At 37.6% G+C, this 63,034-nt stretch overlaps 1 protein-coding gene across 1 annotated transcript; it reads right to left on the minus strand.

Moving 5' to 3' along the window:
- Positions 1 to 14,170: 14,170 nt before the first annotated feature.
- LOC127415224 (choline dehydrogenase, mitochondrial-like) lies at positions 14,171 to 58,868 on the minus strand. The gene is made up of 8 exons (XM_051653876.1): positions 58,807 to 58,868; positions 48,949 to 49,743; positions 37,461 to 37,612; positions 26,338 to 26,467; positions 23,761 to 23,895; positions 22,962 to 23,104; positions 22,055 to 22,157; positions 14,171 to 17,001 (listed from the first exon to the last, which is right to left on the minus strand). The coding sequence occupies exons 2-8, from the start codon at positions 49,682 to 49,684 to the stop codon at positions 16,583 to 16,585; spliced, it is 1,818 nt and encodes a 605-aa protein (XP_051509836.1). The 5' UTR covers positions 49,685 to 49,743; positions 58,807 to 58,868; the 3' UTR covers positions 14,171 to 16,582.
- Positions 58,869 to 63,034: the final 4,166 nt, after the last annotated feature.

The following is a 63,034-nucleotide window of genomic DNA, read 5'->3' on the forward strand; positions in this document are numbered from 1 at the left end:
GTTCTCTGGAGTGACGAATCACGCTTCTCCATCTGGCAATCTGATGGACGAGTCTGGGTTTGGCGGTTGCCAGGAGAACGGTACTTGTCTGACTGCATTGTGCCAACTGTGAAGTTTGGTGGAGGAGGGATTATGGTGTGGGGTTGTTTTTCAGGAGCTGGGCTTGGCCCCTTAGTTCCAGTGAAAGGAACTCTGAATGCTTCAGCATACCGAGAGATTTTGGACAATTCCATGCTCCCAGCTTTGTAGGAACAGTTTGGGGATGGCCCCTTCCTGTTCCAACATGACTGCACACCAGTGCACAAAGCAAGGTCCATAAAGACATGGATGAGCGAGTTTGGTGTGGAAGAACTTGACTGGCCTGCACATAGTCCTGACCTCAACCCGATAGAGCACCTTTGGGATGAATTTGAGCGAAGACTGTGAGCCAGGCCTTCTCGTCCAACATCAGTGTCTGACCTCACAAATGCGCTTCTGGAAGAATGGTCAAAAATTCCCATAAACACACTCCTAAACCTTGTGGAAAGCCTTCCCAGAATAGTTGAAGCTGTTATAGCTGCAAAGGGTGGGCCGACGTCATATTAAACCCTATGGATTAAGAATGGGATGTCACTTAAGTGCATATGCGTCTAAAGGCAGGTGAGCGAATACTTTTGGCAATATAGTGTATGTGGTGTTGTTTCATGAATACAGCGTGCACCTTTTTCACAATCTACCTCAAAAAAAGAAAGTGAAATGGTGGGGCACGTTGTAACAGGAGAGGGGCACATTGTAACAAGACCATACAACAGCTTAAAACCCCCTCTAACAACTGTATCTGATCTAATTAAAAAGCCTAGAAGATAGACTAAATTTTCATGTCAATAAAAGCCATTTATTAACTTTACAATAATTTTGACACTTGACAATAAATACACAACAAAGCCACAGCATTGACCGAAATAATGCATGGATTGATGACAAAACACACACATACACACACGCATTAAGGGGAATTATGTAAATTACATATCTGACTGCATCGAATTGCATAAAGCTTTTTGGAATTGGGGCACATTGTAACGCAGTGTCACAACGTGCCCCGTTGGCGCAACTGGGATTTAAACCTGGCTGGTTACTTCTGCTGGCTATCTGAGAATTAAAAGACTATGTAAGATGCTAGCTAAAAGAATGGAGATTAAAAAGATACCAAGTTTGCCTCATTTTAAATAAATAGTAAAAACAGAGATGAAAATTGGCTCATGTGAATTTTTACTTTTGCTACTTGAAAATGAACTTTTGGTGATATCTTCCAAAGTTTTTATAATTTTTCCGCAATTTTTTTATGTACGCAATGCTGATATGGCAACAAGTATTCAAATGAAGTTTCGTCTCATCATCATGTGTGGAAACGTTTAAACCACGTGTGTAACAGCTATGCTGAACACTTGTATGCTGAAAGTGCTCATACATGATTTACTGATATAAAAATGTCAATTATATACAGTAGATATATGCAATATACAGAATATGACAATATGACAAAAATGACAATTTTCATGTATCATTTTTTTAAAACACTTGTGGAATTTAAATGTGTACATAAATGCTCAAATATATGAACTCTAATTGCATTTGTTCGTATATGGCCAGTGGCAATTTCTCAGGGCTAGCTGCCATAAAATGCCTAATAAATAAATATTTTTTCATCCTTTCATTCTCATTGACCTTTTTGCCTATGTATTTTCAATCACTTTCCACTCATAATTCATCTACAAACGAATAGCAAAAAATTTAAAAAATGTATCCAATCAGAATTTATTCCTTGATGATTACAAGCAAAATGTGACACATGCCTGAAGCCATGCTAGTTAGCCGAAGCAGCGCGTGAGTTTGAGCTCCAACCCGTCATGCCTTCAGAATCCCTCAACAGTGCAAGTGAATAGGCATCTAAAGTCAGATTGTCAGATTCATCAGCCAATCAGATTGCTTTATTTGTTCTTGTGGGTGTGGTCAGTGTAAACATGCAGTATTCTAAAATAATTTATGTCCACATTTGCCCTACATTAATTTAGAGGCTATTTAAAGAGTTGTGCGTATGAATAATGAATGCAGACTCAAATTTAATGTACTTCATTTATTTTGACAGTGCACAGAGAGAGAAAAAAAAATGCAACAACAGGATTGCAACGAAATTACAAGCCTAAATCACTTAAGTGCTCATATTAAAATCTACTTAGACTACCTTAACACCTAATGCCATGAATTACATTTGTTAATTTAATTTAAAGCCAGTTTATGGATAAATAAAATTTTTAAATAATTTCATTGCAATATAATCTTTAGATCTACATATTTGTTTTCAATAAATAATTATATTAAATTATAGCAAAACTGTAAAATTAATCAGTTAGCAAAAAATGTAAAATTACAATAAAAAATTGAGAGAGATAGATAGATAGATAGATAGATAGATAGATAGATAGATAGATAGATTATCAGAATGGTGATTCATGAGACTCTCACCACATTTAGACAACATTATACCAAGACATCGAAGATGCTAAATTGCGAACAGATTTTTAAATATTGAATGGTGTTGCCATGGCGATTCACTAAATTAATGGCAAAAATAGGCAAACAGGAAGTGTCTCATATCTTCTGCATGCATTGTGTGATTTAGGTTAAAATTGAGTATGTTTTTTCTTGGGGGCTAATCACATGGATGTGGCTATTGTGGGTCACAGTCATAGCACCACCAACTGGCAGCAGGAAGTGTGGCACTTACAACAGACTTTGAAAAAGTTCTCTTACATTTACCCAAATTGCTTAAATTGTTTAGACACTGCTGATGGAAAATTTTGAAAGGATGCTTGATAGCTTTAATAGTGTTGTCATGGCAATGGATTAAATTACATGAAGTTGTAGTCACACTGGAATGGTGGCATATATCTATTACACATTGTATGTTTAGGGTCCAAGTTTACATTAATGTTGAGTTGTTGCTGTGTCCATCATGCTTTGTTTTCCGAAAGCCACCAAGTGGAAATGGACCCATGGTACTTGGGCCCATCATTGCTGCTTGCAGCTATATTTCTATTTGTTTCCCTGTCTCAACCTCGGGATTTATATCCTGAGGTTACCAGAGCCGGCCAGATCCACCTCTGTGCCTGCTTATTGTTGGACTCCACTGCTATGTGTCTTTGAGTGATGACGACTAAACGCAGCCGGTGCCAGCCAGACATCACTTCAGTCTGTTACGATGGACTTCAGGGGATGAACTGATGCCAACTCCAACCATAAGACATGGGATACTTCATGTGCCACTGCTTGAAACTTGGACTTAGGATAGACCTCACCAAAATGACCTGCTGGTTGAACTGCGATGCACCTCACTGATGCATCACCTTGGTCTAATGATGGACTACACTCTTAAAACGGAATACATAGACTATCAGTTATTTGTCAACAAAAGCCTTTATCAGCCAACTAACAAAGGAGAATGCATTTATATGAACTTCTGCAGTTAATCCAGGCTGAACTTCAAAGACATTAGTCATTAATCTTACAGTTCTTACAAATTCGTTGTTTAAACACTGGCCCTCAACACTTACTTAGTTTACTCTTTTTAAGCCATGACCTGCACTGCACATAAAAACTAATATTGGCATTATATTCATGCTGGTTAGCCAGAGGGGAACTGGCCCCACAGTGAGCCTGGCTCTCCCAAGTTTATTTTTCTCCATTACACAAATTCTTATGGAGTTTTATGTTCCTGGCCACAGTCGCCTTCGGCTTGCTCACTGGGGTTCTAAATACAATTATGATTTAATTATTTATTTTTATACAGAATTTACAATCATATTTAATCAAACTACACAATGTTGACTCTAAGACTTTATACATAATTACAGTTTTCATGTTCTGTTAATGCATGATTTTCTGTAAAGCTGCTTTGAAATGATGTGTGTTGTGAAAAGCGCTATACAAATAAAGATGACGACTTGAAATGTTAACTGTATAAGTTATAATGTATTATATCTATTTTCATTATACAGTATATTAGGTATTCTTTAAGTAAATTGACAAAAGCAATGTCTTTTAATTAACATCCATAGGATTACATACTGTATGTTTTAACCTTGTAGCTTTACCTGTGTTTTTCTTACTGTCTCAAAATTTACATCAAGAATGTGTTCCTTTTGTGTTCTGTGCATTTTTCTATAAATTCCATTATACAAGCTTGACTTGTAATGTATTGTATGTTACAAGTTTATGTTATGACTGTATATAAGAAGACATTGCTTTTGTAACTTAAAACGGGTCAAGACCACTTATAATTGTACATGATCACGTTAGTCCTTATGACTTTTTAAACTATGCTACTTTGGTAGAAAGCACATTTACTTCTACCTAATATACACCGATGAGCCAAAACTTTATGACCACTCACAGGTGATGCGAATAATGTTGATCATCTCCTAACAAGGCCACATGTCAAGGTCTAGGTAGATTAGATGGCAAGCGAACAATCCATTCTCGTAATCACTGTGTTGAATGCAGGAGAAATGGGCAGGATTAAAGACCTGAGCAACTTTGACAAGGGCCAAATTGTTATGGCCAGACGACTGGGTCAGAGCATCTCTGAAATGGCAAAGATTGTGGGGTGCCCCCAGCAGTGGTGAGTACCTACCGACAGTGGTCCGAGGAGGGACAAACCACAAACCGGCAAAAGGATGTTGGGCATCCAAGGCTCACTGAGGACAACAAAGGCTATCCCGTCTGGTCTTGTACTGTATTACAAGTCACAGAAAATTTTAATGATGGTTACGGGAGGAATGTGTCACAACACACACTGCATCGCACCCTGCTGTGTATGGGGCTACGTAGCCGCAGACCAGTCAGAGTGCCCATGATGAACCCTGTCTACTGTCGAAAGTACCTACAATGGGCACGTGAGTGTCGGAACTGGACCTTGGAGCAGTGGAAGAAGGTTGCATGGTCCGATGAGTCCCGTTTTCTTTTACATCACATGGACGACCGTGTACGTGTGCGCCGTTTACCTGGGGAAGTGATGGCACCAGGATGCACTGTGGGAAGATGACAAGCCGGTGGAGGGAGAGTTGAGCTCTGGGCAATATTCTGCTGGGAAACTCTGGGCCCAGCCATTCATGTGGACGTCAGTTTGAAACGTGCCACCTACCTAAACATTGTTGCAGGCCAGGTACACCCCAGGCAATGGTTTTCCCTGATGGCAGTGGCCTCTTTCAGCAGGATAATGCGCCCTGCCACACTGCACACATTGTTCGGGAATGGTTTGAGGAACATGATGAAAAGTTCAAGGTGCTGCCCTGGCCTCCAAATTTCCCAGATCTCAATCCGATTGAGCATCTGTGGGATGTGCTGGACCAACAAGTCAGATCCACGGTGGCTCCACCTTGCAACTTACAGGTCTTGAAAATCTGGCATGCAGATGACCAACAGCATATTAGGCAGGTGGTCATAATGTTTTGGCTCATCAGTGTATACTGTATATTATATTACAACATTTGAGGTTATAATTGGATGTTTATTGTGTTATAATGCATTATACTCTTTTAGGTTTAACTATGAATAAGTTAAGTATTATAATGTATTATAACTGTAGTTACAATTATTTATGAGAAGTTATATCATATTATAAGATGTATTATGTGACATTATGAATGCATTATAATGTATTTATAATGCCTTTACAATGCATTATAAAAATGGGCTTCACAGAAAGTGTTACCTTTTTTTTTTCTTTTTTTTTTTTCAGGACATAAAAAAAAAAAAGCCATCATAAGAGTTGTAAGCCATGAAACAAACCAAACAACTCCAAGGTGAATCACAAGATTACAAACTTTAATTTGAAGCAAAAAAATATTTGAAAATCAGACAAAGACAAAGGTACAAAATTTGTACTACTTTCATGAGAGATTGAACTACAATTCGAATGTGGGATTGCGAATGAGGTAATCGAATTAAAAACGATAACAAATAGTTTTCTATTAAAACTATGAATTTAAAGTTGTTGATTATAAGTATAGAAATGACACATTTAAAGTTAATGCAAAATATTTAGATATATACAAATATACAAGTAGTTTGAGCATCAAAAATTAAGAGTGAAAAAACACCATGAAAGTACCAGTAGTCCATATGACTTGAGCACTATATTCAGTCTTTTAAGTAAAATAAATAAATAAATAAATAAATGTAAATCATTATTGCTAAAAACTTATACTATACATACTTTACATACTACAGGGTTCTTTCCCCCAAATCTCCACTCTTTTAACAGTTGTCCCACCAGATGTCACATTAAGAATAATTTTTGAATCATTTACCATGAGGTCCAGTTATAATGTTTTTTGCACCAAAAGTCATTTAGTAATATATGATCATTTTTCCACCCTGTTTCTGGCCCTCTGACTGAAACCCTTTGGCCTCTGCTTCTCACATTGTTAATGCCTACTGTTATGATTCGCTGACATTTTTACAAAGAAAACAAGCATCGTTGCCCCTACAATAGAGTGCAACAGTCTGGTTCCGGAAGTTAAAAAAAAAACAACAACAACAAAACAAAACAATCAGTTTCTCCATAGGTAAATTGATTTTGAACAATAACATTTTCTTTTTCTAGAGCTAATAGTTTTCCTAAAAATGTATGTCCACATATGTGGACAGCGAGATTACGTTGTGAAATTTTTAAATAACATTGTTATAGAAAGTCAGATTTTTTAAATCAAATTGTTTATTATGTTTCCAGGAGTGTTGCCTATTCATGTTTTTGAGATGTTTCAGACATTACAGTTGATTTTCTGTAAAGCTGAATTAATAATTCTGATTCAAAGTAATGTCCAGCATCATCCAATCACTGCCAACCATGTTAAAATAAAATTCTGAATCTATGTACTGATTATCATTGTCACATGTCTGCCAAACATGCTGAGTGGTCCAAACATCATCTGCAACCTGAAACTGAACTTTTGACTGGATTTTAGGAGCAGAGGCAATTTTAGGGGGTGGCCTGGGGTGGCCTGGGCCACCCCTGAAATCTCATTGGCCACCCTGTGGCCACCCCAGAACTGACTGGTAGTTCATCATGTTCATCAACACAAGAACGAAGAAATAAGAGAAACAGCTGTCAATCAAAGATGACATCTAAGGTCATTTGTTGATTTAGAGCCACACTGACCCAGGGTCAGTTTTATATTTCTGACCTTTATAGTAGTAGTGGGACTGAAGCTGTGTGAGCTGATCTTTGATCAGTGGGGGGAGGGGCGGGCAGCATGCGCAAGGAGTATAACGGTCGGTCAGAAGCACGAAGCTGACATGAGCTAGCGTTTACCTCCAACTTCCAAGGAGTTGACGACGTCGATTTGTGGTCAAAAAGAAAGCTGTTAATTGAGAGGTACGTTCATCTAATCTAACCTTTAATTTATCCCAAATTTCCATTTGAATGTGAAAACATTAATGTAGCATGTTAACAGTAGATAGGTTAAAGAGTAAGCTAGACCCTACACCACATTCAGCATGTTATCTTGATATTGACATGAAATATGAAATGCCATGTTTTCTGATTTAATGACGGAGGTGTGTAAAGCATTTTACAGATGTATATGTTCAATAGCTAAAGTTATATATATGGCTAACCTGTGTGCGTTTGTGCAAGTCTTTACCTGAGTTATTTATGAGCTCTTTATGTGTATTATTGGTCAGTCAGACCAATAAAATCTTCAACGTTTTATACCTTATTTGACATTTTAAATATGCAGAGGCAGGGCAAATTGCACTTAAATGCCGCAAATGATTTGACTAACTATTTTATTTGGTAATATTCAAAGTAATTGAAGCTATCGGAACATGTGGAAAATAAACCTGAGTTGACACTGTAAATAGAGTTTTGTTTTTTTACTGTATTCAGAGCTCAATCTGCAATTTTGGGGTTTCCAGACAGACACCTATAAGCCCTCGTAGCCAATTTCACACACTGATTTTACCCAATTTAACAATATTTCTTCTGGACAGTGCATTTATAACTAATAAATGAATGAATAATTGATTAAATGATTGATTGAATTGCATTTCCCCCAGGATAACAGCTATGAAGAGAACCAAAGATATTCAAATCTTTTTCTTCAAAAAAAGAAAAGAGTTAGAACCAGCAACAGCAACTTCCAGCAGCAGTGGAAAAGCCCACTCACTGCCTCGATACAGCAGTGATCAGTCAGCTCCCCCTGCACAACACGGTAAGTCATGTTTAGATATTCCTTCTGACTTCTGGATGAACATATATGAATTTGCCATGTACTCTTACATTCAAGTTGTCACTCAAGTACAGTCATTTGATCAAATATCACTGCAGCAGAAGATTAGTTAAAAATAGTTTTAATATAAATCAACACACACACACACACACACACACACAAATATTATCCTAGCTCCACCAGCAATGCAGAGAGAGAGAGAGAGTGTGTACAAAGCAAAAGACACAGAGAAAAGCCTCCAACCTGATGTCTCTTTGTATTCAGACACTGCAGCTTCAACTTCAGTTGACTGGCCACATTCACAACAGAAAGTTGTGGGAGTTGAGTGTGATCCAGGAGTGTCTGGAGCACCACCTGCCTCAACTCACAATAGTATGTCAAATTCAGTTGCTTCCTTTTCTGAGTTCCATGAACAGTTACTTGTTTTTTGTGCTCATATTTGATGTAATTTAAAAAGGGTGATCCACTTTTGCTCAGTGTATGATATTCATTTGCTAATACAGAGCAAACCCACACTTTAGCATACACAATATTATTAATATCTCAATACAGAACATAAAAAGATACAGGAAGATAAGTCACATCAATGTGTCCATGAGCAAACTATGAATGTGATGGTTATTATTTTTTATCACTTCATCTAGTGGGGAAAGTGATTCTAATGACATTACAAGAGGTGATGTTGACACCATTGATGAAGAGTCTCTTCAGGCTATAAAAGCACATGCTGCCCCACTCAGACCTCATGGTATGTTTTGACATTTAATCTTTCAGTCTAAACAACATTATGAGTGCCTTCTACGTCATTATCACGGAACAAGTCGTAATACTGACTGTTACTTAACTTTGTAACTAATCCTTTTGAATGTAATTTGAATGTTACATTCTTGCTCATATGACATGCCTTATAAAATTATGTATCAATGCATTGATATATTTCACCAGTTAGCCTCACAGTGATGGACTGATTTTGATTATTATCTGCAGTTGTTTCACAGTCCAGAGCAGCAGGTCCATCACAGCCTCATCTGAAAGTATTTCCTCGGACACTGCAAGGTAACAGGAAGAGGTGCTTCCAGAGTGAATGGTATAAACAGTATCCATGGCTTGAATCATCTCAAAGCCAAGACTCTGCCTACTGTTATGCATGTAGGCATTTCTCTCTGTCAAATACCCCAGCATCTGTGTTCACGTCACAGCAATTCAAATTCAATCATTGGAAAAAGGCAATGTACAGAGATGCTGTGTTCAAAGCACATGATATGTCAGAGGGTCATGTCAATGCTATGTTTGCATGGGGTGAGCTTCTCCATACGTGATGCCATTAATGAGGCATACAAGAAGGCGCTTCAATCAGTTATCACCTGTACTTTTGACATGTATCTTTTTATGATTATACAGTATACTAGATGTTATACGCAGATTAATTCTCTACAATGAGAATAGCTCTTAAAAATGTGTAACTGACTTCTCCTAAACAATTACTGATTTAAAAATAGATGTTATGTTAAAATAACCAGAGATTCGCAGAAAATGTAATAGGTTGAAATACAGGTGCATCTCAATAAATTAGAATGTCGTGGAAAAGTTCATTTATTTCAGTAATTCAACTCAAATTGTGAAACTTGTGTATTAAATAAATTCAATGCACACAGACTGAAGTAGTTTAAGTCTTTGGTTCTTTTAATTGTGATGATTTTGGCTCACATTTAACAAAAACCCACCAATTCACTATCTCAACAAATTAGAATACATCATAAGATCAATAAAAAAACATTTTTAGTGAATTGTTGGCCTTCTGGAAAGTATGTTCATTTACTGTATATGTACTCAATACTTGGTAGGGGCTCCTTTTGCTTTAATTACTGCCTCAATTCGGCGTGGCATGGAGGTGATCAGTTTGTGGCACTGCTGAGGTGGTATGGAAGCCCAGGTTTCTTTGACAGTGGCCTTCAGCTCATCTGCATTTTTTGGTCTCTTGTTTCTCATTTTCCTCTTGACAATACCCCATAGATTCTCTATGGGGTTCAGGTCTGGTGAGTTTGCTGGCCAGTCAAGCACACCAAAACCATGGTCATTTAACCAACCTTTGGTGCTTTTGGCAGTGTGGGCAGGTGCCAAATCCTGCTGGAAAATGAAATCAGCATCTTTAAAAAGCTGGTCAGCAGAAGGAAGCATGAAGTGCTCCAAAATTTCTTGGTAAACGGGTGAAGTGACTTTGATTTTCAAAAAACACAATGGACCAACACCAGCAGATGACATTGCACCCCAAATCATCACAGACTGTGGAAACTTAACACTGGACTTCAAGCAACTTGGGCTATGAGCTTCTCCACCCTTCCTCCAGACTCTAGGACCTTGGTTTCCAAATGAAATACAAAACTTGCTCTCATCTGAAAAGAGGACTTTGGACCACTGGGCAACAGTCCAGTTCTTCTTCTCCTTAGCCCAGGTAAGACGCCTCTGATGTTGTCTGTGGTTCAGGAGTGGCTTAACAAGAGGAATACGACAACTGTAGCCAAATCCCTTGACACATCTGTGTGTGGTGGCTCTTGATGCCTTGACCCCAGCCTCAGTCCATTCCTTGTGAAGTTCACCCAAATTCTTGAATCGATTTTGCTTGACAATCATAAGGCTGCGGTTCTCTCGGTTGGTTATGCATCTTTTTCTTCCACACTTTTTCCTTCCACTCAACTTTCTGTTAACATGCTTGGATACAGCACTCTGTGAACAGCCAGCTTCTTTGGCAATGAATGTTTGTGGCTTACCCTCCTTGTGAAGGGTGTCAATGATTGTCTTCTGGACAACTGTCAGATCAGCAGTCTTCCCCATGATTGTGTAGCCTTGTGAACCAAACTGACAGACCATTTTGAAGGCTCAAGAAACCTTTGCAGGTGTTTTGAGTTGATTAGCTGATTGGCACGTCACCATATTCTAATTTTTTGAGATAGTGAATTGGTGGGTTTTTGTTAAATGTGAGCCAAAATCATCACAATTAAAAGAACCAAAGACTTAAACTACTTCAGTCTGTGTGCATTGAATTTATTTAATACACAAGTTTCACAATTTGAGTTGAATTACTGAAATAAATGAACTTTTCCATGACATTCTAATTTATTGAGATGCACCTGTAGAACAGGAATAGAAAACTGTCAAATGTCAAAACAACAGTCTGATATTGAATACAAACAATTCAGTGAATGCTAACATGAGTTTAAGAATTCATTTATTCTACATGTGTAGATGTTGAAGCAAAGCAATGCGATATTTACACATTTTGATCATGTGCCATTAATAAAGGTTCTCCCGGTATCACCACCCAACACTAGGTCTGTGCACAATCTTGGCCACCCCAGTAAAAATGTCCTGGATACGCCACTGTTTAGGAGTGAATGAACTTAGCTGCATAGAAAGTTATAGGATACTCTCTTGCTCCATATTTAGTAAATGACTTAACCTCCAGTGTTCTCTCTGTCTTCACTGGTCTCAGAACAGTTCGAAATGCACCTTATTTTCATCCTAACTCCATATAAAGCCTCTGATAGCAAACATTTTCAGCTTTTGGATGAATCCATTTATTCTCAATGTGATAATGCACAGTAAATATAGGAATGCATTTACTAATGTTAATGAATAGAATCATATTGTACAATGATAAAATAAAACATAACAAAATGTATATTAAAATTAAGCTAAATTACCCACAGATGTGTTAGAGTTGAAAGTTATTCAAAATAACTAACATGTTTGTTTGTTTTTTTTACCTTTGAAGAAATGCGGTGCCAATTTCCACATATGTGGACATCATGTTTATCAGGACGCTGACGTGTGAAAAATGAACAGATTTTTTAATGCGGCACATCAAACGAAACTAGAGACTCTACTCTTTACAACCAAACAGGTTTCAATGAAAAAAACTTAAGATATTTCTTACCAGATGCATCTTTGTTATCGCTGTATCCGTATGAGCGCTTCATTGAAATCTACAGCATGCTGTTGTGTCACGTGACTCCGTACGGCAGATGTTTAACCCTTAAATGACAGTCTCTTTACAAGATGTGTTTTTTAAAAATGGTTTATGAATGATCAGTATTTACAAAGCTGCTACACAGGTCAATACAATTATGAAAGCATTCTAAAATACATTTTCAAGACTTTTCCACGGTACAGTACATTTATACTGTTATGTTCTGTGTTGGACTGTGTTCTAGGTCTCAGGTATTCAAACAAATCTGCCACATTCAACAGCTGCTTCATTAATCAAAATGAGTGAACAGTTATGCGTTATTGACATTATCATTAAACATATCACAACAATATGAACACTTGGAGTGGTAAAGTGTGTCCTGTTGTGTTGCTTATTCCTCATCTGTGTGAAAGCAAACAATACTCATGAATTGTCAACCCTGTTTGTCACCAGTGTATGTTGTATTTGGGATCCTGGTGTCCCTAACAGGCTTCTTAGCAAGCCTTACCAGCAAGATTACCTTGGTCTGCCAGCTAGACCAGCCCTGTGTTTTTCTTTTTTTTTTTCATTATTTCATTTATTTTCTTGTATGGTAATTGGGAAAGCGGTCTGATGGTCACACAGGGCTTGTGATGATGTTTGGGCTTCTAAAAACACATCAAATGTATTTAATAATGGGTACTTGTAGCACATGCTGTTTCCTCACTGCTGTATTTGTCTCTGTGATGTTTTTCCACTCATAAATGTAATTTTTAGCACTTTTAGAATAACTTTCAACTGATTTTCATGATGTTATTAATATAATTAAATGCAGTTATAATGATCAGATTTTGTGTAGACTACTATCCATTATTTCAATAAAAACAATGTTGTGAATGTTATTTCCAAACATGCAAGTGTTGACTATCAAGAACAAATGTCTACCCAGGCTGATGATTAACACGTTTTTCTGAAAGGCAAACCAATTGGACAAAATACATTTTGGTCAATTGATACAAAAACGATTGATGAGAGTTTACTGTAGTGATTTTATGTGCAATTTCAGTCTGTTAAATAAGAACACTGTTTTTGTATATTATTATAATTTGTTTTTTAATTTTCTCATTACTATTCATCAAATAAAATTGAACAAAGTGGTAAAACAAGAACAGTCTACCAGCATAAAAATCTTGAAATGTTAAACAAGAAGTGTAAAATCTCTCTCTCAATGTAAACAATAAACAGTAATTTGCATAGATAGACACTTGATATTAAAATTTCCTATTGTTAGCTAGTTAAATGTTTTGATCATAATTATCAACCATTATCATACATAATTGCAATTATCATATATACTGATTGGTAAAATATGTGCTATAAATCTTATAAAGCTGCCAATGTTCAATCACTGTTATATTAGTAACTTTCATTTAAGGCATAAAACCTCACATTTACACTGACATACAAGTAAACTGCATTTATCACACAAAGGCTGCTTGATATTAGGTTACTCAAGGTCCCTGATCACATGACTACATTAAACACTGTTAAAATCAAGACAATTACAACAATTACATATATCATCACATAATGTTGTTCTCATTCATTATCATTATCTTTTTTATAGCTGCATTAATTATTGTAGTAAACATTAAAATTTAAGACATACTGGACTGGCTGTTTACAGGACTCTAGCATTGTGGATGACACTTTAAGGTCATGTCAAAAGTTGATTAATTCATGGCATGAAAACTGGCTTTCTGACCGTACGCACAAGTACCATTTATACTGTATAAACCTATTTAATTAAACACTTTATGTTGACTGTCATAGTTCACCCAAAATTATAAATTGTGTCATTTACTCCCCCTCATGTCGTTCCAAATCTGTGCGCTGTTTGTATGCATCCAAAGCCCTTTTCAGTGGAACAAAAAGGGTGACATTTTTAAGAATCTGCATGCAACAATTCATAGTGACAACAGCTGCTTCAGAAAGGACCAAAGAACACCCTGTAACCACCTTAAATTGATCATAAAGTATAATAAAAGTTGTCCATGTGACTATTGCACTATATTTCAAGTCTTCTGAAGTTTTGAGAGTCGTGCTGAGAGAGATGTGCTGTTCACACATGAAACTACTTCCTGTCTTTTTTCTCAGTTTTGCTACCATTCACACATCAGCACCAAATGCCATTAAACTAAGTAACCTTGTTTGCCAGAAATGACCTCAACACGGCTGCACTGGAAATGTGGGCTTTTAGTTTGAAAACATGGTGGGGTATGATTTTTATCTGAACGTATGCGGTCGGTAATGTTTTTTTTCAGTTCTTTGCCGACTGTTTTCATTTATGCACTTGCTCGAGACTCAGCGACACTGTATGCGACGACTTCAAATAAGACTGTTGAACTACAGAGAGCAAAATGTTGTTGCTAGCATCCGAAGGCGGAGACGCTATATGAAGCTGAAAAGAACACTAATATGTACGTATTTCGCTACACAGAGATCTGCGCGAAGAACGTAGGTTCATCTGAGAATACATGGGAAATCGCTAACTGTTCCTTTCAGCTGTCAGGAAATGTATTCATCTGCTCGGATGAAGAGGAGCACTCTAGTTTCACTATCTGACCAGTTTGTTGACATTTTTCTTACTTCCGAGTCACCAACGGTAAGTGGCGCAGAGTAATTGCATCACCTCCGTCAGAATGTTATTACGTCAGTGCGCCCTGACCTCATACGAATTCAAACCGGTAATCTTCTGGCTCAGTTCACACATACCATCAATAAGGAATTATAGGTAATGATACAACTTTGCATTAAGGAAAACAGCCAGAGCAAAATGTACCAGTATTTTCAAAAGAGTCGTGTTCAAACATGACCACTAAACTGGAGATTGTAGGTCATTTTCTGGAAAAGGCTGTATGTGTAAACGCGACTATAGATGTCAAACATCGTTGGCTCTTCTGTGTATCATAACTAGAGGTTGACCGATAGTGGGTTTTGCTGATACCGATAATTCAGGTGGGACAACTGGCTGACTGCCGATTAATCAGCCAGTAGTTTATAAAATGCATAATATATGAATGAAAACTTTCCAGTCAGTGTAAAATAGTGCTGAACTTAAGTAAGGATCACTTTCAATGACAATATTTAAACATTTCTCCCACATTGGTACCTTCTTCAAACTTTTGCCATCTGAAATGAATGAAAATATTAATTAAAATATTACAGGTCAAATGTGTATGTTGTTCAGCAGTAACATAAAACACTGCCTTACAAAGCCAAATAGTGACTGTATGCTTCATCACTACTGACAATATTTATTACTTTATTTTATAGTTATATTAAATATATGAATGATGTGCAAGAACGGGAGAGAGAAAAAGAGCAATGTCATTTGCACTGAACGGCAAGTGAACGGCCAAGCAAAAGCAAAAATTTCTGATTTACCACTGATAATTAACTTATAAATTCACTTAGAAACAAAACCTCTTTGGAGTGCTCATGTTTGTAACCTGACTGGAACATATTGGATGCCTTTAGATCCTGGAAAACAAAAACTCTACGGATCTGCACGAATTCACAAGTGATTTATTTTTATTCAAAACAGCATATTAAAGGGTTAATTCACCCAAAAATGAAAATCCTCTCATGATTTACTTACCTTTAAGCCATCCCAGATGTGTATGACTTTCCTTCTTCAGCAGAACCGAAGTGAAGATTTTTATAATCACATTTCAGCTCTGTCCATACAATGAAAGTGAATGGGTGCAGTGAGGCTGCTGACTATTTGATGGTCCAAAAGGCATATTTAGGCAGCATAAAAGTAATCCACATGACTCGTCAATCAATTAATGTCTTCTGAAGCAAACTGATAGATTAGACAAATTGATAGACTGTAGAACACTCCAGTGCCGGTCACGGAGAAATGAAACCAAAAAACTATCAGAGTTGATTTTCTCCGACAGCCAATAGTTAAAAAACGCAATTGTCTATTGGCCCAGATTAAACGGTGAATCCAATAAATCAGTCAACCTCTAATCGTAACTGAACATGATGTGCCAGTTTTAATATGCAGAATAGATAATTAGATGTAAGAGCTTCAGCAGAAGGTTATGAGTAAATTTAAATTTTTGTCTCTTCCTCACACAAAGCTATCGAATGACTTCAGAAGACTTGGAATATAATGAACACTTTTATGATACTATGTTTTTGGACCTTGACAGATGTGGCTGTGGTATGGAAAAGAGCTGTATGAACATTCTGCTAAAGGAAGTCATGTAGGTTTGAAACAACATGAGGGTCAATTAAATGACCCTCATAATTTTTGGGTATTATCATATCTGGTCTAGGTCAAATGTCAACGTTATCTCTGGGTGTGTAGACTGTCGGGCTGGTAAACAGGCACTTGTGGGTCGTGGAGTGAGGGAAGCCCTTTAATGGCGTCCGCTGCTTTTTCTGCGATCATTATCGTGGGGGCGTTCAAGTTGCCACTCACAATGCAGGGCATGACGGATGCATCCACCACTCTCAGCCCCTCCAAACCATACACACGCAGCTCAGAATCCACCACCGCCATGACGTCAGAGGCTTCGCCCATCTTACATGTGCAGGATGGGTGGTAGGCGCTGTCCGCCTTTTGCCGGACAAATGCATCAATCTCTGCATCTGATTGGACGGCAGGGCCGGGCAGCACCTCGGGGCCGCGGAACGGGTCGAAGGCTTTCTGAGCGAAGATTTCTCGCGTGAGCTTCACGCTTTCTCTGAACTCCCAAACATCAGTGTCTGGGATGGTAAGTGATGAAAACACAGAAGAAACACAGTTAAAGAAAGAACAGTAGACCTGGAGCTCGATCCAAAGAATCAGAAGACAGCAGAAATATGATTTTAGGATAATCTTTTCAAGGATATGAGCAAATGTAACCTTTATTGACAAGTTTAAAGGAATAGTTCACCCAAAAATGAAAATACTCTCCATCATTTACTCACCCTCATGCCATCCCAGATATATGACTTTCTTCTGCAGAACACAAACAAAGATTTTTTGAAGAATATTTCAGCTCTATAGGTCCATGCAATGCAAGTAAATACGTTCCATAAATTTGAAGCTTCAAAAATCTAATAAAGGCAACATAAAAGTAATCCATAAGACTCCAGTGGTTTAATCAATGTCTTCTGAAAAAATCCAGTTAGTTTTTGGTGAGAACACACCAAAATATAACTCCTTTTTTCATCTTGCCATTGCAGTCTCTAGGTACAATCATGATTTCAAGTTCGATTTCACTTTCTAGTGCTTGACACATACGCAGAGTGCTAGATGGCACTATAGGAAGTATAATTGAGCTTGAAAACATGATCGCCAAGGAGATTGCTGTCAAGATGTACAGTGAAAAAAAAGAGTAACATTTTGGTCTGTTCTCACACAAAACTGATTAGATTGCTTCAGAAGACATTGATTTAACCACTGGAGTCTTACGGATTACTTTTATGCTGCCTGTATTTGCTTTCTGGAGCTTCAAAGTTTTGAACCCCATTCACTCTCACTGTGAGGACCTGAAGAGCTGAGATGTTCTTCTAAAAATCTTCATTTGTATTCTGCAGGAGAAAGAAAGTGGTGATGACAATTTTTAAGTTTCACTTCAATACACCTAAGCATTGCCACACTTTATGTTTTGCATCCTCACCATCTAAGACAGGGGTGTCCAAACTACATCCCGCTGATTTCTACGGCGCGGCAAGACATTTTAGAAATACAACAGAAATTCAACAGGAGTTTGGAAAACACCAGATTTACAAGGAAGAAGTGTCACACAAAAATAATGATTCATTTGTTATAGGACTGGTAATGGGTCAGATCCATTGCTCATGTACTCGTTTTTGTTAAAATACCCAGATACCATGCATCATATGACTGAGTAAAGCTGCCATTAAGGGAAGTTTAATTAATTGTAGTGAATTGGTTTGTCCTGATTTAGTGCAACTTGAGAGAGAGGATATTAAGAGAGTGTGCTCAATACACTCATTTGTCTCTGTGCTCGGTTGCTGTTGGCTCACTCAGCACACACATGCGCATCAACCAAATGAAAGAGCGAAATCATTTAGATTAAAATAAAATCATACTTGTAATTCAAGAAATAAATTAAGGGGAAAAACAGGAACAAATTATCTGATTCATATTATTGTGATGCTTCAAGGGTTAGGTTAGGTTTGGGTTAGTTTAGGATTCGGTTTGCACCCCCTTTAGTAAGCCGCTGGCACCCACCTTTACATGATGCCCCAATGCGTTGCACACATTGCATATATGGTTTTACCGAAACAAGCAATCCAGATGGAGAACAACAACCATTTAAGTGTTATTTTGAGTAAAAATTAATTTCACGCTCAACTTGTGCAGTTGTTAGCTGTCATAACAACACAAAGTAGTTAATGATATCAACGTAACTAACCTCGGACCATACAGTTGTGCTCAAAAGTTTGCATACCCTGGCAGAAATTGTGAAATTTTGGCATTGATTTTGAAAATATGACTGATCATGCAAAAAAACTCTTTTATTTAAGGATAGTGATCATATGAAGCCATTTATTATCACATAGTTGTTTGGCTCCTTTTTAAATCATAATGATAACAGAAATCACCCAAATGGCTCTGATCAAAAGTTTACATACCCTTGAATGTTTGGCCTTGTTACAGACACACAAGGTGATACACAGGTTTAAATGGCAATTAAAGGTTAATTTCCCACACCTGTGGCTTTTTAAATTGCAATTTGTGTCTGTGTATAAATAGTCAATGAGTTTGTTAGCTCCTACGTGGATGCACTGAGCAGGCTAGATACTGAGCCATGGGGAGCAGAAAAGAACTGTCAAAAGACCTGCGTAACAAGGTAATGGAACTTTATAAAGATGGAAAAGGATATAAAAAGATATCCAAAGCCTTGAAAATACCAGTCAGTACTGTTCAATCACTCATTAAGAAGTGGAAAATTCATGGATCTCTTGATACCAAGCCAAGGTCAGGTAGACCAAGAAAGATTTCAGCCACAACTGCCAGAAGAATTGTTCAGGATACAAAGAAAAACCCACAGGTAACCTCAGGAGAAATACAGGCTGCTCTGGAAAAAGATGGTGTGGTTGTTTCAAGGAGCACAATACGACGATACTTGAACAAAAATGAGCTGCATGGTCGAGTTGCCAGAAAGAAGCCTTTACTGCGCCAATTCCACAAAGAAGCCCGGTTACAATATGCCCGACAACACCTTGACACACCACACAGCTTCTGGCACACTGTAATTTGGAGTGACGAGACCAAAATTTACAACCATAAGCGCTATGTTTTGAGAAGGGTCAACAAGGCCTAGAGTGAAAAGAATACCATCCCCACTGTGAAGCATGGTGATGGGCCACTGATGTTTTGGGGGTGTGTGAGCCCTAAAGGCACGGGGAATCTTGTGAAAATTGATGGCAAGATGAATGCAGCATGTTATCAGAAAATACTGGCAGACAATTTGCATTCTTCTGCACAAAAGCTGTGCATGGGACTCTCTTGGACTTTCCAGCATGACAATGACCCTAAGCACAAGGCCGAGTTGACCCTCCAGTGGTTACAACAGAAAAAGGTAAAGGTTCTGGAGTGGCCATTACAATCTCCTGACCTTAATATCATCGAGTCACTCTGGAGAGACCTCAAATGTGTGATTCATGCAAGACGACCAAAGACTTTGCATGACCTGGAGGCATTTTGCCAAGACGAATGGGCAGCTACACCACCTGCAAGAATTTGGGGCCTCATAGACAACTATTACAAAAGACGGCACGCTGTCATTGATGCTAAAGGGGGCAATACACAGTATTAAGAACTAAGGGTATGCAGACTTTTGAACGGGGGTCATTTATTTTTTTTCTTTGTTGCCATATTTGTTTTATGATTGTGCCATTCTGTTATAACCTACAGTTGAATATGAATCCCATAAGAAATAAAAGAAATATGTTTTGCCTGTTCACTCGTTTTCTTTAAAAATGGTACATATATAACCAATTCTCCAAGGGTATGCAAACTTTTGAGCACAACTGTAGCTTCATGTCATCTACATACTCAGGTGAGGCACTGTAAAAAAAAAAAAAAAAAACGGTCATCTCGACAGTAGTCGAGTATTTGACAACTTTACCTGCAAACAATATATGCAGATGCGGGAGACCGGAAACTGAAAACATGCGAATCGTGGAAAACTTGAGCATTAAGGAAAAAGATACAAAAAGAACGAATAGAATCTAAGTGCTCTTGGTGAGTAAAACACATTTACTTCTCAAGCATACCACAGACCACAAAGTGGAATTAAAACTCACATTAAGCATTTAAAGGTGATGTAATGGTGGCAATCTAATAGCATTTAGGTCTTTGTTTATGGTATTACAGTAATGTGGCCTGTTTGGAGCCAGCGACTCCAATTATACATTTTTTTTGCATCTGGCCCCCACTAGAGAAAGTTTGGACACCCCTGATCTAAGATGTTGATGCATAACATACGAATGGTCTGGTATATGAAAAATCTAAAAAAAAATTATGACCAGCACTGTCTCAGGATTATCTGACACAAATTTAGGCATGATCTGAAAAATGCTAAAAAAAAAAAAAACAAAAAAAAAAATGTTTTAGCAACATTCAAAATAGTGGAAAATCTTGCTGGAGTGCAACAGTGCCCATCCATTTTTTCAGTCATCTTGGTTCTGGAAGTATTTTTCCCATTCATTTTTTCAAGTCCTCATAAAAGCGTTTTAAGCCATGAAACAAACCAACCAACTCCGAGGTGTATCACAACATGATTTGAAGCAAAAAAGTATTTGAAAATCAGACAAAAAGACAAAGTACAAAAACATAGCAACAAGACTTTGTACTTTACGTCTTTCATGAGGGAATGAACTACAATCCCATGAAGTAATGTGAATGATGTAATCAAATTAAAAACAATGGAAAAATATAAAACTATTGATTTAAAGCTGTTGAATATAAGCAAGTTTATTGCAAAATATTCAGATATTTGCAAATATGTAAGCAATTAGAGAGTGTAGGGAGACCGACTGTTTGGTGGGCTTTGTTTGCCGTGATTCTCTGATTGGCGGATAATTTTTTTCACCAGGAATTTTGATATATATATATATATATATATATATATATATATATATATATATATATATATATATATATATATATATATATATATATATATATATATATATATATATATAAATAAATATTTTTTTATTTTTTTTATTTTTTAAAAAAAGAAGTTGAAATAACGTGGACTGATGGCTTCAACTGAAACCTCAGAACTCACGATAGGTCTGTCTTTAAAGGTTTATTAGTAATTGTTAAAATCAATTCCACTATAAAAATTATGGGATTTTTACTTCCAAAACCAAATTTTTTCGCTCTGTTGAAACCACATGTATCATTATACAAGGTATAAGCCAAGAAAAAAAAAAGTAAAAAGAATTGTTTCTAGGCAACGCAAGTGCAACTTCAATATAATGGTAGACCACTTTGGCATGTTAGTGGTATCTAAAGAGATAGATCACTTTGGCATGTTAGTGGTGTGCCAAATTTCAGTCTTTTAAGAAACAGTTCTGAGTTGCCAAATACTCCAAGTCTGAACATAATGAATAATAATAATAAAAATGTAAAGATACAGTAGGGCTTACAGTATATACAGATGGTGCTTGGCCCCTAAATATATTGCATAAATAATAAATACATTAACAAACATGAACATTCAACACTTTTCTGCCTGAGGCCACAGCTGATATAACAAGGTCAGAAACAGAGTAAACAGGGTAAACTAACCAGTGGAGAGGTAGTTCGGTTGGATGATGGGGTGGGCATGGGGGTCTTTACTCTTCAGTTTGATCCAACCGACACTTGTGCTCCTCATGGGTCCAACGTGCACCTACAACCATCACATACAATTCACACTGAACTGAGGGTAAACTCGAGTATGGTGAAATAAGAAATGTTTAATTTGCTGTGCATGTTGTGAGGGCCAATGACTAAAGCACTTTAAAAGCATCTTTTGAAAGAATAGCCAAGTTTACATGCAAAAAATGTTCCATTTAAGGTCTATATTCATTTTTAAGCAAAGAACATGATTATATCCAATATACATGATCATTAATATTATGAATAAAACAAGACATGCACATAGTTTTCTGGATACCCTACTGGAAATACTGAAGATTCATTCATTCTTATTCATGTCCTTGACAACAGCACACAACATAAATAATAAAAACAACCATCTGTATGTTGATTTATGATCATTTCTGTTATGTTTGTAAAAAAAAAAAAAATGTGTTTATTTCAAGCTGTCTCATTGCACTTATAATTACTTTGGACATGCAGATATAAATAACTGTGGATATTCTGAATAAGGTGTTTCTATGACACAGAATTCAGATTATTATGTGCATATGCTAGCTGTCATATTCAGTTTTATAGAAACCGGAATATCAGCTTAATAGGGTTAACATGACACACATTATCAGAATAACAGTATAGCAAACTTCTGTCAAGATACAATATCCATTTTTTAGTAGCAATGAGAATTAACACAATATAAAATTTTTAGGTTGGAGTAAAGAAACTTGAGAACACAGAGAACACAAAGAGTCAGTTATTAGTGGATTAGGGACAGCTATACAAATACATGCACATAACATAGCATGAAGAATTATAGTCTTGAAACTCCACAGACCTGGAAAGCTTCGATTTTGGATTTAACACGTCCGTGATCGATGACCTGCGAGGGCAGGAAGTGGAACTGAACATCAGGATGAGAAACGCCGGCACGACTGCGAATGAAACCGCCGCTCTCCAAATGAGCTGTAGCACCATAACCTACAGACGACACACAAGTGATGAAGAAACTCTAAGATCAGAGCTGAAAATTCACATTTACATCTCTTTCATTATCGTCTGTAAACTCGAGAGTAAATAACATCTCTCGTTTATTTCTAGTGAACAGACTGAAAACTTTCAATCAGGGCAATTATTAAATGAGTGAACATCACGTAAACATGACCAGGTCATATTTAAACTAAAAAAAATAAACATAATTACATTTCAAAGAAGCCCATTTAGTTTCTCATTGTGACTAATTGTTATAATTGTCTTAAGCACATTTTCCTTAGTGTAATGCGTTCGGATGTTTTGTTATTTTTTTCTGTAATTCCCATTATTCATAAACCTTAAGACTCTTAAAATAAAATGATTCTTAAGATAAAATTATTTTTTTATAATATCAGAATAAAAATAATGGCAGAACAACCAACACTACATTATTTATAAATACAATGACATAAAATGTAAATAATTTTGTGTGGAAATGTGTTCAATTATCAATAAAAAAAAAAATCATTATGTTTCAAAAACTCCATTTTCTTTTATGTAAAATAAATATTTTATGGTTTGAAATATGAAATGATGTCAGATATGTTCTTGACAGGTTTCATGGGATTCATCCACAGTGGAGTGTCCCATTAATGTGATTACACCTGTGAATTTCAGGAGCCACTCCAGACCAATCTTCAGCATGTGAAAAGGCTTCTGTGCTTTATACAGTGTGATGGGTTGAGTACACTGATGCTGAACATACAACTCCAGATGATCCTGAAGATTACTGCCCACACCTGCACACACACACACACACACACACACACGTTAACATATCTATAAACATCTGTGTGTCATGCCACACTCTGCTCCCTCCCCTATTTGTATTGCGCTTTTCACAACACACATCGTTTCAAAGCAGCTTTACAGAAACTCATGCATTAACAGAAAATGAAACTGTAATATCTATAAAGTCTTAAGAGTCAACATTGTGTAGTTTGATTAAATATGATTGTAAATTGTGTATAAAAAAATAAATGATTAAATAATAATTGTATTTAGAACCCCAGTGAGCAAGCTGAAGGTGACTGTGGCAAGGAACACAAAACTCCATAAGATGTTAGAAAAATAACCTTGGGAGAAACCAGGCTCACTGTGGGGGCCAGTTCCCCTCTGACTAACATCATGAATATAATGCCAATATTACTTAATTATGTATAGTGCAAGTCATGGTTTAAAACTGGTAAACTAAATAAGTGTTAAGGGTCAGTGTTTAAACAAAGATTTTGTATGAACTGTAAGATTAATGACTAATGTCTCTGAACTTCATCCTGGGTTAACTGCACAAGTTCACATAGATGCATTGTCCTTTGTTAGTTGGCTGATAAAGGCTTTTGTTGGCAATTTATTGATAGTCTAGGTATTTCATTTCAAGAGTTTAGTCCATCAATAGACAAAGGTGATGCAGGCAGAGATCAATGAGGTGCATCGCAGTTCAACCGGCAGGTCATTTCGGTGAGGTTCAGTGGGGTCCATCCTAAGTCCAAGGTTCAGGCAGTGGCATATGAAGCGTCCAATGTCTTACAGTTGGAGTTGGCATCAGTTCATCCTCTGAAGTGATGTCTGGCTACATATGAATACAATAATAGTACAAGAGTACAATGTGCCAGTATAATATTTTTAGAGCTGAACATAGCTGTAACTATAAAAATTATTTGATTTTAATTTAAAATCTGCATTCTGCATGACTTTTCCAGGCCTTGAAATCACAGTTTTAAAATTCCCTGATATTTCCAGGTTTTCCATGACCATGGGGACTCTGAATCAGTAAACTAATCCAAATATTACAGCATTAAAGTAACATTATCTGACTACATTCAGCATCAAAGAAAAGAGAAAAGCAATCATATAGATGACTTCAATTTAAATGTTTTCTGCACACCAAGTCCCCAACGAAACAATGATACCAGTAAAATGGTACTATTTTATCTTATAGAAAATAATGGCTTAATACGTTTCTTCACAATTAAATCACTTTATTTCAGTAGTGACCCAGTGTCAGAAATTAACTTTTACATTTAGAGTCAATACTTGCCCCCTGTATTTGATTTTCAGGGGCATTTTTAATGAGGGCATATTTTTTTTCTACAATTTAAAACAAACTGTGTCTTATCCATTTTTGTCAAAATGTCAATTTAATCAATTCATTAATACAAATTCTTAAATCTGTGAATGTATTATGTCTTACCTCAAATAACATCAACGTCATCTACATCAGAGGTTACAAATAAAAACAGAAGAATTCATTACGAGGGCATTTTTAGTCCCCACACTGAATTTTGGATGCATTCACTGTGTGATTTTTAATGCCATTATTGCCCCAAGCTCCCTTAATTTCCGACCACGTAGTGGCCACGCAGCGAGTTGGCAGCTGTATCAAATGGTTTGAGTGCATTTGACTCACAACAAGAGCACTATTGCGAGCTGTCATTTGCTCATGAGATAGTGGCCATCAGGAGGAGATATCAGACATAAGGTGCTTGAAAGTCTCGGAGAGCAGATACGATCCATTGAAGGGCGATGGAAGAGTGCATCGTGCATCTGTGAGGGGAGAACTGTGAGTGCGCGCGCTCCGGAATGTGGTAGATAATGAAGCCAAGCATGTCTCATTTATATCGCACGTTCCTAATTTTATATATATTCTAAAATATTGTATACTAATTTGCTGAATCGAGATTCATTTGATTTTTAACAGTTTAAATGGATTATTGACCAACACTTATGATTCTCAATTCAAAAATCACATATTTCAAGATAGATGCATATGAATCGGCAGGAATAGTAATCGATGCATTGAGAAAACAAGTGAATCGTTATACCCCTAGTTATCACTCGATCTGTTTAATGTCACCCTAATTAAATATAAAACTACATAAGGTGATATTTTTGGAATTTTGCAATTATTCAATAATATCACCTGCTTGTTATACATTCAATATTAAGGTTATATATTTAAATAACACCATACGATTGTTATATGTTTAAAAAAAAAAATCTACTTTGAACTACTTTAAGTTAAGAGTGGCATGTAGCTCGAGGAGATACGGTTTCAAAGTCGCTTCCCTAACACTGGACCAAAGCCAGTAATTAATGCGCAATGATTTTGGTCCATGTTTGAAAGATAGGTGAGGATTTGAAGTGGTACATCAAAGGGGTCATACTAAAGGTCATGGGATCACCTGGGAGGTGTTGAGTCACAGGAATACCAAGTTTGTGAAGCTCATCTGCATTTCCTACTCCAGACAGCAGTAGGAGCTGAGGAGAGTTAATGGCTCCTCCACTGAGAATCACCTCCTTATCAGCAAACACCTGAAGAAACATCATAAACATGCATGCTTGGTGGTCGTGTCTAGAGGGTAACCGCCCGATTTCCCAAAGCCTTACTAGAGCCACATGCGATGTTTAGACTATTTAAACTAAACCAAGGCTACTCAACTTTGGAAAGCTCAGGGGCTGCAAAGCATCGAGGGTCGCACTCATATTAATTCTTATAAATAATAATATATATATATATATATATATATATATATATATATATATATATATATATATATACACACACACACTGGCGGCCAAAGGTTTGGAATAATGTACAGATTTTGCTGTTTCAGAAGGAGATTGATCATTTAATTCACCAAAGTGGCATTCAACAGATCACAAAGTATAGTCAGGACATTACTGATGTAAAAAACAGCACCATCACTATTTGAAAAAAGTCATTTTTGATCAAATCCATTTCCAGCAGCCATCACTCCAACACCTTATCCTTGAGTAATCATGCTAAATTGCTAATTTGGAACTAGAAAATCACTTGCCATTATAGCAAGCACAGTTGAAAGCTATTTGGTTCGTTAAATTAAACTTAACATTGTCTTTGTGTTTATATTTGAGTTGCCATAGTATGCAAAAGACTGACATGTCTTAAGGTCAATATTAGGTCAAAAATGGTAAAAAAAAAATGCTTTCTCTAGAAACTCATCAGTCAATCATTGTTTTGAGGAATGAAGGCTATACAATGCTTGAAATTGCCAAAAAACTGAAGATTTCATGCAAAGGTGTACCCTACAGTCTTCAAAGACAAAGGACAACTTTGGATACCAGGCTGGAGTGAGATTTTGATGTCATGGCCAGGGCCACATTAATGAACAGGCAAATCGTCATTCAAGCCCAAGGGGCCCCATGGCTGTGGCACCAATGTGTCCTTGGGCATCTAGTGCACATACTTCATACTAGTAGGCCTTTGATCTTTAATTTATAACACTACAACAAAACCTACAAGGCAAATATTAAAAAATGTTTTGGCTCACGTATGCCAATTTACCTACCATACACAATTTCAAAACACCCATAAACTATGGCACAACCAGGGTTTTCCTGGATCCAAAAATGGTCTTTAGTGGTGGCTGAAGTACCAAGTTCTAATTTGTTGAAAATTCATGGAGGTCCAGCTTTTAAACTGCTTCATTCTACATTGTACTTGGCATTGGTAATAATAGGGCCATAACCATAACGGATGGCTCCTCAACTTAGGTCAATGTAACTAGTCTTTCAAATAAATAAATAAACTAGTATTTGTTATGGAAAACACTAATAGCCTAAACACATGCACATAAAATACTTAAAATAAAGGATTCCTCCTAATAGATTTTATAATAAAATAACTTTTCTGTCACTGTTACTACAGAATAAACAATATACATTTTAGTAAGTGTGCCTTTTAAAAAAGACTTACAACTACTGTTGAAGCATGGTGTTGTCTCCTCTTTACCTATTCAGTGCTGCTTATAATGTCGGAGTTGTATTGTGGTTTAGGTTTCACTTCTTCCACACCAATTTAAATGAGATGATTCTCTGTAGAATTCATATTAAGTGCATTAGTTTTGTGATGTCCATGCGCAGTGATATCGAATGTGTTTTGAATCGCATGCTCTGCCCTACACCAGAGCTCTGGTTACCCTGTCTCTAGGGCATGCTGATGTCCGCTTCGGTGGCCTGAAAATTCAAGTCTCGTGCTGATGCTGATTTATTTGTTTCTGCTTTATTCATTTTTCATTGAATTGCATTTTCTTGTTATTTGGCGTGAGATTTACTTAGGTAGAGTGAGATCGTGAGACAGAGCCTGAAAGCGTGTGTCTCACACCAAATGCGTGAGAGTTGGCAACCCAGTAATTAATAATTTTCATGTATTTAATGCAGGAAGTGTTCACAAGATATTGTCTGCCAAGTGTAAAATTATAGTAAAATGGTCTCAGATGATCAGTAAAGGGAAATTCTTTAAGGCATACTTGATTTGGGTCTCCAGTTCACAATAAGGATGAAGAACATAAATCATACAACAAGGAGATGCATCATGAGGGAAAAATACAGTATATTACAGTTGTTTTAAAATCAATTAAATAGTCAAGTAAATAATATGGGGTTTTCTAATAGCTTTTGTAGTCTATGATATTTTTTGAAGAAAAGATAAAAGTTGTTAATACATTATAAACAGCTTAGGACTGGGCTTGAATTTAAGGCATTTTGCTTTATGAATGGGATTTTCCCCATCATATAAACTGCAACGACAAAAATAAAACCTAACTAACCGCTTGTATTTAAGGAAGCTTGGGAGTATGAAATAAATTACGTTTCCAACATGGGGCTTATGCAGCTGTCAATTTTTAAATGAATGAAAGTCTCAGATCCGAAGACCAACTTGTGAGGTGAACTAATCAATTCTGTTTCCTGTATAGATCCTATGCTGCTGTCATGTGAAAAATGAACGAAAGACTTGTACCTGAAGACTGACTCGGGAGGTGAACCAATCATATCTGTTTCCTGTACAGATCCTATGGGTACCTATGAGGTTGTCGCATGTCAGATGAATGAAAGACTCATTACCGAAGACTGACTCAGGAGATGAACGAGTAATTTCTGTTTCCTGTACAGAGCCTATGCGGCTGTCCCGCGTCAAATTGACAAAACACCAACACGGATTTGCTCATGCGCGGACATGACAAAATGGACGTATCACTCTCTGAGACTACTCATTCATCCGAGTCATATAAAGGATTTGTGAACGACTCATCACAAGCGTATACTGTTTCTATGAACGTGCGTGCTGACAGACAGCCGCTCTCATGTAACATCAGATGTGCTCAGATATTCTTTGTTGTTTGTTTAATTTGTTACATCCTTTTGCAGTTTATTTTACCCTCGAACTGTGCTGTGCTTCATCAATACAGAGAGCTACTATAAATACTCTGGAAAATGGACACCTCACAGTTCATGCACATTTGATAGGCTATTGATAAATATATTTTTGATGATGAAATAATAACGTGGGCCTCAAAAGATGTCACAGGCCACGTGTTGAGTAGTGCTGCCCTAAACCTGACCTTAGTAACACCGAATGAGACTCTCGCAAAACTTAGGCTGCTGGGGTGCTACCTTCAAGACACAGCCATGCTTGGTGCTTCTCATTTAGAAAATTCTGCATCATGTTTCCTTTCCATGCATCTTAGCTCCTCCCTCTTAGGATGCGAGGAAAGGAAGCAAGGATGAGATGTGTGGAAAGAGGAATCAAAGCAAGATGTATTTGTAAAATGGAATATTCATGCTCAATCAAACCTCACTTCAAAGCACTGTTTTTGCCCAGCTGCATTAACCCTTTAAGCTCTGAAGGTGTTTTTAAACATTTCCTGTTCCACTGGCATACCCAAAATGAAAGGCTTATAACTAAAAAAAAAACAAAACAAAACAAAAAACAACAAGGGTTTGGTAACACTGTAAAGAAACATTTTAGAATTTTTATGATACAGATTACAATAAATTCTGAGACTCTCAGCCTAAAAAACTGCTGAAAAATCACAAAGAATTGAGCCAAAAATTTACTTTTTTCCTTATTTTTCTTATTTGACATTATATTTCTCGGTGTGTAAATAAGGTGGCTCCGAAAAACTGTTTTGTTCCCAATCATGTCAACTGTATCTGAGAAACATTTTGTGTTGATACGACAAAGCAATCAAAAGTTATAACATTACACAAATTATTCATCATAGTGTCCAAAAACTTTTCCATGTGTCCAAAAGCCTTTCCAAACAAATAAAATATAATAATTGAACATAAGAACTAATTACACATGCAAACACAATGACTAAAGGTATGCATAGCATGCAGACATGATTTTAGTAATGAGATTTCACAGAATGAGTGCCTTTTGATTCAATGAGTCTGCATCATTGAGTCTGTGTCATGTATTTGGCGCCATCTCCTGGTGACCATATGTAACATTGTGCTTCATGTGGATTATCTAATTATCTATCTATGCATTTGATTACCTTGTGTGTGGGCTCATTTGAAAGATAATCACCTCCTATATGTAACCGTATGTGACATTTCATGTTCCATTTATATTTCGTGAAGTTATAAGTGAAAATATAGCGAGGCATATAAGAAACACCAACATAATTGTCAAGACATATACTTACTATTACTCGCTATATATTTTTGTTTGTGAGTAAAACAAATAGGCTGGTTGTATTCTACTCTTTGAGAGCTTTTCAACAACATACAACACATGGCTTTTTGATCAGTCTGATGTTTTTACTGATTGCAATAATATGTACAATAATATGTGCAATTTTTTAAAATAAATTATCTAAATGGAACACTTCTGATTTGTCTGCAAATTTCAAAGCACTTGTTTAGTTTTGGTCATAATGCCTGCATGCATTGGAAAGTAAAGCAAACGATATCTATTTTGTGTTGGTCAAGACTGTAGTTATTAATATTTTGATGATTATTGTAAAATAATGCAAAATATAAATTAAAATTGTTGTGAAGGGGAAGGAAAATTTATTGCATGCGTGCATCGGTTGCTTCCACAAAAAAATACTTTCAAGCCTCCTCTGGAAGCTTCCTCTGTTCTCACCTCCTTGAGGTGCATTTAAATAATTTATATGTCCTTCATGATGGCAGACTATGATCAGTTTCCGAGTCATCAGGAAATGAGGAAGCTTTCTTTTCAGTACTGAGAAGCAGCACAAGAGTTCTTCACATAACAGGACATGAGTAAGAGTGAAAGAGTGATAAGCAGACAAGAGAAGCTTCCTGCGTGACTGAAGCAGGAAATTACATAGTTGTAATCAGTTGTGAGCAGTCAGCAGTGGGATTTACCCACTGATCACTCAGTGCTGATGATCATTGTGGTGAAAGTCTGATGATAAAAACTGAATAATATCTGCAATCATGACAATTTAAGTAGGTTATTCCCACAGACTACACAATTTACATGCTGCGGTTCTCTCACAAGTACAAGACAATGATGTACTTAAATTGTATTTATTTTTTTTGCACTAGATTTAACATAAAAGATGTTAAGGAGAATGACAGCCTCAGTCACCAAGCTCTTTCATTTTATGGAAAAAGATTAAATGACAGTAGGGCTGGGCGATATTTAAAAAATATTTTATCGATAATCGCCTTAAATTATTGCGATATCCAATTATATTGTCTACCCCCCTGCCGTCAAAAATTTAATTCATTTATTGAAACAAGAAAAATGTAACAGATATTTCTAAATTCAAATTGTACTAAAAATTAAACAAACAAAAAAAATTTGCGGCATTCACATACAAGACACTATTCTTTTAAACAGTTTTCACATTACTGAAACAGAAAGGAAAGAGTGATAAATCTTTACATGCATGTGTTCTTCGAGATGCTCCCGCTGCACGCCTCTGAACAAACATCAGACATGGGCATTGACAGCTTTTCTTTTGCCTGTTTTTAAAAATATAAAAAGTGTGATTCTTCAAGCGTGTGTCTTTGTGTTTAACAACATTTCTTGTCATGTGTTACTCTGAGACGTCTTACAGGTCTCCCATCACTGTTGCGGGTAGATGAGCAAACTTACCCGCTCATGAAATACCTGCATTTGGACGAGGAGCTTGCGAATAAGGAGCTGGATTCAGTCTCATTGCATTTGGCGGGTGCAAATTTGGGCTCCTGTTTAATATCTCTGGCGACTTCCCAGATCCATGGTTTTGTCATTTACAGATATAATCGATCACCGTCTGTCAATGAGTGTTGAAATCGGCATTGGGAGATTTGTAATACATCGTCGATATCCAATTATATCATCCTAACGCCCAGCCCTAAATGACAGTGAACAGTGAGTGAGTTTGTCAATTCCAAGCATTCAAGGGCTATCTCCTATGTTGTTCCATGGAAGAAAGTCATACGGGCAACATCAATTGTGATTTGAGTCTCACTCACTCAATTGTGAGTTGAGGAGCACTATTTGTGAGGATTACAGAGTTGCAGCCTATGTAGCGCTCCAATCAGTCACTTATCAAGTTCCATGTCAGTCAGAGTTCTCCCTTAGAAGGCAGCTGCCTCTGTAACAGTGGTGTGTGTGGTGGACTTTTGAAAAGGTGGAGGCAGACTGTCATCTCAGGTTTTTTTTTAATTTATTCATATTTTTTGTAATTAATACTTCAGTTCCATTTTACATATACATAGATTTTAGGTTAAACTAAAAAGAAATCTGATATATCACAATATATTACATAAATAAACAGGCATATATAAAAATATATATAATATAAAAAGTCACAGACTTGCACATACATGCAACAACATTTATTTTAAAATACTCAAAAAATTGCTGTTTTTTTATACCATATGTTTTTGCAAATCAAATTTGAATTTGAATATGTACATGTATGCCCAAATATATGAACTATAGTTTTATAAGTTCATGGTCATATATCAGATTTTTGGGAAGGCATATGAAATACCTTTTATCTTAAACTGTTAATAAGCATACAATACTATAATATTTTTGTATGTACATCTTAACAGACTATATTAAATCAAGTCAAATAAAAGACTCATCAAGTTTATGCATTTTATTATAATTATAATTTTTTAGGGCTGGGAATTGAATTACAAATTTTAACTAATTAATCACACAATTTTCTGTAATTAATCGCAATTAAATTATAGTACATGATACATTACAACAAACATAAAAAACAAATATATTTACTTTATACTTTGTCTCAAAGAACTCAAGAAATTGGTTAGTCATAATTTATTTTAATTAAAATAAATATGTTAAAATGTTTTTTTGGCGGATAGAGTTAATTAGACAATTTTACAGGCATTAATCTTTGATACAAGTATATATATATATATACACATGCCATAAAATCAGTGGACATGCTGTAATTAAAAGTTGGGCAAAATCCTCTGCCGTTTTACAGTGCACTGTTTTTTTAATAATAGGATCAAATGGGCAGATTCACTTTATATCAAGCTTTATTGGTAAGATAAACTTAAGTGTAATTTGCCAATGCATTATTAGTCATTATGTATACAGATATAAAACATATTGAATGCTGAAGTTTAATTTGCTGAAGTTTAAAATGTCAAAACTATTATTTCTCTGGCTCCCGTTCAGTCTAGAGCAGGGGTACTCAATAGGCGGACTCCAGTCCGGATCCAGACAGAATGACACTTCAATCCGGACCGAGATCTAAATCTTTGTGCTAGTTATCTGACACGTGGCTTAGTGGTTGTGTAAGCATACACATATAAGCGCACAGAGCGGGAAGAGTGTGTTCTGCGCTCTCTAGAGCAGGAATAAATCATGTCCAGCGCTAAGCACTTATTCCTGCTCTCCATGTGTTGCCTCTCTTTCCGCTATAGACATGATGCGCTGCATAAAGCCTGATTTACTGTACGTAGTTGCAGGCGTGGTCATTTTAACAATAGTAGTGGAGACCCCGCTACAGATACTGCTTAAACACACAGTAGAAAACAAAAATGAAAAATCTTCATCTGTCTGAAATGTGAATCAGACGGTTCAGCTAAGCCAGGTCTGTGTCAGGATGTTTTTTTCTGTCTGAATTTAGCTTCATTAATCAGAATTTTTATAATAAAAAAAAACATAATTTTTTCTAATTTTGTGAAAATGAATCAAAGATGTCATCATGGCATGGATAGCAAGGAAAGCCTATTTATACTATAATTAAGCAAACAGTATTTTAATGCTTCACTGTTGTTATGTAAATTGTTTGTTAGTAGATTCTCACTTTAAGGAAAATATAAAAATGGTAAATTCAGACTTTTATATTTTTATAAATTTTCTCTCAGGGGACACCCCTGAACCCCCATACAGTAGTTTTGTCATTCAAAAGGCCTCCTATATCCCATACACATACTATATATTCTGAATGTAAAAATATTTAAACACAAAAACTATGCTGTCATTCAGCTTCAAAACTAACTGTTGAGATGTTTTAAAATTCATATCCAAGCGCTCTCGACTGATGAAGTCTTGATAAAATATTTTAATCCTTTGGTAGAAGATACCTCAGACCCCATTACTTTGGCTGTCTCTGGGCCCCCAATGTCCTCATCCCTGCCCAGTTTTGAATAGACTATTTTGACTGTTTAGGATTTATTTTTTATTTCTTCACAAAGTAGGCTACTATTGCTGCCAACATAGCAAGTTATAAAAACTATTAAAATATATATATTATATAATTTCGTAGCCATATGACTACTGACACCATGTAAGCTATGTATTATCCGGGCCTTTGTTGGGAAGGAAATTTAGAGACCGGACCATTTTGGAACTTTAATTGAATACCTCTGGTCTAGAGTTTACTGGCTGCAGGTCCTTCTCAGTCTCTAATGAGCGCATGCAGGGTCTTGGGCAGTTTCACTTTTGACACCGGTTCAGACGTCAGTCGTTGCGCCTTTTTCAGGTATTGCGAATAGATACAGCAGCTTGCCCATATCTCTTGCACGCCTTGTTCATGCAAAGTCTCCATTTTCCGCACAGTAAATTCGCTCCCATGTTTATAATGCCCAGGACAGGCGTCGCGTGTAACGAAACATGCACTGCTCCACACAATTAGTTTCTGTTCTAGGAAGTGCAGTCGTGTTGTGCGTATACCTCCTGAAAATGTACATGTGCCAATTAGCCACAGAAACTGAGCAAAAACATTAGTGTAGTTTAGCCCACTGTACAAAGGTCCCTGGTTTCCTAGCAGGCAGCAGGTACCCTAACCCCACCCCCACCCTATTCCTAACTGGATGGAGCCTGTAAGGCTAAAAAGCCTGCCAGGAACAACTCAAGACACCTTTCTCATCTCGCAAGGGCTCAGAAAAAAAAAAAGGATACCGCATATTACATTTCCCGGCCCTACTATTTTTACATTGCTTCAAAAATAACACCTACAATAGTGCAGCATATGTAAAGGTGCAATATGTTACAATTTTCATGTAATATTCACCTTTTTTTGCCAATGTGTGAATGGCTTGTAATGCAAATATTAAATATGAGCCCTTCCCAGACTTCCTAGGTTGCCTATTAAAGCCTGTAGACTGATTTTCATGCAAAGGGAGCGGATCGCTTCAAATCCAAAGGATATGACGTTTATGCGTGCACCCGAGAGCCTTGCCTCAGACAGTAGCTTCTCTTCCGCTATTCAACAGCGTCAACAGACAGTCTGCAATACTAGGTAACGTTATCTTTGAGATGGAATCCAGCAAATGTCCGGCTCCCAGCACAACACCGACTCCTACACAAACTCAGAGTAAGCCAAAAAGCCAAAAAAAAAAAAAAAAAAAAACATTTATCTACTAAATCCCTTCTGGCTAAGCGGGAACGTGATCGTAGTCGGGCAAAAACTAGAGTGAACATCGGCAGGGCATTTGATTCCTGGAGGGACCTTCGTTCGGTTTTGGGGATCAAAACCGACCCTGAATTGCTGTTCTTCTTATTGGACAGGTAAGTTTACATATCTGCAAAGCATGTGAAATATAGTGCCATAAGGATTGATCTGTGTAACTTTAGCTAACTTGATCTTGCCTGCACAGTAACTGTCATAAACAATGTTAATCTGTAATTATTCAGCAAGGTAAACTACAATAATACATGAAATGAATGCTAGACAGTGTTCAAGATAATGCAAAAAGCTCCATTCATTAGTGTAACGTAACTTGGTTATACAGAAAATATATACATTCTATTATTATAAAACAACAGTGCATCGATATATCAAAATGACAGTTGTGATGGAATCACATCAATACTGAATTGTGTCAACATATTTATAATGTACAGTCTATTTTATAAACAGCTAACTGTCATCATCCACCAAACTTAGCTAACAGCTATTGATAAAGCAGGCTAGCTAGCTAATGCCGACATAGGCTATTGTATAAATGCAGTCAATGTATCATGCAAAGAAAAGTGATTACTTCAAACTACAGTCTCACATAGTCAGACCTATATCCACATTTTGTTTTAGCCCTGTTCCAGCACTGGAGATTCAAACATAATATACAGTCTCAAAGTTTGTAGTAAAACAATCATAACTGTGTAATTTTAATTATGCTACCTCATCTGTCATCATGATGCCGGTGAATCACGTTGTCTCTTTGTAAGTTTGGCCGATGTTCGCATCCCTATGGAGTGTGTGCATGAGCGCGAGCACGAGCAACAGGTAGCTGGCTGCAGTTCACTCAACAGCCACAGGTGTCATTAATAACAAGGGTTTCTGAATCTTACATACTGCACCTTTAATGTTTCTTTTATCAGTTTGCCTATTATTTTTTTTATAGTCACCTTATTTTCGGATCAGTCATTTACTCCTCTGTTATGATGGCACGGAGTACCTTTAAGAGCAAGTGCTCACTAAAAACCGCCTCAATTACACACCATTAAAATATTCAAAATAATTTCAAGTTCATTTTAATTTGTTTGTGACCAAAAGTGGAGTTGTCCAAGTCAGTTAGTAGTTTAAATAGTCTCTCCACTTCCATCAGCTCGACACCTGGCCGCTGTGCGTGTGAGAGCATGAGATGCGGGAATTATCACATTGATTGATTGACAGCGTATAGAACGAATCAGTGCAAAGTTTACTTTTTGCCTCTATTTTGCGATTATCCCCACTCACATTCACGCCATGTCGGAGCTAAATGAGATTGCAATGTGGTCAAGGGAGGAATGAGACACGCTGCATCCCTCTAAAACTTTATCCGCTGATGTCACGGTTTGAAAGAGCTCACATTTTGTAATATTTTATTTGTTTTATTTATCTACAGTTGATTATTTTCCTCACCCAAATTTTTGAGGAGGCACTGCCTCCCTTGACTCTTCAGAGAAAACACCACTGCTATTTAGGCATTAACACAGAGGCAGCTCACTATGTTTTGGATCAGAGCTAATATGAACTTTCCTGTAAGTTGATTTGAGACAGATTCTGTTACATAATGCAAATGTCAATGAGGTGATTTTGACCTTTTTCGTCTGTCCATTCTGCTGGAACTCAACCCCTCGCACTCGCGTCCCATCAAAAAGGATGCGGGTCACCATGCAACCAACCTCTGCTGTCAGGTTGGGTCTGGATAGGGCAGGGCGAAGGTAAGCACTTGCTGTGCTCCATCGTTTACCTGTGCAGAGAGGAAAAGAGAGAGGATGCTTCAGATTTTCATCATGATTATTACTTACAATTACTTATTAGCACTATTATTATTGATCATGCTCAAACTAAGTATTAAACTTCAAGCCATAGGTGTCGTTAAGGAGTGGAACGTATCCTCAACACTTTTTTCCATGGCCAATTTTGTCCCCACCATTTTTTTAAATGGCTTGCATTAGTGAATATTTATTGATTAATTAAAAGCACATAATGTTTCTACCATCGGATTAATTCAATAGCATTCAGAATACTCACCACAGTTGTACAGAGTGGTTATCTGAGTTCTCATAGACTTTGTCAGTTAGAACCAGTCTGGCCATTCTCTGTTGACCTCTCTCATCAACAAGGCATTTCCATCTGCAGAACTGCCGCTAACTGGATGTTTTTTTTTTTTTTTTGGCACCATTCTTAGTAAATTCTAGAGACTGTTGTGTGTGAAAATCCCAGGAGATCAGCAGTTACGGAAATACTCAAACCAGCCCGTCTGGCACCAACAATCATCAATGCGATTATCTAATCAGCCAATCGTGTGGCACCAGTGCAGTGCATAAAATCAAGCAGATATGGGTCAGGAGCTTCAGTTAATGATCACATCAACCATCAGATTGGGGAAAAATATGATCTCAATGATTTGGACCATGGCATGATTGCTGGTGCCATATGGGCTGGTTTGAGTATTTCTGTAACTGCTGATCTCCTGAGAATTTACTCAAAACAAAAAACATCCAGTGAGTGTCAGTTCTGTGGATGGAAATGCCTTGTTGATGAGAGAGGTCAACATAGAATGGCAAGACTGGTTCGAACTGACAAAATCTACGGTAACTCAGATAACAGCTCTGTACAATTGTGGTGAGAAGAATAGCATCTTAGAATGCTATTCTGAGATGTGGGTTGGCACTGTTTTGGTGGCACGTGGGTCGACCTACACAATATTGGTTTTAATGTTGTGGCTGATCGGTGCATATACACTACCAGTCAAAAGTTTTGAAACACTTGACTGAAATGTTTCTCATGATCTTAAAAATCTTTTGATTTGAAAGCGTATAGTAAAGAATGAGTTAAGTGTTTCAAAACTTTTGACTGGTAGTGTGTGTATATATATATATATATATATATATATATATATATATATACATACAATGTATAGTCAGGACATTAATAACGTGAAAAATTACTATTACAATTTGAAAAAAAGTTCAGAACTTCTTAAACTACTTCAAAGAGTTCTCATCAAAAAATCCTCCATGTGCAGTAATGACAGCTTTGCAGATCCTTGGCATTCTAGCTGTCAGTTTGTCCAGACACTCGGGTGACATTTCACCCCACACTTCCTGTAGCACTTGCCATAGATGTGGCTGACTTGTTCAGGTACTTCTCACGCACCTTAAAGTGTAGCTGATCACACAAAAGCTCAATGGGGTTAAGATCCATAACACTCTTTTCCAATTATCTGTTGTCCAATGTCTGTTTCTTTGCCCACTTTAACCTTTTCTTTTTGTTTTTCTGTTTCAAAAGTGGCTTTTTCTTTGCAATTCTTCCCAGAAGGCCTGCACCCCTGAGTCTTCTCTTTACTGTTGTACATGAAACTGGTGTTGAGTGGGTTGAATTCAGTGAAGCTGTCAGCTGAGGACATGGAAGGCATCTGTTTCTCAAACTAGAGACTCTGATGTACTTATCCTCTTGTTTAGTTGTACATCTGGGCCTTCCACATCTCTTTCTGTCCCTGTTAGAGCCAGTTGTCCTTTGTCTTTGAAGACTGTAGTGTACACCTTTGTATGAAATCTTCAGTTTTTTGGCAATTTCAAGCATTGTATAGCCTTCATTCCTCAAAACAATGATTGATTGAGTTTCTAGAGAAAGCTGTTTCTTTTTTGTCATTTTTGACCTAATATTGACATTAAGACATGCCAGTCTACTGCATACTGTGGCAACTCAAAAACAAACACAAAGACAATGTTAAGCTTCATTTAACGAGCCAAATAGCTTTCAGCTGTGTTTGATATAATGGCAAGTGATTTTCTAGTACCAAATTAGCAATTTAGCATGATTACTCAAGGATAAGGTATTGGAGTGATGGCTGCTGGAAATGGGGCCTATCTATATTTGATCAAAAATGACTTTTTTCAAATAGTGATGGTGCTGTTTTTTACATCAGTAATGTCCTGACTATACTTTGTGATCAGTTGAATGCCAATTTGGTGAATTAAAGTACCAATTTCCTTCCGAAACAGCAAAATCTGTACATTATTCCAAAGTTTTTGCCGCTAGTGAGTGTGTGTATATATATATATATATATATATATATATATATATATATATATATATATATATATATATAAGCAAATATTGATATATGCAATTAATTGCGATTAATTATCAATTAAAAAATTACATTAGGGAGCATTAGAAACTGGATCTCGTCCTCAAAGCGAAAATGTTACCACTAGACCAACAAGTCAAAGCTTGCAAATAGTTGCTGATTCATGCTGATCAATGGATATTCAGCTTTGACTAAATGAGCAAGTACTCTACTAAAGAACTAATCACTGGATCAAGACTTTTTTTTTGTTTAAATGGTAAAAGATTATGTGAAATTTTTTGTTGAACATTTTCTAAGCAATAAGAAATGGTGGACAAAAAACAGGTGTGAAAAAATCCAATAGACTTCAATTAAAGGAGGGACCCGAGTCATATCTAGAGACCAGAATTTCTTGAGGGTGAACTCAATTCAGCCAGTAAGCATCCACATAGCAAGCACCCAGAATAACCAAGCAAGCACTTGGCAATGCTTTAGCAGCCACCCAGTGCTCCCTAGCAACTGGATAGCAAAGTAAACCACCCAGAACAGCCTAGAATGTTGGAGGCAGGTTTGGCACAGGCAAACATCACCCACATTTTCTTCTGAAATATGCAAAAAAAAAAAAAATAAATAAATAAATAAATAAATAAAATGTTCAGACTTATTGTTACAGCTGAGTTGACTGTAGTTTCTTGTGGACATGCCTAACATGCCTAACATGCTTAACAGCGTAAAGTCTGCAGCACAGCTTAATACAGATAATTGCGACCTTATTCTGGCCAAGAACCACCCACTTAAGACAGGAAAAGACCATCTGACTGACATGTAAAGAGATCATACATAGTTTGTTTTGTTTTTATGCTATATTTATGTGAAAGTCTCAGCAATTGACTCATCTGCAAAGTCTCAATGAACGGTTGCACAGAAAATAAAATATTGCAGAAATTGTGTGTAGATTGAGAACTTCTGCCCATAAATTGCACAGACATAACTCGGAAAACAAAGACTATAGAACTTTTTTTTAAGAACGTAAAGTGTGTAAAGCGTGGGTTCCGTTAAGAAGTGATCGTCCTTATGGCCCAGATTTACTTCATATGAATTTGAAGAACGAACAGGTATGACGTCATTTAGAACAAAATCTGGCCAAAAAGAAGGTGTTTTTGTGTTTGTTTTGGTGGTTCGGAACAGCTTGTCTGGGTGAACTTTTAGAAAAACTTCTAACCGGCAGCTAAACACCTTGCTGCCACTGGTCCACGTCATCGGTAGATGTGACCTGAAGCTCCACCTACAACTTTTTTACATTTTTCAGTCAGTATTCAACGTGAACACACACCAGCGTGCAAGACCATGTCATGTGATTTTTTTTGTTTTTTGTTTAATTAGTCTACAAGAGGAATCAAATCTACTCAAATACTCTCAAGTGCGCCATTCACACATCTGTCCAAAGAAAGATATGCCACTACCACCATTCTTTTTGTTTGTATTTTGCCCACTATTACTCATTTATACACCCAACTTTGCAGTTGTATCAGTGCCATCATAAATTACAATAACAGAGTTTACCCGGCGCATATTATGGCCTCATTATAGCGCATTAGCGTCATTCAGAATCTAAACAAGACATATTAAACATTTTCTTCTGCATATAAATTACTTTAAATCATCAAGTGGTTAAAACAACTCCTTTTTCTGACCTCAAGTAAATTCTGCTCACAGAATGAGGCATGAGTTCATTGATAACACATTTTAATGTCACATTAGTTCAGGTTTTACATGTAGCGTCCTCATATTTAAATGCTCCTCTAAATGCCTCCCACAGTGGTGTGGCCAGTGTCTGAATGTTCGCAAACAGTATACTGATGCTCGGCTGTTTAAAACTTCTTTTTACCCCTGAATAAAGAACACAGAAGAACTTCTCCAGAAGTATTTAGGGGCCTTTATTCCCTGTATTCTTTTCGAATACTTTACACTCCACTGAAAGTTCTTTGGAGTTCCGAAAGTTGTGAGGCTCAAAAATAAACTCTGAATGTTTGACAACTGAAATGTTCACTTACAGTGAAGTTCTTCTTCATTTTTAACTCAAGAGCTAGAAATAAGGTTGAAACAGTCGAGCAATGGTATATTGTTTGCAAACATTTGGGCAACACACACATCGCTGGGGGATGCGTTTAGAGGAGCATTGAAATACGTGAAACACATGATGTAAATATAAAACATTAACTAATGACATTAGAATATATTATTAATGACTACATGCCTCATTCTATGAATAAAATACACATGAGATAAGTAAAAGCTTTTTTTAACCACTCAACAATGATTTACAGTAAAATATATACAGTATATAATGTGTATGTTGAGGTGGGGTCGTGGTCGAGTGCCGATTTGTGAATGGAGAGCGAGACTGGGAGACGAGCAGTAAGGAGTTACATCTGTGGATAATTTACTAACAGCTTTTCTGTGATGCAGTGAGAGGTGACAGAGAGATCAAAGGAAAGATGAGAGCCACAGAAGAGCAGAGTGACATGCACTGACTGAGTGTGTATAGTGATTTATGTTGATATTTTTGTGGAACACTGAACAATGCTTTAATAAAAGATGAGAGGAGGACATTTGTTGGCTCCCGCTTCCTCATTTCAGTAGAGTAAGTGGTGCCGAAACCGGGATATATTTTGAGGAAGAAACGCCGTCATGGAGTCCTCACCATTCGCCAAAGTCATCAAGACTCCACCAGACCCAACATCAGGCCCTTCTAGACTTTCTTGCAGAGTAGGAGCAGCGTTTCCAGGTCCTGCTCCAAGCCCAGGCAGAAGACCGACAGGTATTGTGGAGCTTGATGGCCCAGGGGAGTACTCCAGCCATGAACCCGGCCACAGCTATAGCCCCGCCCCACATCATGATCGCGAATATGGGGCCACAAGATGATCAAGAGGCGTTTCTCAAGCTTTTCAAGTGGGCGGCTGAAGTGTGGGGCTGGCTGAACACCCAGTGGGCAGTCCCTTTGCTGCCCTTGCTGTCTGGGAAAGCCCAGCTCGTGGCCCAACAACTTCCGGTTGCGAACGCTATAGAGTATGCGGACCCAAAGTGGGCCATCTTGCAGCGGGTCGGCCGTAATCCAGAACAATACCGGTAGCGATTCCGGACGCTGCCGTGCAGTGAATGCAGTCGCCCGTTTGCCTTCGCCCAACATCTCCACAATGCCTGTTGAAGGTGGCTGCTGGCAGAGGATCGCAACGTGAAGTTGTCATCTTCCTAACCCTCTGGTTTCCCTCTTTCCCTCGCCTCCCCCACAGGTTGGTGAACCAGGACATTTTCGGGACCAATGCCAGGTGATGGAGGTAGGAGTGTTGGTTCAGGTCCCTGAAGTGCAGAGACGTACAGGATAGCAGTGAGTATCCAACGGGGTACATACCAAGCCTTGGTGGATTCGGGATGTAATCAAACCTCTATACACCAATGCTTGGTTCAAGATTTTGGATGCAGCACTGAGGGTGAAGGTGAGGTGTGTGCATGGGGATATACACAAATACTTTTTAGTGCCTGTTATTATTCAATTCAAGGGACAAAAACATAGGATAGAGGCAGTGGTTAGTCCCCGCCTTACCCATCTTCTGATTTGGGGTATGAATTGGCCATTTCAGTCATTATTAAGGGGAATGTGTGCGGATGGGTCTTGCAATAGGGTAATCCGGTGTGGGATTTGTACAGCACTTGCTGGGAAGGCATTGACTGAGCCGTCAACGTCAGCTCCACGTCAGGGAGACCCGGAGGGAGGTGAGGGCGCCGTCCCTCCCACCCTCTGGGCAATCCCCATGGGGGATTTCCTGCTGGAGCAGAAAAGAGACTTTGTAAGAGTAATTGATGGTCAAAAGCTTCCTATCCCTACTTTTCTATTATTAAAGATAGGTTGTATCGAGTGACGCAGGATGCTCAATCAAAAACAGATACAACCAAGTTGTTAATTCTGAAAAGTCGCCAGGAAATGGTCTTCCAGGCAGCTCATTATCATCTGATGGCGGGGCATTTAGGGCAAGATAAGACACTAAACCATCTCATGGCCTGTTTTTATTGGCCGGGCATTCGCGGAGATGTACGCAGGTGGTGTGCTGCATGTCGCAAATGTCAGTTGGTGAATCCACTGGCCACTCCAAAAGCGCCATTGCGGCCTCTTCCATTGATCAAGGTCCCCTTCGAAAGAATTGGCATGGACCTCGTTGGGCCATTAGAACGGACGGCACGGGGGCATCACTTTGTACTAGTCTTGGTTATGCAACACGACATTTCTGTGCAACATTTCAGCACACAGTGTTGCGGAGGCACTCTTTAAAATAATCTCCTGAGTTGAGATCCCGAAAGGGATCCTATCTGACCAAGGCACTACGTTTATGTCACACACTTTGCAAACTGTATGAATTATTGGGAATTAAATCGATTCACACCAGTGTTTACATCTCCAGATGGATGGCCTGGTTGAGCAATTTCATCAGACCCTTAAAAACATGAATCGTAAGTTCGTTCGCGAGGATGCGAGAAATTGGGGTAAATGGCTCGAACCCCTATTGTTCGCAGTATGAGAGGTCCCGCAAGCCTCCATGGGGTTTTCCTCTTTTGAATTAATGTACGGCCACAGACCTTGTGGTGTCTTGAGGGAAAACTGGGAGGAGGGACCTTCAGGGAGCAAAAACAAAATCCAGTACATTCTTGACCTGAGAGCAAAACTCCACACACTGGGACGAGTAACACAGGAGAATTTGCTTCAGGCTCAAGAACCTCAATCCCGGCTGTACAATAGGGGTGCTCGGCTTCGCAAATTAACACCAGGAGATAAGGTACTCATATTATTACCCAGATTGAGCTCTAAATTACTTGCAAAGTGGCAAGGACCCTATGAGGTAGCACGGCGGGTCGGCGATGTCGACAATGAGATAATATGAATGGATAGGGGCAGAGTGTGGCAGATATACCACATTAATCTCCTGAAACTTTGGAGAGAGGAGGTCCCTGTGTAATTGGCAATGGTGGTTCCAGAGAGGGAGGAGATGGGGCCGGAGGTCAACAGTAAAACAGCCTATCAAATCAGCCCGGTCCCATGTGGAGACTGCCTCTCTCCGTCCCAAGTCATGGAGGTTGCCAAGTTGCAAGTGGATTTTTCAGATGTGTTTTCGCCCACCCAGGTTGTACAAATCTCATAGAACACCACATTGAGACAGCCCCAGGGGTAGTGGTACACACTCGCTACTATAGGTTGCCCGAGCACAAGAAACAAGTGGTACATGAACAAATTAAGGCCATGCTCGATATGGGAGTAATAGAGGAATCCAACAGTGACTGGTCCAGCCCAGTGGTTCTAGTACCTAAGACCGATGGGTCGGTTTGGTTCTGTGTGGATTTTCGGAAAGTCAATGCGGTGTCTAAATTTGACACGTATCTGATGCCTTGTATTGATGAACTGCTAGATCGGATAGGCACGGCTCGCTTTTATTCGACACTGGATTTGATAAAGGGATACTGGCTGATTTCCATGACACCCATGTTCATGAAAAAAATTGCATTTTTCACTCCGTTTGGATAACACCAATTTGTGACCCTTGTAGGATCTTATGGGCAGAAGAGTGTTACATATCTCCACACTGAATGACTTAAAACCAGGAATGCGGACTGCAGCCAAGGAGTCTGCGTTGATCTGCATCTGGCCAATAAAACTGTCAACGAACAAAGGGAACTTGTCCAGAAGAGCAGAGACCAGAAAACCTTCAGGTTAATAATCATTCACATGACCTAAAAGGTAATCTTCCGAAGAAATCCCCAGGGAAATCTAAGACACTCCCTTGTCCTTCAATTCAACTTAAAATTAGGCATTTCCTGTGTCACATGCTAAAGCTCTGTATGAGACGAGAGAGCTTGAAAACTGTCTTACTGTCTTTGAAAGGATCCTTTTAACTCTTCTTCAATCCAGGAATTTGACACAATGCAGATACATGTACTTTGAACTATAACACTATCAGAAGACTTATTATTTCTACACTGCACAGTGCACAGTCTATTTTTGATATTAAATTTGATCTTACACAAATGATTGTAGCTTGAAGTTACCTTTAAAATATGTGTAGTGATTTGTAATCACTTATAGCTGACAAATTGATGATTATAATATTTAATCTTGTTTTATTCATGTCATTTTACTAAAAATGGTAACCACTCATGATAAAGCACATCATGCTTACTATCATTGAGATTCTATATGCATTTCAGGAATGCTTGTTAATTAATTTTTTATATCTTCAGTTGTATCTGAGATATATAAAATGTATGATTAAACGTACGTACAAGACAAAGGAACATTAATTCCCTTCAGAAGGAGGGACAGACAAATGACCATGTGAACCAGCAAAAGACACTTATGATTGGCTCAAGACACCTTTGGGGTGTGGTAAATCTCAACTCAAAAAGCCTCCTCGCCTTGGACAAACCATCTCTTGCTCTTCCTCACTTACTCTTCAGTCTCTTCAGCACGCTTCATCCTCCGCGCTCTTGCCCTCGTGCTTGTAGCCTTCTCTGGTACCCCTCAAGTTCCGTACAATTTAGAGTTCAGGAAGCTTGGAACGCAAAGTTCCAAAAAGAGTTCTCTCTTCTCTGCGCTACGACTCACACACGTGACGGGGAGTCGCGAGTCCAGCACCAACCCAATATCCACAATCTTAACAGATGTCCAAAACATAGACGGAACAACAAGAACTTTCTACAAAGAGCCAAAGAACCAAGCAACGCAAGGAAACGCAAGTACATCTCCAGACTTTGCTGAAAGTACTGGTGTCTCTTTAATATCATTTGAGTTACCTGATTGCAAATCTACTTAGACTTAATTATCAATGGTTCTTAAAGCATTGTCTATTGACTTCATAAAGTTCAAGTTACTCTGTTACAGTTCACTCACAACCTGTTTTTCATGTTTGTCTATGTGTTAGTTTTATGTTTTAGATGAGCAATAAAGTCTTGTTTGTATTCAAAGATAATGTGACTGTGGTATATTTTGAAAAATAATCTCGTCACTTGATTTTTCAAAGATCTGTGCTCCAAAGCTCGAACCATATCTAAACATATTTGTGATATTATTTTCAATAAGCCATGAGAATATTATTACTCCAAGAAGTGAATTAATCATAATTACCTTATTAAAGCTAATTCCTTACAATTGAAATTGTAAGCGGATACAACGAGCCGTTGTATTACATTTTAATGGTGGAGAATTTAATTCAGACAAATAATCTAATTATCTGTCATTTATCCTTCTTATAATGGTGGTCGAACGTGGCTAATTCCATTATAAAATTCCTCACATATTATGGTGAAGGTACGCTGACACTTTAATCCATACCATGTGCATTTATAATACCAAAATTCCAACACCCTTCCTTTCGGTTTGTTTGGGCTACTTTTCAGCGGCTCATGGACAGAATCCTCTGCCCACACATCTGGCCTTTCAGCCGTTTAAGTTCGAGGTGGTCCACAGACCAGGGGTGCAGATGGCTGTCATGGACTTCCACTCTAGAAATGGGGGGGAGGAGTAGCGGACAGGCCAGATGGCCCCCTGGGCTGAGTCAGGCAATGGCGGTATGTGGAAGCGGGGGCGTGGTCGAGCACCGATTTGTGAATGGAGAGCGAGACTGGGAGACGAGAGCTGTAAGGAGTAACACCTGTGGGTAATTTACTAACAGCTGTTCTGTGTTGCAGTGAGAGGTGACAGAGAGAAAAAAGGGAAATGACAGCCACAGAGGAGGAGAGTGACACACATTGATTGTGTGTGTGTGTAGTGATTTATGTTGACATTTTTGTGGAACACTGAAAAGTGATTTAATAAAAGATGAGCGGCAGAGGAAATTCATTGGCTCCCGCTTTCTCATTTCAGGAGAGTAACAAGAACCTGTTACAGTGTAATTTATCATTTTTATGGTATGTAATGTGTCAGACAGGTGTGGGAGATTTGACAGAAATTTTAATGGCTTTTGGCTACAGACAAAGAAATGAAGCAGCATATCAAACAACAGAGTGAATGGGCACTTAAGAGTACTTGAGTAGATTTGGTTCTTTTTGTAGACTATTCTAAAAAAAAAAAAAAAAAAAATCACATGACATGTTCTTGGAAAATGTCTCTACACAAACGTTCATTCAGATGTATGTAAGATTGCACCAGCAGCTCAGCACGACAGTGTGTTCATGTTGACTGATCTCGACTAAGTGAAGAAATATGTGTGAATAATGAGTTGAACAAGTTGAATAATGTTAAGAAAATGGTGCAAGATCTGTCCCACCTATATGTGTGGTCCACTAATATATACTGTATATATAGAACTGGATCTCTGACGCAATGGTAAACTGCCAGCAGAGGTGAAGCCACCGTTGTGTTGGAGTGGCCATCTTGGTGTACCCCAACTGTCATAGACCCTCAACGACTGACAGCTAATAACACCACCGTTTCACCATTTCTGGCCTCTGGATACAACAGTCGCATTTCACCCTCTAGTGACAATCATGTTTAATGTTTCATTAGCTTGTTATGGATTATATACATTACAAGGGAGAAGATATACGCAGATCATAAAGTCAGAGCATTCACCTGCACCGGTGTGCAGCTTACCAGTGCAGCAAAATGATCACCAAGAAAGTAAGTGATTGCTCTCTTGGACATTAGCGCATTAATAAATAGTGTTTTCCAGCGCTCCGGTATTGTGAATTATTGTGTGTCACGGTCGTTATTGTCCCATTTTGCAAAAATACGAATCTGTTAATCTGTTCTGTTCAGCATTTTTTTTTTTTAAATGGTGGTTGTGGGGTAATATGATCACCTGGCCCGGATTAAACTATTAAACTATTCAAGTAATCAAAAACCTACTTAAAGTCATAAAAACCTGTTTAACTTAACAAATAACTGAAAAAGGTAAAAGGTCCCTATTCTCCCCTATTTATTTGTGAATCGCCTTATTTCAAGGTCCTAATGAGCAAACGCTTACCTTTGTGGATGGTCATATCCATCCACCCAAATCCTTCTTGCTGGAATCCATTCATATCATCAGTGAAGGGGTAACCTGCCTGCTGACCTGCTTCGATGAATGCGTGATGCAGAGGGTGATCGGTCTTTCCTCGCGAGACGTGCAGTGGCCCGTCGCCCCCTCGGTACCGGTCCGCTCCCAGCTCATGCGTCTGGGCTTTCCGGAAGTACGGGAGACAGTGATCGTAATCCCAGCCCTCGACACCCTTTCTCTGCCAGCGGTTATAATCCTCGCCATGCCCGCGGATATACACCATGGCGTTGAGTGACGATGAGCCACCCCAAACTCGCCCACGAGGCCAGTACATCACCCGCTCATCCATGCCTGCCTGAGGTAACGTGTGGTAAAACCAATTAAACTTGTCATCGCAGAGGTTATACGTCAGCGCGGCGGGCATGTGAATCTTCCAGGACAGGCGGGTGCTGCCGAGCTGCATATCTTTAGGCCCTGCCTCCAGCAGGAGCACCGAATCAGAGGCATTCTCTGAGAGGCGGTTGGCTAGCACGCAGCCTGCGGATCCCGCCCCAACTATCACATAGCTATAGGATATCGTGCTCCGATTTACTGTTGTACTGCTGTACCTGGGATGTAGGATGTGGTTTTGCTGCAGTGATACAGATGAGCATGGTAAGTGTGGTACACTGACATACCTGCAGAACCCTAAAGCAAGCCTCATAGACACATACAAACACTGCATACTGACAGAGCTCTCAGCAGAAGACTTTCAATGCGCTGCACCAGTGCTCATCTACAGCCCTGAGGAAGTAAACCAGAGAACACTGCATTACAAAAGCTGAAGTGTCATTTCTGCAACTAGCGTCACCAAGAGGAATTGGAAAAATAACAACTGTTTTCAAACAGGTTTCCTGAATATTCTCCCCATCTTCCATTGTCACACCCCAAACTCATGCCATTGGTTGAGTCAACTTTGCTGTGTCGGGCTGCTCAAACAAACAGAGCAATGTTTTGAAAGCACTTTTTGGGGAAATCAACCAACAAATGACTAACTGTTGGCTCCACATTTTAAAGGGTATGAGGGTTCAAATTTACCTTGATCTTATAAAGGACATATAAAAACCTTTTCACACCAAACTCGAATTTTCGTCATAATTTCTCACTGCGATGAAGATTTTGAATTAGAGATGTGACGATAAGAATTTATAGGCCGATACTGATATTTTGCCGCTTACTTTATTATGTCATCAGTCATCACTGTTTTACTTGGGAATTATGCTTTAAAACTGTACAAAGAGGTACTAATTTACTGTTCTAACAATAAATAATTTCCATTGAAGTTTGGATCTGTTGAACACATGACTGGCCAAAATTTTAAAGAGAGCCACAATAAAAGATAAATAAAAGATAAAAATAACTTAAAGGGGTCATGTCATGAGGAATCAAATTTTCCTTGATAATTTGACATATAAGAGGTAATTCTACAATAAAAACACACTGTAAATTTCAGAATTAAAAACTTAATCCCTGATGTAATAAAAGCATTTATTGAAATCAAGCTGCAAAAACACCTCGTTCTCTACTTCTACTACTACCCTACATAATTTGGGGCACATTAATTCATGACCACCGCTACAGATCAAAAACATTAATGCCTACTTAAAATCATCTCACCCATGTCCCCGCCCACTGGTGCTTCAGTAAACTGAGAGAAGGACAAACAAGGCCTGCTGTGACCTAACTATTCCTGAACACCAAAAGGGGACCCATCTGGACTATTTAGGGGCCAAGCACCAAAGGTGCACAGGCACCTATTGTATCCATTAGTATTATTACTATTATTATTATTATGGCCGGGAGTCTAGGGCAGCCCTATGAACATTACATAGGAAAATGATGAAAACTGGCACACTGATAGTGGTGCCCATGAATAGCCCCCATACCAAATTTAGGGTCTCTCTGACATACTCTATAGCACCACCACGTCAAATATTCACTTTTCATTTGTTTGTATCTTTTGAACCATTTGGTCTAGAAACAAAATTCTTTTTGCATCTGATTACTCTCCTCCTGATGATTCTCCGGTGACACATTAAAACTCCGTTACAATAGCTGCCATCTTGTATTATGATGTTTATTGATTTTTCACTACTATTCTTTCAAACATTACCCAATTCTGCCAAGCAAGGTCTCAAAATAATCTCCAGACTGAGCCACACAGATTGCATACATAAGCATTTAGATTTTTGCATTTGTGTAAAAGTTACGACATTGCAAAGTTAATGAGATCGATGTAAAACCAGATTTTAGCTATATCTTGGCAATGGTTTGGCGTATCAAAACTTTGTATGCTTCATGAGGACCATAATCTGAGGGCAAGTGCAAAGTCTGTTTGCAGCACCATCTATGGATCAAGAAATAGAAAAAATGGCAGTTTTTGACCGTAACTTTTTAACCTTATGTCCAAATATCATGGCGTTGGTAAAGTCAGGAAGTCTCTTTGTCACTCAATAGGCATATCAACTGAGTGGCTCAGTGTGCTAAAGTGCTAGTTTATAGATTCAAGGGCCCTGGCTTGAATCCCATTTGGACCAGTGGTAGAGTTGATGTTATATTTTTCTGGAGGTCTTTGTATTGTGCTAATTGAACAGTTGCAGAGCTTATTGCAGATCATTTCTTCTTGCAGCCATTCTTTTTGTTCTTCATTATCTTATCATTGTTTTCTGATATATATTGAAGTGATATGTCTTTTGAAAGTATTGTCAGATTTAAAAGAAAATTGAAATGCATCATCTGCATCATGTCCTGAGGACACCTGAGCAGTTTTGTGACAGTGCCACTATAGTTCAAAAGATAATCCATAATTGTGTGCTGACTCTAGGCTCAGCACTCTTGCCACTCAGTGGGCTTGTCAACTAAGTGGCTCACTGTGTTAGAGCACTGGTTATAGTTTCAGGAGTTGTAAATTAAATTCCCACTTGGAGTTGATATTATATTCTACTGGATGTCTTTGTATTGTGCTTACTGAAAAGTTGTTGGGCTTTTCACCAATCAAATTTTTATTTTGATCTTTGATGAAAAGTCTCATGAACATGACATTTATAATGGTGACTGCTATGCTTGTCAGTAAAAAAATACTTCTTACCTTAGTATGTTCCTTTTGGTGGCTGTAAGCCCAGCAGCTGAGTGGAGCAGTGGTTAGAGCTAATAAATGTCTTGAGGATAACTGAGAAGTTTGGAGACAGCGCCACCTATAGTTCAAAAGATAACCTACACTTGTGTGCTGACTTTAAGCAGCTTGTAACATCCGAGGTTGTTACCCCTCCTACCAACCACCAGAGGGAGCCCTCTCCCAAATTCTAACTCTGTACCGTTTCTTCTTTGGTGATTTCCTGTTTGAACTATATAAATACCATGCTGTTCCATTTTGACTTTGCGAAGTATTGCCAGTTTACCCTGCCTTACCAAGTGTTTTTCCATTGCAATTGCTGATTGTTTTCTTGTTATGACCATTGCCTGTTTTCCTGGATTTACTGTCTTTGGATACTCCTTTGTTTTGTTTGCCTTGTTGGACTGTCTTTTTGGTTTATTGGATTATACCGCCTGTTTAACAACTACCTCTATTTGCCTGCTGATTTGGATTGTTTGCTTGTGTACTTTAATAAATCATCTCCATGGCCAGTTCGTTACACAGCTATATTTTCAATTATTTTTTTGTATTTGAACATGCACATACAGACGTCTTTGGCAGCTTGAAACATATCTCGGGTGCTTTTTAAAGACCCTGTGTCAAGTTACAACTCTGAAGAGGAGAATCCATTCTCTCATTCAACTTCTGCCTTTTGCTGTTTTAAGCACAAATGCATCGTGGACATGTTCTTTTGTCTATCTGCACTATTTTTAATTGTTGGTGTATGAAAGCATGCGCTGGATGGATGTCTTTGACCGGTTAGATGCATTTCCGGTGATGTGCATTTCATTGCAGGATGATACTGGAAACTGGATGTGTGTGTGTCTAGTTCCACCATGATTTGTACTATGTATGTGCATCATGTGGATGAGTCTTCAGCGTATTTCAGCGTTGATTGCAAGTTTTTCGGCTATCAGCGTGGATTGCTTGTGAAGCAGTCAAACCGATTCAAGCTTTGAAAAGGAACTATTATTAAAGGATGGGGCAGTTAAAAACACTTGGACCCCATGTAAAACAGTAAGTAAATAGTTCCATTCATGAATATTTCAAATGTCATGGTAGTTTGATCGTTTATACCGGGCGCGTCCGTTGACGAGACGAGACACAGTGGCTTGAGGGTGTCTACACCGGACTTATCGAGACAAACTTTCTAAACCATTTATTTATGTTGTTGGCAGTAGTAGCACCAGCGCATGCAGTGCAAAATGCAACGGGACATCTGTTTACTGTTGCCAAAATGCAACACGCTGCAATGGACGCTTCCATAGTAGACAGCATCATTGATTATAATGGATTCTGTTGCTCTTGATGTGACGCGACTCTCGTTTCCGGTGTAGACAGGGTGTTAGTGTTAAAATTTGTGCTTGAGATGAACAGTTTAATATATTCAGATGGAATGTATTGGATGTTAGATTTAATTTTATAATGTTGTGGAGTTTGTTCATTCTCTTCAGATTGAGTTTCAAATGTGGCTGAATTTGAGAGGCTGCACGATGTTAGCCAATCAGAACAGTGGGTGTTTACGTTGAAATTTTAAGGAGGCACTGAAACTGAGCATTTCAGACGGGGTCAGAGACGGGGGGAAAATTATATTTTTTTCCAAAAAACTTTACTAACATTATCAGTGTACCACAGGGAAGTTAATAAAAGGACCCCTTTAATATTATAACATAATGATTGATTTAAAAAAGTTAATTTTATACTTCTAAAAAATTTTGCACTTCTGTTTTTGCAGTTCAAAGCAACAGCAATGAAATTTTCATCATCTGACAGCAATAAAATAAACCAGTGTTTTTTTTTTATATCAGCGTTTTCATGCCAATAACCGATATGCCGATGGTTTTAATTTGGTCAATAATTGACCGAATAAATATTGGCAGCCAATACATCGGTGCATCCCTATTTTGAAATTAACAATTGATTCCTATGGCGCCATTCACACCGGGAGCGAACATTCAAGGTTTGTTTTTTACAGTGTGTGTGTATTGATTTGATTTTTTTTTTTCTACGTACCACGATGAAATGCCTCGACCAATAAAAGTTTTGGATCCTTGTCTGGAGCCACTGCCATTATCAAAACCAGCGCCATTGGTGACGCTAACGCACAGAAAGCTGTTTTGTCCACCAGTATTAAACAGTAAAGTAACTTGAGGAAGAAATCATGAACCTGCAGTGAGGATGTGTATTTTATTTGATTCAAATGCCTTAAAAACAAAAACATTGTTTATAATTTGGGTTCTCTTAACATCGAAATGATATTGCTGCATCTCTGCCCTGCATCACCTTTTAAAAAAACCTTCTGAATTTGCATTGATTTTTTTCATAATGTATTTCACATTGCTGCATTTTTGCCCTTGCATTTAATCTTACATGAGTTCTCACAATATAATATACTGTAATAACTTTGCATTTGTATCACTTTTTAATAAACAACTCATAGAACTTAAGTGGTTTTGGATTTAGTGTATTTCACTGACTTCGCTGTAATTGTTTTTTTTGTGTGTCGTAAAACATTACACTGTTTTTTTGTTTTTTTTTTTGGTTTATAAGTGGACCTCAGGACAAATTATAACATTAAAGGGGTCATTCATACATTTTTCCTTAAAGTAAACTGGGATAAAAGAAAGTTTTTACAAAATGGTTTTAACTTCCAACATTAACATGAGTTTATACAAGGGAAAAAAGGCTCGAAATTCACTATAACAACTAAAGATTTTTCAGAATATCTGGGTTTATACAAATTTTCTTGCATAAAATGGACAGTAAAATAAAATCAAAATAAACAACATATGATAACTGCAATATTCTTTACAGTAACTGCATCAACATCCATATTCATTCCATTTTCGCACAATGTTGCTTTTAGGCAAAAAATATATATTTAAGCAATTCCTCATACAATAATTTATTTGAGTCTAAATGTTTTTAATGAATGTGAATGATAATTTCATGTAAATATAGTTTACCAAACACTAAAATGAATAAAAACTGTGTTTCTGGGGGCAATTCTAAAAAAGTAAAAATGTGCAGACTCCATATGGTGCACCATGCCAGAAAAAGATTTTAAAATGACCGCCACGATGTAGTATGACCTTCATTACTACATTACCTTAATTTAATTGCACCTTTATGCAACATGCATTTGCAAAGCCAGGAAAATGGGTTTGTTACCCCTGAGGCAATAGAGGGTTAATATACAAATACCATGAGAACCACATGATGCAGAAAGTCTTTTTAAAGGTGTACTCAGCAATTGTTTTCTCATTAAAAAAGTTTAACTCCTAAAGACATGAATTGTAATTTTGCAATATATGTAGGAAATCATGACCTCTCACATTAAAATGAAGACTCCAGTAGGGCTGTGCGATTAATACAATTTTATTTTCAATTATGATTTTGGCTTCCAACAATTATGAAAACAAGTTAATCGAGATAAAATTATTATTGTACCGTATTCCGTTTCGCAATGAAACACCTGGCATTATATCTTTAAAGCATCCTTTATTAAAGTTAAAATAATAAGGAAGCGGGTTATGGAAATAAACTCAGAAACTGCCATTTCTCTGTGCAGTCTATGAGTTGCGTGAAGTGACCGGGGAAGAGATTGAATCTTCTCCTGGCTGATGCACACTCTGGCGCAGGGACGCTCGTCACTCCCGACTGTTTGCTGCAGCTTATAAAGTGATGGCTAGCGACTTAGTGAATCATAATATATGTGTCACGTTCACTGTGTGTCTCTTATCATAAAGAAAGCTCTATTAAGAAGAGAAAGTTTGTTTTTTGTGAGTTAAAGATGGATTGAAGTGAACATAAAGGTGAGAGAGTGAAGTCTTAGCCCATTATACACTGGAACAAAATATGTTTTTGATTAGTCTTTTTTGGCTTGTTTTCCAAAATAATATCTAAAACTCATTTAAAACAAGGTACATTTACTTTAGGAGCTATACTGCAGAAGAAAAAGTTGTTATCAGAGAATGTTGAAAACAATATTTAATCAGGGCTCGACATCAACGCTTGTCCGGGACAAGTAGATTTTTGAAGGGGCAAGTGAAAGAGAATTGTACTTGCCCGACCGGACAAACAGACTGATTAAAACATCAATAACGAAAAAATAACTGGCTTGATTTGTGATGGCCTGGGCCTGTGTCACTTATTAGAAAGTTCGTATTCTTATTTTGCTGTTGAATGTAATCCAGAGCATTTCAAAATTCCGCCCAAATGCCCGTCTTGGTGAGGTATTCATGTAAACACAGAGAGTGATGTCTAAAGTGAACTTAAACAGCGGAGAAAAAAGCAGATTTGTATTAAAATGTCAGACTTGTAAGTATAAATGTAAGCTAATAGACCTGCTGCTGTCTAGTGTGCCATTATTATAATCAAACAAACAGAACAAGAAAACCCTCACTTCTCTTGACTGGATAACTTTAGTAGCTTTAAAAAGTATTAATGTATTATATTCATACAGTGAAGGCCAGTAGTAGTTTTATGTTTCATTTCATTCTGAATGTTTACTTGAATACTTGAAACTTTTAGTTCTATTATTTTTAATCTATTTCTATTAATTGCTGGTTTTTATTGTTATTTTATTACTGACTGTTTACTAGTCTTGAATAATTACTTTAGAACCTGAAACCATTTTTCCATAATTAACAAATTAGTTAGTGTTATTATTTGTTGTGGTATTGAAGCTGGTATTGAGAATCATCAAATTTCACTACAGACTACTGAAATTTTGGTTTTGTGATAAATAGTAATTCCAGACTTACTTCCTGTACTAACATATGTAATTTGGTAACAAAAAAACCCGCCTCTGGTCTGTTTACATGTACAGCCAGTGCAGGATGTTAGCCTGTTAGCTGTTAGCCTCTGCTAACCGGCTAACTCACTTTATTGTCAAACTACATATAAACTTACCACAGAGAAATGTCCTATTCTCGTCGTGCTTGCGATGGTGGTTCGGGTTGATCTTCTGATGTATCACTATCAGACTCAGGCTCATTGGTTAGGTAAAACAGACATTTTTTCAGACGGATCTGAAACTCGGATATGGTAGCGGGCATTTCCTTTCCGACACGCGCTGTAAGCGGTAGACCAATCACAACAGACTGGGATATCTGACCAATCAGAGCATAGTAAGCTCTCTAAGAGGAGGAGTTAGAATGAATCCTTTAGAAAGGATAATTGAAGGAGTCATTTTTGACACTGGGAAAAAAAAAAGGTAATGCTGCAATTTAAATTATGAGCAAATTAAAGTGATTTTTGACCTTGGATGCATGTAAATCTATTGTATGAGACCTTTAAAACAAAATTAGGCACATTTAAAAATCATAATAGGTGCACTTTAAGTTCCTCATTATGTCCTAGAAGGACTGCAGTAAAGTTGTTTTTATATTGGACATTCCTTAGACATTTGTCAAGTTAGGAAGTGTCTCTAAAGTGTGATATGGATAAAAGTAAACGCAGTGAAAACAGATTACTCTGTGGCTATAAAACATGCAGCTTTACCCAGATGTGCCTTAATAATGATAAACATGTGAAGTAGAAATATATGGTAGAAAAAAAAAAAACATACATTTAAAATATGAATGGCTTATTTCCTAGGCTATATAATTATAACAATGTAATATAACTGAAATTGCATTTCACATATAGCTAACAGAAACATTTGGATGTCAGACCTTCTATAACACATGTACTGTATAAACACCACCTTACTTGACTTTTATTTTGGAATCATAACATTAAATTTTAAGTCCTAAAAATTATTTGACTGTTGGCTGTTAACACAAGTTCAAATCTGGCTTGGAAATGTATTGTTCTTTATATATATATATATATATATATATATATATATATATATATATATATATATATATATATATAATAAAATAAAAATGACTAAAAATACACCTAACAATTTTTTTTCCCAAAATCCAAGTAATGTAAAATGTGTTGTGTTTGTGAATATATTATAGGTGGTGTGATGTCTTGGGGTCTCATTAACAATAAGTTAAATAGATTTGAATATTTTAAAAATTCCAGTCACAGAATAATATTAACAGATATTTGTGCGTTTTGCACTTTTGAGGCAACCCCTAACTTGGAATGCCCTTGTCGTGATTGCTGCGTTTTTCCCTATTCATGCTAAAACAATTACATTTATCAAACTACATCATTATTCATTTGTATAGTATGATTTACAGTGTTATCTGCACGAGGCATGAACCGCAACTATTTTTTTTTTATGTTGAAGGAAAGATCGAATGTCTAACATAGGATTGTTTGGCGTTCGATCATATCTGTCTCGTCAATGTTTGTAGAGTCACAAGACACGGCCAGGCCTTCACTCAGTCTAAATTAACTCTAACACGACTAATGTAAACACATATAAACATTGTTTGTCAATGGTTTTGCGTTGTTTAATGTTCGTTTATTATTTCTCGCAATAAACGGCGACAGTTGCATGAGCGCAACAGTTTCAAACTACAAACTAATGAATCTGTGTGCCCTGTTGTGCAACTTGTCTGGTCAAAACAAAAGACTCTGAGCATGTAGTCAAGTGAAAGTCACAAAAACACAACAGCAGTGGCAATAAATGTGTTAAAAAAAAAATCAGCTTTAAATCGTTTGGAAAGACAGAGTTGCAAGTTAGTTACAGATTGAAAAAAGCTTACCGTTTGCTGCTCTCCACACAGTGAGCGCAGCTGAACTCTAGCGCTGTGGGCGGTACTTGAATGTAGCTCCTCCCAATGTGTTGTACACAGCGTGCCTGGACTCGTAGGCTTTGGGCGGGGTCTGAATGCAGCCCCTGTCCTCATTGGACTCTCAAGTGCTGTGGGCGGGGCAAATATTTAGAAACTCCTGCATTTTGACCTGAATTCAGGTTGTAGAGTTTATTTATTTTTTGCCTTTCAAATGTATAGAAACTTAGAAATTAGCAAATATAAATAATTATAGAAAACAAAAAGAAAAAAATATGTATAGAAAATGCTGAGTATATAAAAAGTTGCATTTCATTTATAACACATCATCCATGTATTTTCAAGCCGGACTGTTGCTTAGTAAATTTTTGTGAGCAATTATTTCATTTTCCATTCTTTGTAAAGAACTAGTATGATCATCTCGGTTAAAGCACATTAAGTGTATTTGAGTGCTCCGTTCAAATAAAATGTGGCTGTGCTAGAAATGCATAAATTCTTCAACTACAAACTCTTCAGACATGTTCAGTAAGTTCTGTTCTCTGTTTTGTGTGTTGTGTTCTGTTGTCACTATCGCTGTGGAGGGTGTGTTTTTAGGTAAACAAAAATAATTTTCGCTTGAACACCCCTATGTCTTGAGGGGGCTGCGTGAACTGTTGCTCTCGTGCCCTATATCATGCACAGGAGCAGTAGTTTTAACCACCACACAAACCACACAATTGCGTGGGGCACCGGACATCGGGGAGTGCAAAAACCACTTGAGGGGTGACACGATAGTCTGGGTACACGCGCGAATACGCTGTTTTCAGCGCTCTCAGAGCGGTTCACGTTAGAGGTCCGGCGGGTTCGGGTCAGTTTTTTCAAGTAGGACTTTGGGTTTGGGTTTGTAATTTATGAAAAAATATTCAGGACTTCCGAACCTGTTTTGCTCACGTGCTTTCACTCAGATACGCATGAATAGAAGAGTTAGGGGCCATTCACATCGAACACGTTTTAGCGTGCGTCTGCTCTGTTTTTCCATTGTTTTCCATTGTTTTGTAAACACACACTGGACAAAATAACTGCTTTAAATAAGACATAAATATATTACTATTGTACACAAAAAAATCCTCAGAGTAATAATAATAATACTGTATCATACTGTATTATAATAAAAAATTGTTGGGTTATAATAATACTAAATAACAACTGAATTCCAGTTAGTGTGTGAAGTATTAGGTTTTGCACACCCTGTTTATAAAAAAGGGGGTTTGTAAAAATATATGTAGGTAAATATTGCTTTTTTTTTTTTTTTTTATCACCGTTTTATTAATTTAATTATCTTGAACTAGAATTGTATTTAATTAAACATTTTGAACATTTTGAATGTACTTGCTACAATGGCTGATAGGATGCATTTAAAATTATGATTTAAAATAAATTTTATGTAATTTTTTAAGCAAAACTTTCTAAATGGAGCTCCGGGTTGGTTGGTTTCTTGGAGCCCCTGAAATCGCAAACCCACCCCTGCACAGGAGGTCATTGAACATTTTCACTAAATAATACATTCGATTTTGGGTTGTTTCTCACCAAACCTTATTGTATGCTTTCATAACAATCATGAGTCTCATGGAATCATTTATTAGACTTATGAATTATACTTTTGAGGTCTTTTGAAGCTGATGTGTTCACTATAAACTGCCATTGTATGACGTCACTGAGAATGTTTTTTATTTTATTTTTTACAATTTCTCCCTTTGTGTTTAGAATAAGAAAGTCATATAGGGTTATAAAAACACAGGGGTGAGTAAACAATGACTGAATTTTCATTTTTGGATGAACTAATCCTTTAAGATCACCCTAAATACTGAACCTTATTCTAGGACCCAAAAGCAATCGTGGAACACAGAGGATCGCTTCGTGCTCGCACCGCGCATCACATTTTGGACCGGTGCCAGTTCATAGGACGGGGTTACCGGGTGCGACACTAAGAATATAGACAGGGATGCCAACTTTCTACCAGCCAAATACGAGACATTCCAGCTTTAAATATGGAACACTTTTTTCCCCCAGCGGGGCTTCAGCATGAGACGCTGCACAAAGTTTAAAGAGGTCCACCTAAAGCTTGTTTACATAGAAAACAATTGAAAAACAGGGCGGATGGACACAAAAACGAGTTCGGTGTGAAAATCCCCTAATATGCTTAAAATGAAAACCGCTTTAATATAATGTCCAGGAAAAACTTTCTACCAATCTTCACTTTTTATAAACACTTTTTGCCAAAACAACGAAGCTGCAATCAATAAAGACAAAGGCAATTCCAGCGTTATGACATTTGTGACATTTGCAGTGAAAATGTGAAATTTTACTTTATATATCAAATACTCATTACCTGTATATCAAAAACTTTATATTCATAGACCCCTGCAGATAGATTCCAGAAATCAGAAAAGTTTCAGTCTAGACAAGTATTTTTCCAGTTTAGATCGAGAAATGAGCTTGCGTTTTTGGGAGACCACACACTTTGTAAAATCTCTGTGAACTGAAATGCACAATCCAGAAATAATACTAGCCACAGAATGTATAAGGGTTGGCACTCCTAAGAACTTGTAATATTTATTTTTTATTCATTGTTGTTTTCATATAAATGGGGAAAAACCGTCGTTATGGACGTGACATCTGTTCGTTTCAGACGTGGCAGTTGTGAAAGCAGCACTTGCATCATGAGGGAAAACCATCCAAAACACTTTGAAACCCACAGACTTTGACCTCTGAGACTGTAAGGGGGTTCGAGGGAAAGGAGAAGGCGAGAACCGGCTTGACAACTTAAATAATAATTTAATGAACAACTTAACCAAAAACACACAACCATAAACACACACAGGGCAGCTGCCTGTAATTCTCTCTCTCTCCAACTGTTGTCCCCAGCCGCCTTTATCCCACGCACGCCCCATTAGGCTGATTAGGGACCGGGCATGCGTCATTCCAGCCCGGCCCCACCCTCCTCGTCTCTACAGAGACATATTATATTATGTTATATTATATTATGTTATAATACCCACCAAGGCTGCATGATGAATTGAAATAAGATTGAAATCACAATTTTTCCATGGTATGTTTGACATTTTCGTTCAATTTAAAACAACATTTTTTTGTCAAGCATTTTATTCCCTATAATTAACTTAATTCTTTTCCATTTTTAACAGGCATCCTATTAAAAATTTGGGTCATCAGTTTGTAGACAGTAGGCTATATGACTACTGTGTCAAATAGTATTTTATATTTAGTATAATAAAAAATAGTATTTTTTTTTATCACAAAATTTTTTTTATTTGTCTCAGTATAAGTCTTAGTAGTAACCATGCATTATAATGGATGTTTATGGAAGAGAAAACGCTTAACATGCAATAGTGTATTTCTCCTTTGATTACAGTGTCATTGTTTTGGCAGTAAATAGTGTTTATCACATGGGAAATGTAAAAAAAATCACAAAAAAGTAAACAAAAAAAAGTGTTTTTTACTAAACCTGTACTGTAATGTACTTTTAAAAAAGATTCTGCAGTTTTTGCACTCACTAGGAGCACCAGGCACTCTTACAGGCTCAAGCGGAGGACCGGCAGGTGCTACGGAGTTTGGTACACCAGGAGTCTTCAGCCGCAACCCCAGACCCACCTAGGGCCGCCCGTCTGCATTCGCTCAACAGCTCTGTGACACCTGCTAAAGGTGGCTGCTGGCTAAAGATCGCGGTGCCGAGGAGGTACTCGATCTGGTGGTAGTGGAACAGTTCATAGCGCGGCTACTGAAACCTGGGAATTTACAGGATCAATGCCCCACGATGGAGGTGGAGAAATTGGTCCAGGTCCCCGACTTGCCACAGGCCACCCCCGATCGAGCAGGAGCGTACCGGATACCTGTGAGTAATAAGGAGGGTACAGTCCGGGCCTTGGTGGATTCGGGTTGTAAACAAACCTCCATCCACCAATGCTTGGTTCAAGATGAGGCTTTGGGTACAAGCCGTCGGGTGAAGGTGAGGTATGTGCACAGGGATGTTCACGATTACCTGTTAAAGACAGTCATTATTCAATTTTGGGAACAAAAGCATAGTGTTGAGGCTGCGGTTAGTCCCTGCCTCTCCCATCCACTAATCTTGGGTACAAATTGGCCCAGCATTTACAACTTTATTAAGGCTAATGTGTGTGGATGGGTCCTGTAACAAAACATTTCA

This window comes from Myxocyprinus asiaticus, chromosome 24, assembly GCF_019703515.2.
Source record: "Myxocyprinus asiaticus isolate MX2 ecotype Aquarium Trade chromosome 24, UBuf_Myxa_2, whole genome shotgun sequence".
Classification (NCBI taxonomy): Eukaryota; Metazoa; Chordata; class Actinopteri; order Cypriniformes; family Catostomidae; genus Myxocyprinus; species Myxocyprinus asiaticus.

Coding starts and splice junctions, on each gene's coding strand:
- LOC127415224 (XM_051653876.1), bottom strand. CDS start 49,684: ATGCAGTGTTTGTATGTGTCTATGAGGCTTGCTTTAGGGTTCTGCAGG. Junction 37,613..48,948: donor GGATATGACCATCCACAAAG/GTAAGCGTTTGC, acceptor CTCTCTGCACAG/GTAAACGATGGAGCACAGCA. Junction 26,468..37,460: donor AGAATGGACAGACGAAAAAG/GTCAAAATCACC, acceptor ATGTTTCTTCAG/GTGTTTGCTGATAAGGAGGT.